The sequence below is a fragment of the Ciconia boyciana genome, chromosome 9 (genome assembly GCF_034638445.1).
Source record: "Ciconia boyciana chromosome 9, ASM3463844v1, whole genome shotgun sequence".
NCBI classification, from domain to species: domain Eukaryota; kingdom Metazoa; phylum Chordata; class Aves; order Ciconiiformes; family Ciconiidae; genus Ciconia; species Ciconia boyciana.
Window position 1 is genome coordinate 4,331,809 of NC_132942.1, and position 63,826 is coordinate 4,395,634.

The 63,826-nt window shown below is 45.7% G+C and overlaps 1 protein-coding gene across 1 annotated transcript; it reads left to right on the forward strand.

The window, feature by feature from the left end:
- Positions 1 to 26,866: 26,866 nt before the first annotated feature.
- SLC25A48 (solute carrier family 25 member 48) lies at positions 26,867 to 40,827 on the forward strand. Its single transcript, XM_072873124.1, has 7 exons — positions 26,867 to 26,912; positions 29,535 to 29,578; positions 33,103 to 33,174; positions 33,748 to 34,000; positions 35,276 to 35,524; positions 36,773 to 36,906; positions 40,705 to 40,827. Exons 1-7 carry the CDS (start codon positions 26,867 to 26,869, stop codon positions 40,825 to 40,827), a joined length of 921 nt encoding a protein of 306 aa, XP_072729225.1.
- The last annotated feature ends 22,999 nt before the right edge of the window (positions 40,828 to 63,826 follow it).

The following is a 63,826-nucleotide window of genomic DNA, read 5'->3' on the forward strand; positions in this document are numbered from 1 at the left end:
GGAAAGCTTGTCTTTGCAATATAGCTTTTTAATGTCCTCCTTGGCAAAAATGTCCTTCCTTTTATTTCCCTCCTCCCAGAAAACACAAAACCACCCTGCAGTATCATACGCAGAGTAGCCTGGTCTTGCACCGGGAAATACCAAACACCCTTATTTGTAAGGAGCAGTGTGTCCTGCTTTCGGCTGGGATAGAGTTAATTTTCTTCCTAGTAGCTGGTATAGTGCTGTGTTTTGGATTTAGCATGAGAATAATGTTGATAACACACTGATGTTTTAGTTGTTGCTAAGTAGTGGTTATACTAAGTCAAGGACTTTTCAGCTTCCCCTGCTCTGCCGGGTGCACAAGAAGCTGGGAGGGGGCACAGCTGGGACAGCTGACCCACACTGGCCAAGGGGCTATTCCATACCATATGGCGTCATGCGCAGTATAGAAACTGGGGGGTTGGCTGGGGTGCAGCGATCGCTGCCCGGGGACGGGCTGTGCATCGGTCAGCGGGTGGTGAGTGGCTGCATCACTTGGGGTTTTTTCTTGGGTTTTCTTCCTCTCTCTCTCGTGTTTTCCTTTTCATTACTATTATTATTATTATTATTATTATTATTATTATTATTATTATTTTATTTTATTTTATTTTATTTCAATTATTAAACTGTTCTTACCTCAACCCACGAATTTTCCTACTTTTGCTCTCCAGATTCTCTCCCCCATCCCACGGCGGGGAGGGTGAGCGAGCGGCTGCATGGTGCTCGGTTGCTGACTGGGCTTAAACCACAACACACTGCCAGCCCTGGCTATGATTAAACCCCCATAAAAATGAAGAGGCTCTCTAGCCAGATTCATCTGGGTGTTGAAAGAGAGAAGAATGTGGTTGCCACTTTCCAGTTTCCCTTGGCACAAGGATTTTCCAATCAGCCAGGACATCCTGAGGATGGGAAACGGCGCCGGACCACCTGCGTGCTGGCTGTGCTCAGCGGCCGGCGAGTCCCTCCAAGCACCAGCATTTCCAAACACAGCAGAGCAGCCCTGAGGTTACACAAAGTCTTTTTGATCCCACCTCAGTGACCTCAGGGCTACAAATGCTGCTGTGGGACCTTCTTCTGCACTGGAATGAGCTGCTTGTTCACATGAAAACCACGCAATCCAGGCACGCTACAACACAAACCCTCCTTGGCTATTGAACGCAATAATCACATACTGGATAGCTATGAGTTACTGTGCAAAGGGAAAAGGCCTCTCTTAAACCCACTGCTTTGTCCTTTTGCCATGTGTGTATGTGGCTGCTTAATATATATTGAATAATTTAAACAATCCACATGCCATAACATGCCCCCAAATGTTTAACTGAGTGTCCCCAAATTTGTTTTGCATGTTTATTCTTCCATTCGTTAGGAACGTAAATGTTCTTTGACTTCACCCTGTGCCTTTCAGCATTATTTTATGGAAATTCCAATTTCCTGCCCTGAAAGAAACCCTGATGATAATGAGAGGCTTGAAGCTTTTCAAACAAAAAAAGCAGTTTGAGTCAATTCTGCATTTTGTTCTTAATCAAAACTAGTTGTGTGCATTTGCATCAACAATGAGCTCAGCACACAATGCTCCATATGGGCTTGTCTGCTGCCATTCAGTGAATGGAAGGAGCCACTGAAAAAGCTCCCTGGTTTTCAAAGATTTAGGGATGACCTTGCAAAAGTGTCATTTGTCACTGACTTGTCCAGAATTGCTAGAAAAATCCCTGGAATCACGCTATGGAATCACAGAGCCCAACTCTCACATGGCCAAAGCTGCGCAGCAGCGCTTACCTACAGAGAGACGGTGAGAAATAAGAAACTGGGAGCTTTTAATGGAGTCCCAAAAGATTTTTTTTCTTGATGCTTTATCTGGATATTGGTCTTCCACTTCAGATGTTACTCATTTTTCAGGCACACTATTTCAACTCAGTTTATACCGAGTCTACAATAAATATGAATGCAAACAAGTTACGGTCCATTAATCTGGACACCTATTTGCAATTCCAAAGCATCTAAACCACTTGGTAACAGCCCACTAACTTTTACTGTTCCCCAGTTCGGGCCTGGTCTCACAGAACCCCCTTCACGCTAATTCCAGTCGAGTTACACCCAGGAGGGGGTATCCATGTACGTGCAATTTTAGGACCAGGTCCCCATTTTTGAGCACATTAATAGCACCCAGAAGGGCTGCGGCACACAGACTTTGCAGGTCTGTTCTGCAGAGCATGAACACTTAGGAGAAATAGGGACGGCGAGTCGCACAGGCATCCCTGGACGCGCTGTCATGAGTGGCTGGACAAGCTGTGCTCAGAAAGGATTTATTTCCACTCATTTTGGTCTCGTGGCTGCGAGAGGCTTGCAAAACCTTTCACCTTCTTTCCCTGGAGTCATATATATTTTATGAGAAATTTAAGAATTACCTCTTATTAAAATGGGGATAGTGTAATTACCAATAAAAAGCAGATGTTATGGCATGACTAATGCTTGAAAATGTGTATGTAGCAAGCACAACATACCAGCACATCCAGGCTTTTCAGTAAGATAATAAAAGTTGTCTTTGTTGAAACTAACTGGCCAAGTCGCAGAGGTCTGAAGTTGCAGGGAAATCATTACGGAAAACGCTGAAAGGCTCCACGAAAGGGCAGCTTTGCTCCCACCGATCACAGCAGCCAAATGTAACTCCAGAAGGTTAAAATGAAAAACTCACATCCCCGTTCACCCTGCCTGCATCAGGAGGTGTCTGAAAAGGTGTCCTGCTAAAGCACCCTGACTCGCCGTGCTGAGAGCATCCTTCCCCTGCAAGCCGTAATGAGCCGTAATTAGTGAACTCCCTGACACCTCCGGCACCTCTCGGGGGGTCCATAACCCACCTGCAACAGTCAAGATCATTCCCTTGGATCAGTCCCAAGTATTTTGGCAAGGCGTATCTGGAGCGATCCGCGTAGGCTGACTTTTGAAACAGGAATGCGCAAACATCATGTAAATGGAGTTGTTCAGCAAATCCGCTCAAGCGGTCCCGGGGTTCACAAACTTTGTGCTCGCAAATTCCTCTCCCTTCCTTCCCGGCAAATTGCATTTATTGCTTTTCGCCACAAAAGCGTCTTTAAAGCAACACTCGCTTTGCAAAAGAGCATTTGCAGCTTGGAAAGAGGGTCTGGTCTCCTGGGTGTGGGAATGAATTTGAGGGCACAGGGAGGATCTGCGCCTCAGCCGGGGGAGGCTGCGAGGGCAGCGGGAGCTGGAGGTGGGAGCTCAGCACCCAGGGGTGCAGGGGGTTGGGACACATCAGCAGCCACGGGCTGGTGCTCACCCCTGCCTTCTCCTGTCTTCAAATCCCAGCTCTTTGACTCCTTCTCTGGCCCAAACCCCATGCCTTGCCCAAAGGCTGGTGATTCGGGGTGCGCTGGAGGCAGCAGAGACCTCCCCGTCTTTTCCTTAAGACCCTCCCATACTCAATCTTTATTTCCCCTGCACATAAATGCCATCTTTCAATTTAAAAAAAAATAAATATCCAAACCCTCAGACTATTCTTGGCCCTGCAGGAGTGTCAGCTCACTGGAGAAACCTCCTGCAATGTGCTGGGGTGTGTTGCAGGCTGAAGGTTTTTTTTACGTTGGTTTGTACCAGCATTAGCTCTGTCATTTTGTGAAATGAAACGAAGACATATGCATAAGCAGCCCTGACAGCAATTAGTTCTGGCAGAATCTTTGTGGTAATGAATTTCAATGAAGCTGGGGTTTTGGGTGCCTGAACACTTCATTAGCTGCCAGTATATCATACTGATGCAGTTGAGAAATCACATTATAATAAACCACTTTTTACTGCAGGCAGCAACCAGGATAATAAATGGGATGAATAATAATATAGTTCATTCAAAATCGTTTCTGTGCTTTAGAGCTCTGGAATTTCAGTAAATAGATCAAATACTATGCGGGAATGAATCTTATTCTGAATTTCTGTGTTACCCGGGTATTTAGGAGCATTTTTAATGTATTGTCAGAGGAGCTGCTCCACTCTATTACACTTGTCACTTAAACACCGAAATACATACATGTTGATGCAGTAATAAGAAAAATCACCTGTCGTTTAGCAAAAAATATTTTAAACCTGAATGAAGAAAAATAGATGATAACTATTTCAATGTGAAATATCAGGAAGTCTTTGTCTGTTTCTATATATTTACAGGATATATTATTTTTTAAAGTATGGAAATACACAGCTTTGAAAATGCCTTAAAAGGCACAACTGAGGCATTCCTGTGCTTTCTTCTATGTTTATAAACCAGAGAGATGCATTATTCTGTCACGGTAAAATGAAATTTATACTTATCACCGTCTTCGCAGCGATTAGTATGAAAATGAAAAAATGCACTACTCTGATGCTATTTCTGTTGAAATTTTTGTTTTGAATTCCTTTTGAATGTGTCACTTGGGCTGCTGGTTGCTTGGTTGGGAGGCCATCAAACGAGCTCTCCTGCACCAGTGAAGAACAAGGTGGAGGAGCCCGTCCTCTCCGGGCTTTGCTGAAACACCCCAACCAGGACCATCACCCCAACTGGGACCAGCTGGTTTACTAGGGATTATCTCAGTATTTGTTGCCTCACTGACAGGGATAAAAGCAACTGATGCTTCTTTAGAAGGAAGCCAGGCCGTCTGTGAGCATCCCAGTAAAACCAGGATGTCCACAAGATTGTACTGGGGAGGAGGAAGGGGACGGCTCTGCCAGCAGGGAGCAGGGGGGTGTGGATGGGGTGTCCCCCCATTTGTGATGCTGTCTTGGAACCCCGTCACCAAGGCAGTCAGGCGGACGCAGGATGATGCTCTCCCCACTGGCTTTCCCTTCTTGCATGCTTCTTGGGTACCTGGTAACTATAAAAATATCCTTTCTCTCACCTTTGTGAACAGGTGGGTTGCAGTTACATTACCCAAACGTATAGATTCAGGCCAATTTGAATGAGATATTTGTAAGATATCCTTAAAATGCAAAAAACCCTTAGAGACAGATCTTTTGATAAGAAAACAGTGGAAGAAAGTCAATGTGGATGGGGAATTAAGATACCCTTAAAAAGCAAAAAAACCTTAGAGACAAATCTTTTGATAAGAAAATAGTGGAAGAAAGTCAATGTGGATGGGGAATTAACAGCACCACAGCAACAAACAGCTAAAGGGTAGACAATTTTTCTAGTAGAAAAATATCTGTGTGTGTTTATCTATAACAGTAAGATGACCTTTTACCTTTTTTTCAGTGAAATAGCATCTTATAGTAGTGGTGATCTGATAAATAAGCTTTTCAAATAAAGAGAGAGAAAACTGGAGTTAAATTGAAACATCAAGTCCAAACTCTTTCAAAGCCTTGAATTGCATATGCCAGTTTTGGTTGTATGGAAAATTCAAAAAGAAAATATCTGGAGGAGAAGAGGGCTGTACAGGGGTTTTTTTTTAGGCTCTACCCAAATTTTAATGTTCTTCCATTTCCAGAATGCTCACAAGCACCGCTGATCTACCAAGATTTTCAGGAGGCCATAAATCACCCTAAATAGCCCAAGCTTGTGGGAGTCCTATTTCGTTGGCTTGGAGTCTGCCAAGGCAGCTCATGACATCAGATGTAAGTTTAACCTCAAATCAGGTACAAACACTGTCTCTGCGGGCCATGGTTTCATACAGTGCCAAACAGTAGTCTGTAAAAAAATCAGGTAGCAGGGGACGGAGACTGGGTTTTTATTTCTGAAGCCTGGTTATTGCTGGTCTTCATCAGTACAGGGAAAACAGGACATTTCATATTTTTCCTGTATGGACTGCTAAAGACTGCTTGAGAGTATAGGAGCTAACTTGGTATTTAAATTTAACTGAAAACTCTATGTGAGAAACCATTTCAAGACTCAAAAAGAAAGAGCTGAAAGATAATCAGCCAAATCCTTACAATCCTCAGTCTTCTGACTGGCCTCATTATCTCTTTGCAGTGGCCGATGTGCCATGCCATGGGTTGACAGCAGAACTGATTAGCATTGGTGATTGGTTTTGCTAACGGCTCTTGCCCATTGATAGCATAATTTTGTTATATTTGATCAAATACAAATTTATTTCAGGAGCTTCCTGGAGATCTGGAGACAAGGGATGAAACCACTCCCCCACCATCCAGCCCAGGAGTCTTGGAGCACATCCTGCTGACCTGGGACAGCCCTGAAGACTTGAATGCCAAACTCCTGCTTTGCAATGACCAGTCAGTCCCAGATTACCCGGTGCTTGCTCTTGCACACCCGCCCGACTACAGAATGTCTCACACCTTTATCAGCCCATCTTCCCTTGCTGCATCGCACATCAGCACAGAAAGAGAAGAGAGGTTCAATGATGGCAAGGTTAACACTAAGCAGGATGAGAAAGTGAGTCCTTCAGCCATTTCCACAGGATATTTTCCATATTACAGAACATATGAAGACCTTCTTGGCCAGCCACCCACATATGGATTAAATACAGAGGAAAAAAAGCCTGATAACGATGGGAAAGATGAAAGCGAAGGTGGATGTGCAGAGGATGTTGAAGATGCTGAGAAAGTAAGCTGCAAGGGTAATTGCTAAATTGCTCCCCGAGATTGCACAGAGTCAGGGAATGCTCGATCCGCCACGAGTGAGAGCACCGACCCCACCAACCTCGGTGCCTCCCGCTTGCCCCGGGGCCTCGCTGGCCTTTCCGACTGCACCAGTGCTGTAGCTGAATCGGACGTGGAGACATGCTTTGCCTGAGTATTGCTATTGCACTTTCCTTTCGTCGAGGTCATGCGCAAAGAAACGCGGAATTTGTGCAGGCAGTGCCTTTGCATGAACACATATTTTCAGGGCAGGAAGAAACATAACTGGGAAAAAACCCAAACAAAATAAGCTAAAGGCGAGACTGGGAGCCCTTGCAGCTGCCTTTAGGTATGTGCGGTGGGGACGTCCCCCCCATCTGAGCGAGGCACCTCAGCTCCCTCTGTCACGAGCTGCCTCTTAGGAGTCACCCTGCACAGACTGTTTCAAAGTCTACGTGGTTAAATTGGGTTAAATTAGGTGAGGTGAAACTCACCTTTAATGTTTCTGAAAAGGGTAGGAAGGGAGGAAGAGAGGTGGGCACGTCTCACACCATACTGTTCCCCAAAATTAGGCCCTTAAGAAAACAGTAATGAATTGTGCTGTGAAAACATAATGCAGGAGTAGAGCTGTCTGCAAGGAGGAGATACCTGAGACAGCCCTGGCAAGGTCCCTGTCCCTTGAAACAACCCTCTGGACCGTGGAGTCCTGCTGTGTGGGGACACCGTTGGCTCTGGATGAGATCTGTCCCATTGCTGTGGGGGACTGCTGTGTCCCCAAAGGCAGCGCGGTTTCCAATGTGTCATCCCTGCTTTTTCATGCATTTGAGACCTTAGCTTTTGGTCCTGTACATGTTTCTTTCAGACCATCCCACCAAAGTTGGAGTCGGACAAGAGGGCACTATCTTCTATGACCGATGAAGAGCCAACAGCCCACCAAGTCCTAAGAGACAGCACCTCTGAACACTGCCTGTCAAGGACCTCCTTCCCCAGCGGGCTGCCAGGTCTGAATCAACCCCTTCCCTCCGTTGGGTACTTTCCTTACTACAGGACAGAGGGAGAGCTCTGTACTGGTCCAGCTCTAGCTGCCAGGTTCTTCACCGGGATAGAAGATTTGGAGAACAAAGAGGGAGGACAAGGGGGAGAAACAGGTATTTGGAGTCTCAGATCCAGCTGCATGGTGTGCTGAGAACAAAGCAGGGGGTTTGTCTTTGTCAGGAAAAGATTGAGTCAACGCAGGCATGAATGAGAAGTTCTTGCAAACTACAACAACATGAAAATCTGCATGAATATGGAGTAAAAATATTCCTCCTCTCAAACAACACAAGTGATAACCCGAACTGTGTAATGACAGCAGAAAGCAGCAGAGAGGAAAATGCCTGATTTGGGGGAATCCAGATAAACTTGCTCTAGAAAATATCCCGAAGGAGGAGGGTGAGGAAGAGAACTGTGTTTTTCTGTGATAATCCCAAAGGCTAGATGGTCACTTGAGGGATGTGTAGCTATGGGAAATGGCCAATGGGAAAAAATAAGAATTATTTAAATCTAAGCTGCTTGAAGGAATTAAGCAGAGACGTAATTTCCAGTAGGGATTGGGAAATACATTTCCTCTCCCCTCCACTACAATCCTTCCATTGTATTAATGGCATCTGTTAGACCTGGTTACTGTGCACAACAGTCATACACAGGAGAGAAAAAACATTTTTATTTAAATTCTTTGTCAATAAAATTTTTTGAACACATTTCCATTATGTCTGTCTTCATTTCACTTGCACAGTCAGTAATGAAAATACTCCTGATTACTTTAATATGTGCAACTATGAGCTTCTATGAAACATCAATTTTGACCCTGGAAAACTGGGCAACGGCATCCAGGAACAACTTGGCTTTGGTGAATCTTGACCGATTTACACCAGATGAGGATCTGACCAAAAAAAGGTCAGTCTGGTGTTTTCTTTGCAATTGTGAAATCTTGCAACACAATCTCCTTACTGCCAACTATATCACCTCTTTGAGACACCACACAAGCTGATGAAACACGGCTCTTCCCCATTGCTGCTATGTGCGTAGACACTTTCTGTTCAAAACGGATGTGTTTACTCCAATCATTCAGTTAATCCTTGAGTGCTTCTGTAATGATTACACATTGGTATCAATAGCCTCCAACAGCTGTATTCAGAGAGCAGCCTGCAGCTAAATGTACCAGTGTTACCTATGTTCTCTTAGCGATCGAAGAAGCAAAACACATCATATTTAGCTATTTCACACCCCCATAGTTAGACCAGTTTTCCCTGTGGGTAAGTGTGACACTGAGACCAGGAAGGCTACAGCCTTGTAAGGTACATGACGATTTGGATAATAATTTCTGCCCATGCTGCACTTAAGTGTTTTTGACAGGCAGGGAAGGGTTCTTGGCTGGATGCTGGGACCCAGCAGAGGACAGGAGCTTCGATCCCGGTCTTTCTGCTAGGGACTGCTCAGGATGAGGCGATGCACCACCCCGAAGCAGTAGCTGCCTGCGTCCCACAGCAGACGAGAGCTTGGTGCTGTTTCAGGAAACCTGGGGTCAGCCAAACTGGTGAAAATTCATCCCAATATCTACACACAGCTGCCCTGTTGGAAACGGGAATGCGACTGGAGCAGCTGACATTGCCTTCCCTGCCCCACATCCCTGCATCCCCATGGGCACCTCAATGGCATTCTGCCACCTCCTCTTGAAAAACAAGACGAATCAGACTCTGGTTGAACCGAGCCAGGCTGTGTGAAATAGCTTCTGGTTTTAAGCATGAAGAAGGCCTATGTCTTGGGTATGTTGAAAGCAAGCCATGCAAAATATAGTGGGATTATCTAAACTCAAGGGATCGGGCAAAGGAGGGAGGGAATTCTGCCTGAAAATCAGGTGTGATTTGTTCTGAGAATATTAAATTCAGCATTTCCATAAATTCGGCATATTAAAATAGTTTAAACTACGTAGTATCAAATCCACACATCTGCCTGACTTCCACTAGATAGAAATTAGCTGCTTTCTATTGGCTGTACTTGATAATTTACAGGAACAATGAACATCGGAAATCAAGGATTTGAGAGATGAGAATATTACAAGCTTTACCCTTATGGATCAGAAAAGCCTAATTTTAATCAAAAGCCGGCAAATATCATATCATATGTTGCCATCTGGAAATTGGAGCTGAACAAAACTCAGGGCTTTAATATATTTTCCATACAGTCTTGTTCAGAGGTAAAAAGGAAAGGATGGAGGGCAGAGTTGGAAGCTGCTGTGTTTCTCTCGAAGGCTTACACTCCTTTATTACTTTTCCACATAGTTAACATCCTGTACACACACAGCAAATGATTTTTCTCAAACTGCTCCGTGGAGCAGATTGCTACCTCAGAGAGGACGTCACGTACCTTTACCCCAAGAGAGGTCCTGGTCAGCTGGAAATAACAAACAGTTCAGTTCAGCCTTGTGCACTGATAATGTATTTCCTTTCATCTCTCTATTTGAAAAATTCATAATTATTGCTCTAAACCCTTAGTACTTCAATACTAGTGGTCCTCTGGAGTTTGAAAAACAATCCGCAATTACTTTGATGCATGCTGTGTAGTCTTCATTGATCCCATCTAAGCTTTTAATCTCATGAATTCACAAACTTAATTCATAAAACAAACCAAACAAACCACAACAAAATATGCCCTTTAATAACAAAAGCGGTGATGACCATCACTGTCTTTGGGGATTTCTTATAACGCAGGCTCTTCTTTCTCAAGAGCTGATGTTAGATTTCATTTGGAAAGGGGGGGAAAGGACTTAGTCACAATATTTGTTAATCTGTGTACCCCTAGGGAAAAACCTACTTCAAAGTCAGTAAAAAGGTTCACACAGACATCGCAGGGCATGGAATTTGTCTCTGAAATCAGGTACAAGAGGCCTTCTTCAGCCAAGTACTCCAGGCCTTAAGATCTAGACCCAAAACACACTAAAATCAGTAAGAAAACTCCCTCATCCTCAGCCAGGCTGGGCTTGGGCCTCCAGTCTCCCCATCTGGTGCAGAGCAGCAGGCTGAAATGCTCCCTCTCTATAAACCTGAACTCCACGAAATGCTGTTTTAGGGAGAAAATTAGCTCACCAACGTTTAACTGTATCGGTGTGCATCCTGCCCCAAGGACCGTGATCAGCTAAGCTCTCCTTCCTCTCCCAAATCCTGATTACATCGACATGTATGACTTAATAACTTTACTTGGAACTACATGAGAAACAAAGCTTCTGGCAAGTAGCACTTATCACAGAAGAGCAGAACCCAGCATTAAACAAAGAAGCTTAAACAGGTCCCTTCCCAACAACGTGATAGGGAGGAATGGAAGCGATTCATTAATATGAAACAACTTGGCTTCCATTCCGAACCGTATTTACGGTAAGTGATTAGAGAATACCTTGAATATATGCCTCCCGTGCAAATACCAGCACACGTACATGACCAGGTAAGCCCACTGATGGGGGAACCATACAGCCCTCCGACTGAGACAGTCTAATCCAGGCTTCTTTGCTTTGCCAATGCAATTTAGGAACCACATCGGACATTAGGAACCGTGTTTTGCAGAACAGGGATAGGTTGAAGGGAGTGCCTGAGGGCTGTGCTGAATGCTAATCATCAGCAGGAACGAATGGAAATACAAAGGAACGAAGAAGCGAGGGATGCAAGCTCCGGTGATCCACATGGAAGCTGGTGCATCAGGAGGGGAAGTAGCTGTGCTCCTCGTCACACCTGGACCCTCCAACAGATTTGATTAGTCTATCCTGACACACAGACATATATGTCTGCCTATCTAGACCTATATCTTAATTCTCTCCAGAATGAATGTGTGTGTAATCCAGGTGAGGTCTCTGCCCAGAGCAACTATTTCCCAAAACACGAGGAGAAAAGCTGGGCTGGCTGGACCTGCCTGTAATCCTTTCTCGGTTAATGATACAGGTGGGAACGGATGACGAAAGAGCAAATAGCCCACTGACCTACATAATGCCCCATAAATCTACCTGTCCCTACCCCAGTGCTACCAGTTCTCATTAACTCCCTCCAGGCTCCCAGGCTGCTGGGGGCACTTTCACCTTTCCCAGGGATGCAAGCTGATGGGATTTGCAGGTGTGGGTAAGGCAGAAATGCTAGCACCTGATCCAAGTTATGTAGTCTTTATTCTTACTTCTGCAGCAATCGTTAGAGTCGCACACGTGGAAAAATGCCTGCGCTATGTATTTTAGTTAGCAGTCTTTTATCAAGGCTGGTGTCCTTGGGCTAGTTTCTGCTACTGGTAAAAATAAATGGAGAAACCAATTCCCCAGGACAGCCTTACAACAGGATCACCTGAGCAGTGGGACCCCTCCAAGCTAATGTTTGAAACATATATATTGTGTAGGGGAATGGCTGTGTTTCTGCTTTTCTGAGCACCTGCCTCCTGTGCCTGGTGTTCCTGTGCAACAGCTATTGCACGGGGCACAGCAACCTGCATGACAATTGCCTGCACTCTGGGGGGAAACCGGGGCACCTTCTCGTGTTATTAGCTGAGAAAAAAAAAATGCCAAAGACTAAAGGTGGCACAAAACTGCTTCTGTTGCGATTGCGCCAAGAAGCAAGCGCGCTCCGTGATGGCTAGTACTGAGCAAAATTATCAAGTGCAAGCAGCTAAAATGGAAATTCTTGCTGGAGCGAGATCTGAAGGCAACTGGTAACACACGCAACGCAAAGGGAGCGTGGTGGAGAGCGAGGAGTTAAGCTTGCCTGGCTGAACAGAGGGCTGGGAAAACAGACACCAACCCGGCTGGGAAGCAGGATCAGCACGCAGGACGCAGTGGCCTCTCTTTCCCACTCGAAAGCTCTGCAATGGCTGAGACATCAAAAACCCCAACACAACATAAACCTGAACAATGGGGGTCTGACAGCTGCAGAGTGTTTGAACAATGTGTCAGAGGGGAAAGTTTGAGGAATCTTCTATATCCCACCGGAGCATGGGAGTTGCAGCTTTTCCTGGTGTCTCTGACTGTATTTTCCCTAGACAGCGGAGTTACCGTCAGCGTGTGGGGTGAGCGCGGGTCCCGTCTGCAGAGGGGAAAGCAGCGGGACTCACCCCGGCAATGCAGCGACAGCGGCTGCGGTGCCGCTTGCTTAAACCAGAGGTCGTGTCCCAGGTCCTCCCCTGTCCCACCACATCCTCCCGGGGACCCGAGGCACACCCACAGCCACCGAGCGTTGGATTTGCTCCCTCGGTCCGTCTCGTCTTGCAGCAGTGTGCTTATTGCTTCCTTTGAAGACCTCATTTTCTTACGGCATCCTCACGAATGTCTGCGCTAGGTCAGGGTGACAGCGTCTCACTCCAGGCAGCTGCCCCGTTAGCACCTGATGCTGGATAATAATAATGATTAATGAATCTTAATCTTCCTGTCACAATTCCCTTTCATTAATATTTATATCTGGCAGATGTACCCCCAAGGGGGAACTTGAATTGCTAAGTATTAGTCTGCTATGTACAGCTGGTATTTTCTGCAGCAACTTTGAGGACATTCTTCTAAACAGCATATTATATGCAATTTTATTTTCAACTCATTGTTAATGCTGTCACGTGTCAGCCTGGAGAAGAATGTTTATTTTGGGCCCCCTCATCTGATGAAGTAAAAAAACCCCTTAAATACCAACATTTTCAGGAAAAAGGATCTGATGTAAAAGAATGATTACACGCTTAAACAACTGGCATTGTCACAGAGGTCAAGCTCAGCTATGGAGACACCACTGAGCCTCCTAATTACAACAGGGTGTAATTTAAGGCATCTTTAGCAGCCAGTGATTTTAAACGTCTGCCATTTTCTAGTTAGATGTATGTGTTCGGCTGCTAAAAAAAAGTCCTGTGCAGCACTTTTGGAAGAATAAACATTCAATTAAATGATCTAGTTGAGTCCTTATAATTGGGCTGAAGTCTGTTTATAACTAATTCATAATACAGCATCATTAGCCAAATGATTAATTGATAATTACTCTATGAAAACAAATTAATCACTGTGCTTCCCAAACCACGATCCTCTCTCTGCGCACTGTAGCAAACCATTTGGCTCTGGTCTATGATTGTCTTGATTTATTTCTAGTTATCCATCTAAGTCCTGGCTATTAAATTTGGAGGAATCTCCTCCCGGCTCTCAGCAATGCACTGTCAGCTGCAGCAATAGGCAGTATGAAAAACATTTTTCATTTTTTTTAATATTTTGTTACTCTCCCCAGACATGCCTGAACCCTGGCTGGATGGATATGATTTCTTTGATTGTGCTTTCACTTGAAAGTAGGAACATGAATCTTGCGATTATGTTCAGGTATAAAGGCTAAGAAAATCAGCAGATGAGGATGTAAAATATGGTCAGCCTTTGTGTCTGAAACATTCCTCAGCCTGCAAAGACTTCAACCTTAGAGTCAGACTTTCCAAAATAACTTCTTAAACCATGTGGGCACAGAGAAAGCATGAACAGTTTGTATGTAAAAAAACCCCATAGCACAGTTGTGAGTTTTCTTCAGGAATTGATGGAAATGTCCCAGGATCTGTGAAAATTTGGCTAACCACGTCCAGCCCAAGGAAACGCTGATAAGGACACATGAGTACCCACCACCAGGGTCTGCAGCAGTCAGCAAGAAGTCTGCTGTGGACAGCAATGGGCATGGAAGGAGCTTCACAGTCAAAACAGCCTCAAAATAAAAGATAAATCTTCAAATGGCCGTTAAACACCTTTATCTCTGCTTGTTCCCAGAAAGAGGAGGAAAATCAGGAATGCCTTAAGAGAAAACGGGCTGGCAGAAAGGGGAGGTAAGCTCTCAGGGAGTGTGCTGGTCATCTGGAGAAGAAAGGAACCATGCAGCATCAGCAGGTAGCACAAAAAAATGAAGCCCACCAAAATTGAGGGTTGCTCTGAATTTCCTGAGACAAGATCGCAAAGGGCATGCTTAAATGATCACGGCAGGCAGATGGGGTGTAAAATCACCCATGGGAGGTGGTTGGCTCAGGGGGATCTCAGGACCCAAGTCCAACGGAGATGCATCCTGCCGGGCCCATGCTGACCTTGCGGTCCCTGAAAAGCACCGTGCTGACTTCAGGTACACGGCCGAGATCACCCACGAAGTACAGCTGGCAAATCACTGCTGCCTGATGGGTAATCTGCCAAATAGCCCCCAATTTACCAAAATCAGATCTACCTGAAGCCCCTTGACAGCGAGTCAGATTTCCAGCATCTCCTTGTTCTAGCTTTTGAGAAAACATCAAGCGAAGCCGATTGCTGCAGCAGCCCGAAAGTGGGTACGCAGCCCTTTTCTCTGGGTGGTGACACTACGATAGCACTTCACCAGGTAATTTTTACTAAAAAGGAAGCTGACACTGCTAGGTGACACAGAAGACATCAGCTTCCTCATGATCTAGGTATGATTCATAGCAGCTTTAGTATTTTAACAGAGTAAGTAGCTTCAGTGATGTGCTAGAAATAAGGGTCGAGCCTGTTTTTCAGCTTGGATACCCCAGGGGCCCTGTGCCGATTGCCAGATTGCTTCCTCGATGAGAGTGTGACTCGGCCATCAAACATTTTTTTACCCTTTGTATTCAGCTTTATGTACCCAAAGCTGCTCCTAATGGGGTGCAGATGTTTCTCAGACTGAGTTATCACAGAAAATGGACAGGAGAAGGAACTACTGAAAACTCCGGAGGAGCCGAAGGGAAATCACGACACTCTTGAATCACCAGCAAGGAAATAGTTAGGTAGAAAAACACAAATAGCTTTTTTTTTTTTTTTTTCCCTAGCAGTCATTGCTGCTGTCTCATGGGGGAATGAAGAGGCAGAAACTAGGATGATGCTTCTTATGGACCGTCGAGGAACTGTAAGGTTTAATAAAACATAAAGACACATACAAGGAAAAGGAAAGGAGACAACACAGGCAGGGAGCCCAGCTGCAGGTCTGTGCTGGAGGTGAGCTGGCAGGGAGCAGCAGCAGCTCGGGCGGCTCAGTCGTGGCCCCAGCGCGTGTGTGCGTGCGTGTGTGTGCGTGCACGCACACTAACGGCACTAACGCTGCCAATTGCACTAATTGCATTAACAGTGCTAAAAGTGGCCCCAAGTGACTTTGGGGCTCGCAGCAAGCAGCCGCAGCACTACCTGCTGCAGGTATTTCCCTCCAGGCTCCCCAGGACCTTCGCTGCTGGAGCAGCTCTGCTGATGGAGCCGGGACGCCTGAGGGGTGACGGGGACGAAGTCAAAGCACATCCAGACACGGTGCCTACAGGTGCAGCTTTGAGGTTAGAGACTAAAACCACTGTGCAGCAGCAAGCAGCTACGGGGTAATAAAACAAGCTGAGAGTTTCTGTTTGCCTTAATGCACAGCAGTTCTGGACTAGTTTTTTATATTATTTTTCACTGTTTTTCCACTGAGCAGCAACAGTGGATGGAGTGGGATGATCTCAGGATAATTTGGGAACTGATCTTCTGATGTTTCCTTGAAGTCCCTCACTGGGAACATTTTTCTCCCTCTTGTCTTTCTTCTCTGCCTTTCTACAATCAAAATGCCTGTGGTTTCAGAGGCAGGGCTGACCAGGCTGGGTACCACATACCCTGTCTGAGAGGTGCTGAGGCTGGAAACAGGAGCTTTCTGCCTCCTCCCTGCACAGCCCCAGCCTGCCCTTGGGAGGATCCTCACTCTCCGTGTCTATTCCTCCCCCATCCTCACACAGCAGCAGTAATAAAAATTCAATCAGCTTTGGACTGACTCCTCTGACATTACTCTTCCTGATAGGAATAGGTAGAAAGCCAAAGAAATGATGCTGAAACTATTATTAAAAAAAAAACAACCAAGCAAAAAACCCCCAAACAAACCCGAAATAAAACAGAAAACCTGAGAAGGTAAAAATATTCCATATGTAAAAATGTCACAGTCCCAACTTGAAAGGGCACTCACCACCCTTGGCCCGTTCCGATCAGTCTGTCGGCTGCATCTGCTAGCTGGCACCTGCGTGTACTCACTGAACGGAAAATAATTGCATAGGTGGCGAGCCAAATGCTGAAAATCACAGTCCTCAAGGTGGTCTGCATCCGAGCGGAGGCATGGGAGAGCTGCAGCCGCCTTCGCTAGAGCGGCAGGATTAGAGAAAACCCAAGAGCAACCAGGAGCAAAACCATGGCAGGACTTTTAAGGGAAAAAACCAGCTTTTTAAACCATTGCGTAGTTGATGATGAGCAAGGCATATGCATTTAATGCTGAAATGAAATGGATTTAAAAGCCATCATGAAAAAATGATCTCAGCTGCCGAGTCCTGTGAAAGCTCCTCCAGGATGGCCAGCGGCTGGAGAGGACTCACGGCCCCCACCATCACCTGCCACCCGCACCCATGTCCCCATCCCTGCCCTGCCCTGGTGCCCACCCTGCAAGCACCGCAGTGAAACCTCCAGCATGTTCTCAGCCCGGCGGCGGTCTCCTCTGAATGAGGGAAAAATCAAAGGAAAGGGCAGAAGGCAGTGTTTGGTAGTGGGAGCACAGCATGGTTTTATCATTACTTAGGGCAAGAAGATGCCTTTGAAAACAGAAAGCGAAGGTCTGAATCATACCAAAGGAGTGAAATAATTTTTACTACCTCCTGAGACGCGATGCTGTAGGAAAGCTCCGGCTCTCAGCCCTGAGGACAGGACTGACACAGCCCAACTGTGCCCAGCCCTTTCCCCACGAACAAATGGGGCAGTCTCAGACTGGTAAAATAAATAACAACTGTGTTGTCATTGGTAATGAAATTCAAATGTTGGGAAGGGACAAGGATCCTTAGGACGGCGATAAAGGACTATTTTTATACTTCAGCAGTGCAGGGAGGCCAAGCCATGGTTTCTTCATCATCAGATTAAAAAGAAATACAGATATACGTCCTCCCCCACCAGCAAAGAAAATACAACTTGTGCGAAGCTCATTGATCCTTTCTGCTCTGCTCCAAGCAATCAGCCTTGTCTCACCGAACCCCCTTTGCCGGCTTTGTCCCCCTCAAACACACTGGCCTGGGGACACCCAGGGCGTGCCAAGACCCAGCAGGGAGCTGCAAGATCCTGCTACACCTAACATCAAAACGGAGGACAATGTTTTTTTCCAAGATACAAACTCAAGGCAGCTGGATGGGATGTGCCAACAGGACCCAGCCTTTCTCTGTCATATTCAATTAAAATCTTCAGGTGGGGATGTAGCGGACAGATCTGTGCAGAGCCTGAATTGACATCCTAACAGTAAAATTCTTTAATATCTCCCCTGAATGCACACACCGCCTGCAACAGCCCGTAGGGTCAGTCCCACTCGGTGGAGTCCCCGTTTCGGCGCCGGTGTACACAGATTAACAGCACCCTCTGCAGCCACCCCGGCAGCGAAAGCCGGGAAAAACCAGCCTCGGAGAAGCATTTTAATCCATCTTCCCCTATAAATGGAGACCGTTATTTTGGCTTCTGGCTAATTGAGGAGAAACTTGCAGTTGTGGTATCAGCTTGATGTAAAGCGCATCAGATGTGAAGTCCCTCGTCCCTGTCCAGCGGATCCCAGCTTCAGCTGGGTCTCATCGGCGACGAGCCCGCGATGCTCCGGCGGCTGTGGCCAGAGTCAGGCCATGGACCAGGGCCGGGCTCAGCCTCTGAGCTGCATCCCGGAGCGGTCAGCTACAGCAATGGGTACTTTAAAGATCCATGCAAACCCTAATATGTTTAATTTCTTGTTGTTAGTGCCAGCTTTGAAACAAAAAATGTATTCCAGTTAATCCCAAGCAAATAAAGTGTTGTTTTGCAAGATATAGGGGAATATGTTATCTAAAAACTCTCAAAGAATAAGATTTCTCCGTGTGTGGCAATTTAGTATTCAAGCAACTTTATAAGACTGTGCTGTATAGGGCTGAAAAATCTTGAGCTTCTAGGCTAAAATGACTCTCCCTTAGCTGAACGACTAAAACATTAATTTCTCAACCCTGGTGCCTTAGGAGGGCTGCGTGTGTTTCTGATAGAGACGGATCCACCAAAGCATCATCTGAGGAGCTGATGGGGGAACAAAGCAGAGGTCTGTGGAGGGAGGGTAGTCATGGCAACTGCTCGAAAAGCATCTGCAAAAGGCATTTTTAGGCTGGGTAGTTTATAACTTTTCCTTTTGGTGGCACTGTCTGCCCAAATATTACCAAATCATCAGCTGCTGTTTCAGGTGGAAATCCCTTCTTGGGGGTCTGGCTTCCTTCAGGTACCAAAATGTGGCTCTTGCTGCTGGGGGAAATATATTGCAGCAAATTGTTTCTGTTGCTTCTACCGGTTTTGGAGGAAAGGTGTTGATCCATGCAATTAGTCAGCACTGCAACAGTGATAAATAGCTGCTGGGCAAACGGTGGTCCAGGCTGGACCTGAAGTTTCTGTGCATAACTTCCTTTTGGTGGTGGTCGCACCGATGGGGACTCTGGAATGACAGCAAGGATGCACAGTAATGAGCCATTTGCAAAAATAATACGTTTTGAAGAATAAGCATTTCCTTGAGCTTTGGATAGATGCCACAAAAGCACCACTTGGACCACATCTGGGCTCTGAACCATGTACTTCTGGCAGGAAAACATCCACACAAAGACCCAGCCCCTGCTATAAGGCCCATCAGCCTTACATATGTGGAGCCCAGCTTGGAGAGATGAGTGCTGAGACAGCCCCGTGTCCCACGGCAGCACCAAAACCCAGGGCGAGATGCTGTCATGCAGGGAGGTGACCCTTCACGGCACCCAGGCTGCTGAGACCCAACTGCCTGGATGTGAATGTGACCATGTGTGATAAGCAATTGGATTTGCCAGCATTACCTTGACTTTATTTTTTTCTTTTAAATACTTGTTACAGCTTCACTCTCTTAAAGCTCAGAAGGCCTGGCTCTTTGATCCAGCGTATTTGCTTTCCCTGTTTATCCAGGCAGCCAGAGATGGGCAGCTCTTACTGAATCGCACAGCCTCTCACTGAGCACCAGGGCAGGTCCCACACATGTCTGAGGGAAAGGGGTCACACGCAGGTGTTAGTCTTTGAGGCATTTATCATCTTTAATAGCTCGTGGAGCCAAAATGCACAAGGATGCATCCAGCCCCAGCTAAAGGTGCAGCATTCTTCCCTGCCTTACTGGCCTTTGAGGAGCCTCCAGAAGGACCTTCTAGGAGTCCTGATTTGTAAGGTCAGATAATTGTCATGAAGAGATTTGCAAAGGGTGAATTCCTGGCTCAGGCATAACCACCAGGATTTCTTCAGCAGACCCAAGGCTCCACTCCTCATTTTCCAGTTTTCACTCTGCTGATTTTTCATGCCCAAGCCCGTCTCAGCTGCTGCCTTGATTTTTCCTTTCACTAGCAGTGATGCTGCGAGTCCTTCCAGCAAGGATGAACACGAATTCTTCCTATAGGCTCCACAGCGAATTAATGGAGCTTAAATAGGACATTGTGAGTAGGGATTCATTGGGACTGAACACGGACAAAGGATGCCTCTCCATTAACACAAATGAGAAACTGTCTCACTGTGCTTGTTTAATCAAATCGTTGCCCACAAAGAAGTGGTGTTTTCTTCTCTCGTGTAAATTTTCCTGCAGCTTTCAAGCACTCTGATTAGTATTTGCAACTTTGAAGATCTCAGTTTAACTGTCTTGTTCGCCATTCTTCTTCCTGATGTTATTGATCGCAGAGAAGTTTCCGTGCAAATAGGAGTGTTCACCTTGTAAAATTAGCCTGCTCCTCTTTCTCCGATGATGAGCTTCTACCCCAGCCCAGCTGGGCTTGGCAACCTAACAAAATCCCTTTCCTACCAGAGAATAATAGAAAAAAGGGTGGGAGGATGTTTGGAGGGGTAAACATGGAAGAAGCTATGTAGCTGAAGACAATCATACACGCACACACAAAACCCCATTTAAACTAAATTTTAGGACTAAATACTTTAATTACTCGTAATTACTGAGATTTTCAAGGCAATTTACAAAAGCCAAGCTCCAAATTGCCATTTATTTTTCTAGAGAGTTAGATATCCAGCTTCCACAAGCTGAAAGGAATGGTTTATTCTAATTTTCAATTGCCAGTGGAGTTTGTGTGAAGAACTGTACATTCACATGCTGCTATTACAGATGTGGTATTTAGCATATGCATATAAGCAGGAGGTCACATGGAGCTGGAACTTAAACGGAGCTCATCTCAACTGGTGAGTCTCTGTCTGGTGTCTGATTTGACACAAGACCTGAAAGCCAAGAGTGGGAATTATTTTACCTAAATGTGGCTTTCTGTAGTGGAAATGTGTACATCTGAGCTTAAGTTCCCACTGGATCACAAGCCACAGCTCATCTTAGATGCCTAAGGCTGCTGAGATGACCAGCTCAGGCAGACAACTATAGAAGGGAAATGTAAAGTTCAAAGGGACAAATCCTGTCCCAAATGTTGAGAAGATTCCTCTCCACCACCATGCCTTTCTCCAGGACCTTCTCTTGTCTCAGCCCTGCAGACCTGTGCCTGCCTCCTGCCTCCACCTCCTCTTCTGCTCCCCTTTGCTTCTGCTCCTGCCCACCCGCACAGACCCTCCAGTCCTCTCAGCTCCCCTCCACCATCAGAGAGAGCAGGACAACCGCCACAGCTGACAAACACCTCTTAGGGCTAGATACTTCTTTCAAAGCTTTTTCCACGTTTCTACTGTTGTTTTCCAATAAAAACTGGCTGGGGCTCAGGTTTTCTCATTCATGTGTTTGAGCAAAATTACTTGGTTTTCTGTTTGAAACATTAACCATTGTCCAAGAAATGAAAACACAGAGAGCCTAGTGAACTTCCAAGGGCATTTTATAAATGAATTTTGTCCATCAGGAGGTCACTGTCAGGGGGATAACATGTGATGGTCATATTTGAAGTGTTTTGGGGTTTAGAAAGAGAGTTTGGGCAGCCTGGGCAGGCTTTGCCTCTCAACGACAGGCAGGCTGGAGGGCAGCAAATACACAAGCTCTCCTGCAGCTATTTTCAGTGTAAGTACTTTGGGGTGGCTGTTGCAGATGCTTGGCTGATGGAGCGTGAAGCTCTCTGAGCTTGCAACTTGCTTGTAGCCTCCAGAGACATTCCTGTCTCTAGCCTGGGAGAAAACCTCCTCCCTGTTAAACCACTCTTTCTACATGCTTCGGTTCCCTCTGTGGGAGTGTGGAGGGTCTGACGTATAGGAGAACATGTCATGGGAGTCAACATTTCCTAGTAAGACCTGGGAAAGTATTTTTCCCATGACTGTCACATTGCTATTGCATGCAGCACAGCCTGCGCTGTTAAATTCTGCTCTGGTTGAACATCAACCCGTCCTTTGGTCTCCTCTTTGGCAGCTCTCTCTCTTCTCTGCCTGTAATAAAACTAATATAATGATGGTGCTGATGAAGGCGTCCCTTTGACCGTGAAGTGTGGTGGGGCTGAGTTGAGCACCATGAGCAGGCAGCTGTTGATGATACAGTCAAAGCTTGGAAACTTGTTCATGCCTTTGAGCAAGGTGCTCCGCGTAGGCTCATTAGCAGTATAACCACACGTTGCCCACCCAGCCACCTCTGCCAGGGAAACCTGCTCTTTCAAGGTCTTATCAACAGCTGCTGCTGTGAAAATTAACCCGAGGGATGGGAGCAGGGAGCGTGAGTCACAGCTGGCTGTCTCCTCGAGACAGGACGGAGAAAAATGCCTTTTCTTGCATACTGTAACCGCCTGTTGCAGCATTGCTCTGCTCTCAGCTTCAAGCATGTCCCTACTGAGCCAGCTCATCTCAGCTAAAACTTCCTCGCCTTGGGAGAGGGTCAGCCTTGCCTGGGTGGGAGTGTGGCTGCAGCTCACCAGGCTCCAGATGCTGCTGCTTCTCCTGCTCTCCAGAAATTGTGGCAGAGAAAGACCTCGGTGTGCTGGAGAGGGCTGTTCGTGGCCCTCAAGCGAAGCTGTTGGATGGTGCCAGGGTCTGCTCGTGGAACACTTGCCCTGACTGCTGGCTGGTGCTCAGGCTGTGATCTGGGGGGATATGTTGGATGTACCTGGGAAATCTCCTGGTCCCTCGAGGCTGAGGGCAGCCTGTCCCGGGAGGTCTGCTCCAGTTTTATGCAATTGCATCAGCTGAGTCTTGCCTGTAGGTCTGGAGCATACTTGGACATCAGCTACTTCAGGTATTTGTCAGAGGTGTTCCCTATATAAAAGCATAAGCAAATGGGTGATGAAAAGACCAGAGGATTCCCCTCACTGCCTAATTCTTCCTGGGACACTATTTCTCCAGTAAAACCTACCTAGGTCCTGGGCAAGGAAGGGCAGAGAAGAGCTTTGCAGCCATTGATAGTGGGGCCCTCCATGCCTGTTTCTGGTGTCTTCGTAGTCCCTAATCCATCTTCCATGCACATTCCTGCAGAGAAAGCACTCATGTCTCGCTGCCCACAGGAACAAGCTTGTTTGGTAGTGCCTGGAGGGGATAACTATTTCTGCTACATGGCCCCTGACATGTCTTCCCACTGCCTGGATCTGTCTGATTATTGTAGCCTGTGAATTTGTCCTCTTATCACTGCTTGCACATTGTTTCAGGGTATTTGTGTACTTGCTTTTTAATTTACTGGCCTCTGCTCATGGGACTCAGCCCCTCAGAGACACCAAGAGTTAGACCCTGATGACCAGTGACTCTGGCTGCAACACCGAGGTTTAATGTTATTTTACTTGTATCTTGCCCAGCAGCTTACGCCATTATACGTTATTAATAGGTTGATATTTAAAGGGAATTTATCCCTGGATCAGCTGTATTTCCAGTGAATTCCTAGCCCAGAACTCTTTTACAGCTGGACAAGAAATGTATAATCCCTTTTCATCTCTAACTCTGTGCCTGCCTAGTTGTTTCTTTAATTCCCAGAGCGGTTACGGGTGAATCTACCATGAGTTGCTGAGCCTGCCCCAGGCACTGCACCGCAGTGCTCGCCCAGAGAAAATGGTAAGATAGTGGGAAATTTTGTCCTTAGATCAGTAGCATTATAAATGCTCGCCCGGCTCCCGGTAAGATGGTGGGAAATTTCTTCCCTTTTATCAGTAGCATTATAAACCTGTTGTGGAAAGAATGTAAGCTGGTCAAAAGAGTGTGGTATGGTGAAAAACAATGGGTTTGTGGTTGAGGAGGAGGCAGAATTCAGGGTGACACAATCTCCCTGTTCACCCTCTTGGCAGGAGGAAGAGGATTCCTCATCCCTAATCAAAACCACGCTCATCTCCCTCTGACCAGCACTTGTTGTGAGCGGCTACAAGCCCAGACTGGGATTCAGAGCAGCAGAGAGGATGGATCCCTTCCCAGTTTTCCATATGGCACTGCTGCCTGTTATCAGTAAAAGGAGATCCTCCGTCAGCTGGGAGATGGAGGTGTACGCGCAAGTCTCAACAACCAGCAGTGTATCTGACGCTGCCAGATGAAGATAAGAGCCAAGAGCTTCCCAGCCCATGGGCAGGACTTGGCAGCATGCTGGGAAGTACTTTTGAGTGCAAAGATGCCCCTGCTAGTGCCACTGCCCAAAGCAGGGGAGTTCTGCTTTGCTTTAATGGGTCCCAGTTCACTCCAGTATAACAGCAGTTTGGCAAAATGCCCGCAGGCAGACCAGCAGCGGCACAGGTTTACTTGTGCATAACCACTGCGAGGTGCTGCAGCCTGCGTGGAAACAGCTCGTCTGCTCACAATCCATAGCTGACAGTTACGATAAACTCTCTTTTTGAGTTGCAGCCACTTCACTTTAGGAGCCAACACACCCTGACAAACGACAGAGGAGCAGGACACCGGGACGCCAAACGAATATTAACCACTCCGAGCTCGTGCACAGGTCTCTGCCCGCTCTGGGGCTGATTTGTAGGTTCGTGGGCATTGCTAACAGCAGCCGATGGCAAGAGCTGTAAGTGTCAAGAGCTGTAAGTGTCCTGCACCCCTGCAGACTGCCGGGGTGAGTGTGTCCACAGGTACAGCTGCAAGGGCATCTCAGTTCACCCTCTGTGTCCATTCTAGCTTCTCTGCCTTCCTCTTCTAGGCTAGGACGTGTTTCCAATAAAGTCTCCATAACATATGGTTTCAACTCTTGGTTCAACATCGCACAAAGACCATTGCCAGAATTGTCCTTGAGTTAGCAGATGTTCTGAATTTGGCGTGGAAATGTGTTACAGTTAAAGAGAATTTATATGATTAATGATTAATGCTGCTATCTGAATAATTACCTCATTCAGCCAGCTTTTCTTCTCGCTTTGCAAGAAAATACGCATGAAAAATGAGAACAATATCCTCTTTCTGTATTACTGTATATATGGAATCCCATTTCTTCTAAAAAGAAGAAAATAAATTTATTTGGGAAAACAAATAACTGACAAGTTTCCACGGTGCTTGTGCACACATGTTGTATCCAACATTTATCCAGGACCACAGCCCCCCCGAAACCCGCACTGCGCCATTAGAGACCTGGTGCTTGAGGAAAACCCTCCTCATGGAGAACGTGCATTGTTATATACATTGAAAAATCTAAAGTTTCAGGTGTAGATTATCTGAGCTGATAACTATGCACCTAATATCAAATTTCTGTAAGCAATTTCTAGACAAAAGCTCCCTTCAGCCAACTTGGTGATAAGGTTTCTTGTCTATATGTGCATACATAAGGGGACATTGTTTTAAGGTCGGCTTGAATAATTATGTCTCTTTTTGTGGAAAATATTCATTTATAAATGGAAATTCAAATACTAGTTATTTAAGCAAAGAATTTAAATACTTGTATTTTCAGCCAGTATTTCGGTGTTCAGGATTTCTTGTTTATGAACTATCAACATTTTCCGTAGTTACCAGAATATGTAGACAAAATACATTTCAACTAAACCCAGTCTGGTATTCCAGGAAGGCAAGGTAGCAAACCTGATGACAATATATTTAGAAAGCCTCCAAAACTGATCCGAGGAACTGCTATCTGCAGCAATCTGACCTCTATAGAACAAAATTTGCTTTGGGCTGTAGTAAACCACAGCCAGATGAGATAGATGTATACGTACGGTGGTGAAGGGCCAAAGCATTTTTTGCAGAGCAAAGTCGTGCCCCTGAAGTCCAAGAGGACTTTTCTGATGGAGTTGGTGAGCACAAGGATATCAGTGGCTTGGTTAAGGACCTGCTATTGAGTGGCTGGGTGCTATTCAGGCGTAAGACATTCGATTTATTAATTGAAAGTGCCACACAGGAGGCACAACAGCCAGGCTGGGCTCAAAATCAGGTATTTATCATTCCAGAAAGAGAGCCCAGTCTTCAGCATCAATCAGAAAGGCATGTTAGGAATTGCCAGAAAAGGGTTTGCAATCAAAACAGAAAATATCTTTATGCTGCTGAGTGTCTGGTTCGTTCCTATCACATGTGGTTCTGGCTGCCCAGTTGAAAGACTTAAAAAAAAAAAAAAGACTGAGGAGGGTGAAAAGGAGCATCTTGCATGAAAGGGGAACTAAACAGAGCTGGGGTCTTCACTCTGGGAAAGACAGGACTGAGGGAGAGGCAGGTAATAGAGGTATAAGAAAACTGTGAATGTTATGGAGAAGGAATAGGGGTAGGGAGCAATAGTTCATTGCTTGCCAAAATACAGAAATTGGGGATATCACTTGAAAAGACAATACAGAAATTGAGGGTATCTCCTGAAAAGACAATACAGAAATTGAGGGTATCTCCTGAAAAGATGAGGCAGTGTGATTTCAATTAAGTGAATGGAGATGTTTTTCCGTTTGAGTAAGGCTGTGTGAGTTCTCCTCTTTATCTCCGGACTTACACCTTTAATTTAAGAGTTTATAGCATACTTCCCCCCCAAATCCCTGGTTTTGCCCCTGCATACAGAACCCCTGTCCCCCATTGCCTGGCCGAAGGGGCGATGCTGCTTTTCCCACTCCTCGATGCGACCCAACCCCAGCGTAAAGAGGAGCCTGGTCTGACCCCAGCTACCTGACAGCCGGCAGCACCCATCCCACCCGAAACACCCCGCTGGGCCCCCACCGTCCCGCCCACGCCTGACCGAGACCCCCCCCCCCGCCAGCCCAGCCGGTGTCTCCCGCCGCCGGCCCCTGCGCGGCTCCTTTAAGCCCCGCTCCGTGATGTCACAGCGGCTGGGACACACTCTGCGGCGGGGCTGCCGCGGGGAGCGCGGCCCGTGGGACCCCTGCCCCGTGGGACCCCTGCCCCGTGGGACCCCTGCCCCGTGGGGACCCCTGCCCCGTGGGACCCCCGCCCGCTGGGACCCCCCGCCCGGCGGGCCGGGCTCGGCGGCGCAGCATGGGCAGCCTCCAGCTGCAGGACTTCGCGGCGGGCTGGGTGGGCGGTAAGTGGTGCCGTGGGCTCGGGGAGGGGGGGGGAGGCAGCGATGGGGGGACAGGAGCGTGCGTGGGGATAAAATCCTCCGTGTCACCTACGGTCTGTGCCTCCCACCGGCGTGCCCGTACCAGCAGTTTGCTTTGCTTTGCTTTGCTTTGGCTCTGAAGTGCAGTTTAATCCAATTGCCACCGGCGGGATACTTAAATTTTCAGTGTCACTACGTGGGATGCTGCTGTGTGCCCAGCGAGGTGGGGAGCGGCTGCAAGAGCCACCCCGCACGGCCCCGGCCCCCGCCGGCTCTTCCCTCCTTGCTCTCCAGGCTGGAAGCACCGCCGGGCTCGGAGCGGAGCAGCCGGGGCTCGGAGCGGAGCAGCCGGGGCTCGGAGAGGAGCAGCCGGGGCTCGGAGAGGAGCAGCCGGGGCTCGGAGCGGAGCAGCCGGGGCTCGCAGCAGCCAACCCGGGGTCCCCCAGCCGCACACACCCCCGGGAACGGCCCCGCCTGGCTTTGACCCCGCGATCCCGACAGGGCAAACAGGCTAATGGCCAGGGCGGCGATGCTGGCAGGGAGGGGTATCGATCCGGTCTGCTGAAAATGCTGAATGCAAACACTGGGAAAATAGATACCAGAAAGAAAATGAACCGTGAGGATCTGTAGAGGCACCAGTAATGTGGTAGGTCTTACAGAACTGTAAGTTGCCCCTAGGTTAGCAGCTGATAAACTGCACGGCTAAGCTGCCTGCTCCCAGGATGGGCTGCGGGAGCGGCCTGGCAGAGGGGCAATCATGGCACCGGCCGCCGCAGACCAGAGCTCTGCCCAGGCTACCGCTCATGCCAGGCTCAGGAAGGGGGTGTAAGTTGGCTCACGGATCCTGACCGGCCAGGCGAGGTTAATAGGTTAGCTGACTCTAAAAAACCCAGAACCTCTGCCAAAAGATTACGTGAGCAGCTGATTTTTGGATCTTTGCAGAGGCTGTGCAGCACGCAGTCCCTCCCTCTGCCCCGCTGACCCTGTGCTATTGCCGCACACCCCCAGAAGTGGGACAGGACGTCTCTGGGGAGTAAACAGCCACCAGCGCTCGGTGTCAGTGACAGCGACCCGTTTTCATGCATAGCACTGGACCGCAGGTGGTCTCAGGTTAAGGTCCAGGAGGAGAGGGCACCTTTTATAATACATTTTTGAGTAAAGTCATAATGTGTTGACCAAGCACATGATGCTCTTTTCAGTCCTAATCCACTACTACAAGTGAGAAATTTCATGTTGTCTCTAAAGCACTTGGGGACACTGGTTTGCAAAGAGACTTGCAGATGGGGAAGCAGCACAAATTACCCACCATCTCCACAAACACTCTAACAACTGCCGGTGTTGTTTGCAACAAGCACACAAACCCATATCCTGGCCATGGCAAATGGGTTGCTCCGTCCTCTCGGAGAAGAGGGAAACCAAGCTGTGCTCTGCCCTGCCGCGGGGGCTCCTGGCAGTGGCCGGCGTGGGTAGGTGGGCAGGATGGTAAGGGGGAATGGGCCAGTTTCGCCCAGAGAACCATGGGGAATGAGGCTGGGTGGGACTGTAGAGATCGATACAGAGCAGGGTCCTCTTTATCTGAATCATCCCTGACAGGTATCTCTACAAACTGCTCTTAAAACGGCCAAGGCTGGGGGTTCACAGTCCCCATCAGTGGTCAGCTCTAGTGCATCTCTGTCTGAGCCAGAAGAAAGCATTTCCTTGTGTCTAACCTGAACCTCACCTTTTTGAGGCTAAAAGTTTACATGAGCTTGCAAGAGCGCAAGGAGGGTTGTTCAGGGCCAGGTCACACAAATACACCACCTCCTCCTCTCACTTGGATGCCTTTGAGATGTAAAGTTGATGGAGCCCAGGAAAGCATTGGGGGGAAGATGCTGTCCTGGTTTCGGCTGGGATAGGGTTAATTTTCTTCCTAGTAGCTGGTATAGTGCTGTGTTTTGGATTTAGGATGAGAATAATGTTGATAACACACTGATGTTTTAGTTGTTGCTGAGCAGTGCTTACACTAATCAAGGACTTTTCAGCTTCCCCTGCTCTGCCGGGTGCACAAGAAGCTGGGAGGGGGCACAGCTGGGACAGCTGACCCACACTGGCCAAAGGGCTATTCTGTACCATATGGCATCATGCGCAGTATAGAAACTGGGGGGAGTTGGCCGGGGGGCAGCGGTCACTGCTCGGGGACGGGCTGGGCATCGGTCAGCGGGTGGTGAGCAATTGCACTGTGCATCACGTGTTTTGTACATTCGTTTATCATTATTATTCTTTTCTCTTCCTCTGCTGTCCTATTAAACTGTCCTTATCTCAACCCACGGGTTTTACTTTTTTTTTTTTCCAATTCTCTCCCCCATCCCACTGGGGGCGAGGGTGAGCGAGTGGCTGTGTGGTGCTTAGTTGCCGACTGGAGTTAAACCATGACAAGGTGCAAGTGTTTCTGCCCAGTTTTTGCCTGTCATCAGAGACAGGGCACTGCGCTGGACATTGCTCTGGCTTGGCCCAGTATGGCTGTTCCTATGGAAATCTCTCCTCCTCCCCTATAAACCCATCGCTTCCTGTACCGTCTCAAAAGCTTCTTCAATGTTTTGCATAACACTTTGCTTTCATCCCCAGGAGCCGCCAGCGTGGTTGTGGGCCACCCCCTGGACACGATCAAGGTAAACCACTTTGAGCCATGCTCTCATGTCACCACCTAAAACCCCACCGATGGGGAGGTGGCCTCTCTCTAGATGATGCTTCAAAAGACCTTCACTTCTTGGGTCACCCCAAGGAGGAATTTAGCCTGGGTAGAAATGCTTTCGTAGACTTTAGCCTTTCTACCTCTCCAATGCTAATTTCGAATGAGAAACTAAAAGAACTGGCTGATACGTGCCAGTTCCTCCGGTGAGGATTAATGCTGAAAATTAAACCTGGCCTCACTTAATGTGTGGTTTACTGAACACTTCTGCCAATGTTTTATTGAACTTTGCCGTAGACAAGTATTCAAAGGGCAATGGGGGAACTGTATTTTTTTTTGCTGCAGGCACATTTTTACGTGTTTTCCTAGTGTTGGCAATGCTGGAAGAGCAGAGTGCTGAAATTGTTATTCTAGGGCTATGAGATGCAATATTTACTATTCCTGCAAGGCAGTTATTCCTCAGAGGGAAGGATTTAGAAATGTAAGAAGATATTTGCTAGCATGATGCAGACAAGCCCATGCACACACCAATAAAGCCTGACCCAACTAAGTTGGCCATCCCTACTGATGCAGAGATATAGAGGAAGATCCGGTTCCTTTCTCTTGCACAGTGTGATAGGCATCCCTGGCCAGCTTTCACTTCAACTGTTCTGCCCATGTGCTCTGATCTGGTTCAAGCCTCGTTGCTGGCACCAGGCAGGGCTGTCGGATGTGGCAGACCCAAGACCCAAGTGGTCCTGTTTGCACCTTAGAGACCCTTGGAGGGAGATGAGGAGGAGGCAGGCTCCACGCCACATCCTTTCCCCAGCCATCGCAGCCATTCCCTCGCACACAGCTGGCTCTCCTAGGGTTGGGAGATGGCCTGCCAGCCCTATCCTTTCTGAGCTGCTGAGGTGATATCAGCCCTGGGAGCATCGCCGTGCGAGGGTGGGTGCAGACCCCATGCAGGAGGAGCCGCAAGGCTGCCCGCACCATCCCAGCGACGGGCAGGGCCAGGGCACGGGCAGCGCAGGCAGGCTCTGCCCAGGGTTGCCAAGGCAATCTCCATCTCAGGCTGGCCGTCAGGGCATCATTGCCAGATTTGGGGGAGTTTGGCAACAACTGAGAGAGGATCCTGCTGGGAAGCATTGAGTTTCTGGATGCCAAGAAAGAGCGAGCCCATCCTTCACTGCTTATAAAGACAACTGTCAGGCTGACCCCTCTGTTGCCCTTGGCTTTGGACACAGCCTGGGAATACCAAGTAGGCAGACTTGTTATCTTTCCAAATTTAGGGGAGGGGAAGTGGAAAGGAGAGTTTTTACACAGCACTAAGCCAGCAAAGGGGCAGCTCAGTGGCATTCACAGCCTCCAGGGCCTGGGGGGTCCTTCCCCACCTGGAGGAGAGGACAAGACTGAACGAAAGGTTGGATGGGCTATGTGGTATCTGCACCTTGGCTCCCATCAAGCAGGCCTCCTCCTTCAGCTAGCCCCTTCCCAGCGTCGCAGCTTCCATCAAACCCAAGCAGCTGTTTTTCCACAGCCTTGCAATACTCTCAATAGTTTTACATTTACTCACTTTTCATCCTCCACATTGCATTCATTTCCTCAGAACTTTCTTCAGATTCTGGGTGTCACCCAAGGGCCCTGTCTAATTAAAACGTAATAGAAAGGAGAAGTTTCCTGAGGAATATTCATACTGGTATCAGCTGACTTTGACAGAGATGCCAGCAGGGATTTCAGCAGTGGGTTGTTAACAGCTTAGCTAAGGGGCATATAGTGCGAGGAGCAGCTTGTGAGTTGCCCTCGGTTACTCAAAAAAATGTATTAACTTGAACCTCTAAATACCTGGTTACTGTGTAAAATTAAAAAAAACAAGCCCATGGAGGCAAAATGGAAATGCCTGGGCTAAGCATGCAGATGAAGCCAGGAGGGAACGCAGGGCTGTGCACCGTTGTCGCCCCGTCCTGGGCTGCTCGGGGTGCAGCCAGCCTCCGCGCCGGTCCCCCCCGGCCCCGTGACCCCTGGCGTGAGTCACAGGTCTGCACCCACGGCCCGGGCGTGCCTGCATTGCACAATGTGTGCTGCATGAGCCGTAGCTGGCGTCTTCGTGTACCAGCTTGTTTATAAGGACTCAGTAAATATTCTGCTTTCGCTGCCGCCTTCTCCATGGCCTCTGGCCAGGCGCAGAGCGGTGCTCGGTGCTTGGTGCGGGCAGACGGCTGCACGGAGCACACCTGGGGTGAGGGGTGAGCCTGGGCTTTGGTCCTTCTCGCTCCCCGGATGGGTCCCACAGCAACACCCCAGCCTCTTGCAAGGTCCCTGGGCAGGGCTCTGCACCAAATCATTGTGTCATTCGACCTGCTGTTTGCTGTCCAAAAGCTTTCCTCAGGCATGAACTCTGGAGGACACTTGCTCCTTTGAGCTTTAAATTCCCAAATAAAGTTCCTGCTTCACTCTGGTGTAAGTTGGGGCTGAGCCACTGGAGGGGACTGGGCACTTGCCTCCAGCACAGGTTGGCACTGTCCCTCCAGGCTTCATTTTGCCATTCCTGCTACCAGCAGTGCTGATGGATACGACCAGAAATGCTGTCCCCACTCCCTAAAAACATCCCTCATAAGAGCACGTGTGAGTGTCTTCCTATAAAAAATGAGCTCTGGCCTCAGCCAAGATTAATTGCTAAAGCCCCAGGTCCTGCAAACCAAATAGGGTTCCATTTCCTCACACAGCTCTAAGCCCAAAAGATGCATCACTTTAGGATTCTTTTATTGCAAACTTGTGAGCAGCTTGAATGAAAGATGATCTAAATATATGTTTGCATGTATATATATATATATGTGAGAAGGGGAAAGCATCTTGAAGCATACAGGCTTTGTCGTGATTTACATGCCATTTCTCACAGCTGTTGTAGGCATCTTTTGGAAGGGATATAACCATTGCTTTCCAGAAACAATATGTCTTTGTTGGAAATGATGTAAAAATGTATTTTTGAGTGAAGCATGGAGAATTTCTGAGATGGAGCCAAATTATTTTGGCTCCATTTAGTATTTCTATGCCTTAAAATCCACCTTGGATCGGAAGGGCCCTGGAAGCCTCCCAGCAGAGTTTTACTCTCCGTCCTTCGGCAACGCATCCCAACCTCCACTGAGAGTCCCCAAACAGAGGAGACTACATCACTCCCCAATTTCCACATAAATCAGGACCTTGCCAATGACAGCACTGCTCACCAGCAGTCTGCTGCAAGCGCTGTGCCGGGCCTGGGTAGCTGGTCTGGACTCGAGAGCAATTTGACAGTCATCGATTCCAGATGTTGCAGAAAGCTTCAGACCTCTGAGGTCCCGTTTAGCCCTGCTTCTGGCAAAGTTCAAGGGGGGTGGATGCATATATATCTTATTTTATTGCTCTGTTTTCTTTACAACTAAGGAAGGATTCGCTCTCAAAGCAAAGTACACGTTGTTTATGTAGCACGAGCTTTCACTGGGCTGGAAGCATGGGATTTGAATTGTATTTCATTAATGTCTTTTGTAGACTCGTTTGCAAGCTGGACAAGGATATGGAAATACTCTCAACTGTGTTCTCGCTGTGTACAGAAATGAGTCTGTGAGTACTTTATCTTACTTAAAATGTGCTGGTAGAAAATGCAAATAGATAAATAGGTAAATACACAAAGCAATTATACAAAATCACTGTTGACACCAGCACTTATATGAAGACCAATAAAGTTGGTGCAATTGAGACTGCAAATTCCTACAGCCTTCTCTTGCTAACTCTAAGGTAACTCTCAAGGTTACTCTCTTGGCAGGGAGTGATAAATGACATTGCCCACGTCTCCGCATGGGTCAGGGTGTTACATCCACGGTGGCTCTTTTGCCTGTACCTGCTGGCAAAGCTCTACCGCAGGTATTTTCCTGACTTTGGTGATGCCAGGACAGAAGCTGGTCATAAGAAGGACTTTTACATGGGTTCCTGTGCTTTCAGCATATCCTGTATTCTGCACAATCTTTACAAGTCTTTAGCAGTATGAATCAATTTTCATTTGCTCAGCATGTGCAAACGGTTGGTTCCAGGAGACATCTGGTACTTGGATTTGCATTTCTGGCCTGATAGACAAATTGAGGTTTACTCTGCTCAGTCCCATTCGCTCTCTTAACTCCTGCTCCCTTCCACGGGTAGGTGGCCGGCTTCTTCAAAGGCATGTCCTTCCCGCTGGCTAGCATTGCTGTCTACAGCTCCGTGGTGTTTGGTGTCTTCAGCAACACGCAACGGCTCCTCAGCCAGCTCCGCCATGGAGACCCATCTCGCACGCCGGTGCTCACCGACGTGGCTCTGGCCAGCATGGTGGCAGGCTTCGTCTCCGTGGGCATTGGCACTCCTGTGGACCTGGTAAAGATAAGGCTACAGATGCAAATCCAGCCGCACATTGAAGGTAGGAAGCAAGAGTTTCTTTTTCCCTTCTCTGCCAGTTCTCTGTGTTTACCGAGAGCTTTAGGACAACTTTGCTGCAAGGCCTGGCTCTCTGCTGCCTTGTGCCACTGCAGTTGAGCTAAAAATGCTTCCTTCTGCCTCAGGATGGACCCCATCCTGCTCAGCTCAAGGGGAGGGTTTTTATCAATGACATTGATTAGACCTCTGCTGGCATTTCCAGCTGATTGGGATCTATAATGAACGCAGGGGCAGGTCTGCTCAGGACCAGGAGCCATGGGAGCCGCCTTCCCCACGTGGCCGTGGGGCAGGAACAGCGAGTCCTCGGGCTGTTGGGTCCCCTGGAGATCCCACCAGCAGCACCATGGCTGCCAGCGGTAATGTGAGCTCCCCATCTCCTGCTGCACACTCTCAGTCCCACATATATTTGCATATTTGCCCATAAACCCCTCTGTATTATTCCACCCTTCTCTGTTCAAAAGCAAAAGTTTCACATGTACGTTTGAAAACCGCTGGCTTATTCGGGGCAGGGTTACAGGTACGCAGGCACAGGCAAGGCGGGTCAGGAGGGGCTACCGGCAGGACGACAGCGGGCAGCTGTAACCCCTCCAGAAGCTGCAGGCAAAAGGAGCTGCTTCTGCTCGAGACGGTGGCTGAATTTCATTGCAGGCTGCCAGCGCAGAGCAAACCCCCCTGGAGCACATGCACGGCCGAAGGAAGAGACGGCGCAGCTTCACAGCTGAACAGCTTGGATTTCAGCAGTTTCACAAACACCTTTCTCATGATTACAGTTGCGGTGCTTAACTGTGAAATATTGACATTTTTGTATTGGTTTAATAAAATAGTATTATGTCAATTTTTAAAAGCCTCCATGCAGCTTAGCAACGTAATGCCCTTTCAAAAGCAGCTCGGTCCTCTACATCAGAAGGGCCTGACTCTGAAGATGCCAAGGCTTTCAAAGATGCAGCCTGGCACCAGATGTGGTTAAAATCCATGCAAATTGGGCACACAGCATTAAACTCATTTGGAAATCTCACTGGGCACATACCTATTGGGAGGCATGCAATGCATCTAAGAAAAATCTGTCCTGAAGTGTCTAAACATCTTTTAAAAATGGACCTAAGTCCTCTTTCTTAAAACTTTTTTTCCTACACTATGTATTGATCCCAGCAAAAAAAAAATGGATGGCAGTGATTTCTGTCTGTTCGGTAGTGGTAGACTTTTGAGAGGAGTTCTGTAGCAATACAGCCATTATAACAGTTGTATCCTTTTTTTGCAGCAAACACTAAACTAAAGCCCACAGTTCCTGGATTTCCTGTGTACCGAGGCCCAATTCACTGCTTTAAGACAGTCCTACAGAAAGAGGGGGTAGCAGGAATATACCGAGGCGCAGGAGCAATGCTTCTGAGGGATGTTCCTGGCTACTGCCTCTATTTCATCCCTTACACATTTTTGTGTGGATGGATTACCCCTGATGGATGCATTTCCCCTAATCCCTCCTCCATCTGTCTGGCAGGGGGTGTAGCAGGTAAGCAACTTTTCTTCCCACAACAGTGGCAAAACAAGGACAGGAAGGTTCCCGGGGGTGGCTCAGGGGCCACCACATCCTCCCATTCACCAGGAAAGGACATGGGGCTGAACGACCTTCCTCCCCCAGGGCCAGGTCCCCTGACACCACATCTGCGCTTTATGACTTGACAAACTTTATGGAAGTCACGTTATCACATCTTCATCAGGCTCAACGTCAGCAAGAAGGAAAACAGCCAGCACCTTCATCTCCCTGGATGTCTTCTCACAGCAGCCTGCATATCACATTGCCAGTGATACACGGTGGCCAAGATGCCTCCAGAAAAGGACTTCAACCTGTTGGCTGCCCACCAGGAGGGTGTGCACCCTACCTGCACGCAGCAGAAGCAGAGTTGACTGTTATTGATCTTCTTTTTTTCCCGTGTACACCTGCCAGTAAGACTGGCATGTTCATCCCCCACCATGCTTTCATGCGTAAGGTCACCCCTACACCCACTCCCTGTTTCTTGGCCATTTCTAAATTGCAGACCCCTAAATGCAAGTCAGTCCTTAGCTCAGGTAATGATTACAAAATGCCCTCTCCGTTTCTCCTGCAAATAAACAGACCCCTGTCCCATCTGGACAGCTTCTCTTGTATGCCCCAACACTCACGTAGGTCCAAAAAAACTCTTGCCTGTCCAACTGGGCCATGTATTGCGGTCACACGCTGACCTTTTCAGAGAGGCAAAACATCCCACTCGGCTGCAGGCTAATCAATGTAAATAGACGGTTTCTTTATAGGAATGACGATGTATCTCAGCTGCATGGAGCCTAATCCTGGTTGCATGAGATGGACCAGCCTCTTCATTTGCATTCTCAGCTCAAACTTTGCTTTTCAACAGTATTATCTGAGGACTCCAGTTTTTCTGAAATTGCCCCAAGCGGCAGCTCCTTCCAGCTTGGGCTCTGCCCACGGCATGTCCATGCTCCACCAGAAGCACGGCAGAAGATGTATTTTCACCTGGGGGAGCACCTCCTGGGCTGCCTGCATTTGATTACCTGCGTAAGCCCCAAAATCTCAATGCTTCTTCCAGAAACAAGGAACTTTGCTCCCAGAAATACCGTTCCTGTCTGTGAGCAGGGTGAATGCCCTGAAATGAAAATCCCATAAATATGATGTGGTAGATGAGAGGTGAATTTCTGAGTTCACTGACCTGCGGCCAAGGAAATACAGAGAAGAAATTGTTCAAATACTTCTGCATTTTTCTAGGAGCCATTTCCTGGGGGACTGCTACTCCAATGGATGTTGTGAAAAGTCGACTTCAGGCAGATGGAGTTTATTTAAACAAGTACAAAGGGACCCTTGACTGTATCTTGCAGAGCTACCAGAACGAGGGCTTAAAAGTAAGTGGTATTTGAAGTAAAATCTGGGTATTAGGCATTTAATTTTCAATTGGGAAATACAATGGCTGTTACAAACCTATCTGCAGGGTTGAGAGACAGCTAAAGCCAGTTACCACTGAATTATAATAATGACAGTAGGTAATTTTAGTGCAGATTCTTTCTAAATCATAATAGTGAAAGTAATAATGTGCCTTACAGCAATGAAAAAATGAATGACTGGGGGTAGCAGTCTGCTGCTGTAATTAACTTGATGTCAGTGCATTTAATTGTGAATATGATTCGACTTACCATAAATCAGAGGCAGAAAATCTTGCCTCTGATTGCTTCTACAAAATGCAGAGATTAAATGCTTCCCATTGACACTGAACTCAATGGGAACTGATTCCAGTGGGACTGCATTGGCACCCCACGTGCGTTTGGTTGCCTTGGGCAATGCTTTGGTAGAACTGATGCTGCGGTTTGCACAGCCCACCCTCCTTTTGCACCCAGACAGAGTAGATTGAGAATGCTTTTAAATCAGAATTGCTTCGGCTTCAAACATGAAGAAAGGCTGCATGCCAAAAACGTATCTCCTTTTTCTGACTTTGACTATTAGTGCAATAAAAGTTGTTTGTTCTACCTGCAAACTTTGCCTCAGTTAAATGTGAATGGCAGAGAACCAGGGTTTGCAGCTTTATTGCGCTGCAAATGCATGGTTACAAGAAGAGACATCTTCTGATATTGAAATAAATCTGTATTTAAGTTGTTATCAAAACATCATGTGGGCCCTTAGCTCCAAAGTGTTAATTTTCACATTCTGAGGGAAAAGTAACAAGTTACAAAAAGAAAAATAACCTGCAAAATCACAAGTCAGTGTGATTTAAATATTTGCCAACATGCCACTACGTTATGCCAGCCATCACAGGAGCTTGCAGTCTGGTTCGGTTTTTGCTGTTGAGTGAAGAAAGTCACAGTGAGCTGAAGCACAGGCACTGGAGAGATGCTAAAGACCATGCTCGGCGGTCGGAGGAGGGTCAGGGTGCCCCGGGCTCCATGCAGAACCCCTGCCCTGCATGTTCAGTTTGGCATGCCGTTTCACAGTTTCACATAGGGTGGCTGAAAAGGGAATTTCCATGTGTTTTCCCTTCTCTCTCCATCCTCATCCTCACCCCCTACCCTCCTTGTCCTGCCTGAATATTAACAACTCATTCGGGCACTTAGGGTTTTTTTGTTTGAAGTCTGAGCTGCTTGCAGTTTTTCTGCTATCATACCTGGCACCCAGACCAAAGCTGGCAATAGGATTAAGCAACAGTTGATGATAAGACTAGGTGCTTCCCTCGTAAGGAAAATCTTTTTCTATGTTGGGAGACACAGAACTGATAAACGGCAAACCCAGCTCTGGATGTTTTCATTCTGGGACAAAGGAACAGCATTCACAGTGCTGATAATAACTGCCTGGTGTACACAAAAAACGTAAATATAGCCCTCTTCTTTCTCCATAGTCAGGTGTGTTCATTCTGAAGAAAAAAATTTATGCCTCTGGGCTTTTCTGCATAAATCTTCGTTATTATTTAACTTGGCTCTCTCATGTTCCTTTACAGATACTGCAAAAATTTGAATTTCCTCCCAGAAAATTCTATCTTTCCTAGCAAAATAAAACACCCCAATAAATCAAGTAATATCCTAAACATCCCAATATTGCAATTTCATGTTGCAAACTCTATCCTAAACAATGTGAAGATGTTTTGATCCTGTCTTGTACAAGTGAGCACCATGCACTGGATTTATTGAATACAAGATATAGTCATGTTTAGCAGAGCTCAGTATTTCAGGGAAAATACTGGTTAGACACTTACGCCTATGGGCTTCGGTCTTGCAGCCAAGAACTTCTGTGCTTTCTTACAGTAGCTGTGGGAGCTTTGCCTTTGTAAAGCCTGGAAGGGGCCTTGCTTTGCTGGTGTGATTCTTCGTGTCTATTCTGAACTTCTGGTGTTTAGATTAGTGACCACAGTGATGAGCCTGGGTGGTTAACGGAGTGATTTTGTGAGAAACAGGCCAGCCGAGATACTCCCTGCAATCACCATTTTGTAAATAGGCTGACCCCAGCGTGAGTGGTTTGTGCACACCCTTGCACGTACCAGGCAGTAGTGTTTGTAGTGAGGGGGGGTTCCAAAGGGAGACAAGCCAATGCCCGGAGCGTGTCGTGGATGGAGTGAGAGTGCACTTCATTCGAAAGAGAGAAGCAAAAGTATACTTTATTGATATAAAACAGTGAGTTAACAAGGTTCAAGGGTAAATGCGACAGTGGTTTAACAAGATTCAATGGCAAGGTACACTTGACTCTTTACTGCATAGAGGACAGGGTCAGACAGGACTGTCAGGGAGACCCTCCCGTTGAGTCATGAGGTTCAGAGAGGACCCCCTTGCTTTCTAAACTCTTTCTCAGAGAGGAGTCTAGGTGCGGCTGGATCCAATCCTAGTCCCAGACTTGGTCAACGGTTTATGTCTAAAGAATTATATATGCGCAATCAATCCTTTATATTACTTAGCTAAGATCTCACAGTTTAGCGTGCTGTTAGTCACTTACCGAGGATCTGTTGCGGCGAAGAATCTCTCAACCTCGAGGAGTAACCCTGAGAGGCGTCCCTGCTCAGGGGGAGATCCTGGCGGGCAGCCCGCTGCTGTGCCGGAGAGCTCAACGGGTTCTTGGGCTGTCCACTATTTAAGGACTAAGACGCTTGACTTATAGTAATATTTGCATACCAGCAAGATGCCTGGGTCCCTGCTCCAAACAGCCCTTGGCTGCTGTGTTGCCATCCATCCCCAAAATCCAGCATAAGCTGGACGCAGTCCCCATGACCCGCACTGGTGGTTATTGCTCACGCGGGGCGGGGGAGCACACCGCCACAGAGCGACACGGGCCCCTTCTCCACTTCCCAAAAAGCACTTTACTGTTCAAGCGCTTAAAAGCCGCAGGGTCTTTCACTCTTGTAAATGCCAGCATCTTTTCAAAAAATATATATTGAGCAGCATGGGGAAGTCTGGCTGTATAAATTCATATTTATTATCTTAATGAAAGAAAACTCTGGGATATGTATGAGCACCAAAGCTTGACCTTAGGAACACACATGTGAAAATATCAGCTTCTATCGAGTATTTTTTCCAAAGCCGGTGGTGAGAGCTAGTTCTCAGCAAGGTATAGAGTAAACCTAGTTTTCTGCTGATTAAGAAATTGTTTCTATGCTCAAAGGTGAAACCTGCAAAATAGTCCACATGGCGCAGTGCCTGCATCAGCCAGGCTGGCTTGCAGCCACACCGCTCCCTCTCTACTTCCCAAATGTCTTCTGCGCCCATAGACCCAGCCCCAGGAGTCACAGCATTTGCTGCCTGAAAGCAGCGGCCTTCTTGTTGTAGCCTGGGGTTTGCATGATCCCCGCACGTGTATGTATGGAAAGGGAAGGAGGGACTGTAGCTGGGTAGGACAACACCGGAAGACGTTTTTAGGTTTCTTGCTTTCTGCTCTACACCAGTGGCATGAGGCCATTTTTTTACCCTTTACCTCTTGTAGCTCTTGCTGGCAGATACTGATGGGCGTCCATAGGGAGCATGGAGCACAATGACACCAAACCAGTGACTTTTGCCATTGCGTGTCCGTTCTCCAGCGCAAACTTCAGCAAAGACCGGCAGTGAGAGTGTATCTTCTGAGCAAACCAAGATTTGGTTCTTCAGAATCCCACCATGACTTCATTCAATGTTTTCTTCTTCTTCTTAAAATAGCCAGTATATTCCTATGCTCTAACCTTTCTCCATCCCCAACAGGTCTTTTTTAGGGGCATCACGGTCAATGCAGTGCGAGGATTCCCAATGAGTTCAGCCATGTTTCTTGGCTATGAACTTTCCCTCAAAGCAATGAAAAGAGACCAAACTGAGACCAATCCTTAACTTCCAGGTCAGCGCATAAAGACCCTCTAGCTTTATTAAAATTAGAGAATTAATCTTTGAAACAAATGGAGTTGCAATTGTATAGATCCTCTGAAAGCCAGATAACTTACATGGGTACCAACATCTGAATACTCAAACACTTTTCAAATTTGGGTCTGTGGGATTTGGAGCAGACAATAGACATGCCGATGGATTTTGGCTTCATTCCAGATCTTCTGGAATTTCATTACAATCCGTTCTGATTGTTGTGATTGTTTTGATGAGTGTGAATCAGAAAAGAAAATCTGAAAGGAGAATATTCTCTAACATTTTATAAGTTTTGAAATATCATCCTCACTAAAGTCCCTGCACAATATCCTTTCCTCCTTTGATCCATCCACACAGACCTGCAATTAAGCCCTTTCAAAGTGTCTTGACTATCAACTCACAGTTTTACTCTTTCCCTCATAAACCTAGGGTTGCATAAAGGAGCAGCATTAAAAATATCTGATTACAGAAACTTTTTTAGCAGTTAAATACTCAAGATTATTCTTGCCAGTCTTTGCTGTTTTCTGCAGTACATTATAAACCTCCTTCTTTCTTCTTTCAAAAGCGTTGCCAAGAAGACCTGAAAGTCCTACTTTCCTGAGCCAAATCAGCAGTGTGGTGTTGGTGAGGGCTCAGCTGCTCTGATCGAAGACTCCTGTCCTGCACCTACCTGCTTTCTCTTCTGCCACGGACTTAGTCCCTGGAGGACTCTGAAAACTGCATCAGCTCAATCAAATCCAAACACCATTTTCTTATCAAATCTTTCACTTTGTTGTCTAAGAGCACCTTAGTAATTCCCATGGTGGTGTTGGGCTTTTTCACCGATGACATTCTTCCCATTGAGCCGAGAGAACAACTTACTTCCCTTACCCACACGAGTGAGATATACCCAAACCCAGCCCACCTGACATCGGCCGAGGGAGCGTCTTTTGTACAACACTGTGCGTAATGCTTGTCTTTTTTGTGAACAAGGAAAGGAGGTGGTGTGGTGGGTGCGCAGGTGCTTTTTGTGTAGGAAGGTCTGGATTCCCACCAAATCCTAGCTTGCTTTCAGGATCAAAGAAACGGGTGACTCCATCCATAGGAACGGATACTGGTGTTTTACATCACAGAACTCTCCAGTTTGCCACAATTTAACACATTATCACGAAAAACTGCAAAGGGCTTCAGCAACTTCAGTTTGTTATCCAAGGTATAAATTAAATTGGAAAACAGGAGGATGTTAAGTTCAGAGACTAAGCTGCTCTTTTTCTTCAGAAACAATAAATCAAGTCCACATTTCATACAGATGGCTGCCTATTAATTTACCTAACTCACCTTGTGTAGCCCTCCAGGGACTTGCTAGAGGTATCTTGTTAGACCTTCTGATCTCCCTGACATGACAGTCCAGCTTGCCAACTGCCAAATCCTGCAGACATCACTTTGCAGCCTTGAGAGACCATTACCAAAGGAAGTCTAAGGGATGCAGAGTTTATCCCAAACTATTCTCTAAAATACACAGGCCAGCTTCAGACCTCCAGCTCTTTGCTGCAATCCCACTGAGACAACTGGGGCAGACCCAGGTCTCTCTTTGGTCTACCTCAGCCTTTCAATTATTCCAAGATCTTCTACATCATTATTATTTCTGTTTATGCTGTTAAATATCTCCATGCTTTATTTTCTAAGCATGGAGCTCCTGATGCCAAAACCCAAGAAGAACCAGCTCTGCTGGGACAAGAGGACTCTGGTGGCACTGGCAGAAGAGGCTGAGGGGTAACAGCCTCGCAGGCAGAGGGACATGCAGCATGGGGGAACAGTCTGGGACAACACTGTCCTCTGGGAAATGTATGGTTCCTCCTCTATCTGCCTCTGGAGAAGAAGAGCTCTGTGGAAAAAGCCCAGCAATGGCAGTTTTAGTAGATGCCCTCAATAAAGGTTTCTGAGGACAACCTGAAGCAGCCATCCAGCTTTCCTCCACAAAAGGAGGAGAAGGAAGGAGAAACTCCCACATCCTCTTCCTTGGATGAATGGAGGAGTTGGCGACAAGACTTGAAAACCTCAGCAGAAAGTGCCTAAAAACTCAGGTCTGGAGCAGTACTCAGAGATGGGGTCCCCAACCTTGGGCTCCTCTTCACTGGGGCCCGAATTAAAACCAGAAGTGTGGCTTCCCCTAAAACTGTCCTTAAAAAGTGGGAGAAACAGCTGGTGTTGCTTCATCTCAGGACTTGCAGTTGAGGAGGCTCACAGTGCCTTTGAGCTTGGCAAGAACACAGGGAACTGGTTTTGATAAACAATATGATAAAACTGATGAGCCTTCACACAAGTATTTGTTGCTGGCTGCATTTAAGGATTCATCCTTTCCATGTTACCTATTTTAATGCATATACGTAAAACATGTTCTTTAGATGCATAATATCATGTGTCCAGGGATAACACTCGGGGAAACTGTTTTTTCAGTGCAAATAAATGGTGTTGCTTATCTGCTTGCATTATGTAAAATGGACGATGAATTAATTAAACTGATGAGATTTGCAACAAGCTGTGTATCTGAATGATCCTGCCAGAATGATCCTGCGGGTTTGGTCTGTTCAGTGCCCCCGGGCATAAAGCCCTGAGACCCATGTCGGAGTTGCATGGTGATTTTTCCTGCTATTCTTCATCCGATTAAACCGGTTTTGAGACTGATGCCCAGGATTTACTCGGACAAAACTCTCATGTAACACACACCTGCCACAAGGAGCTGACAGGGAGAGCTGTGGACTACTCGGTGTAGAAAGGGAGCAGGGCAGAAAGCTTTTAATAGAAAAACATGAAAAGCAAGTGAGAAGTGGATAAAAAGCTTGGCCACATGATGGCATCCTCGTCCGTGGCAGGGCACGGCCGTGTGCCGCTCGCTGGAGATGCCAGGCAATCTCTTTCTGTCTTGCTCCATTCAACCCCGAGTCCAGGTTTGCAGCCAGACCAGCCCACGCTCCCTTCCCAACAGGGCAGCCCCACGCCGGGCAGCATGCGGGTGATTTTTGGGGTGACCCTGCCCTGCCAATGTCTTCCCTAGCCCGGCAACGTGGGAGGCAAGCCCTGGATGCTCTGGTTAATCAGTGCATCACCTCGTTAACACTCACTGACAAACCACCAGTGAGGCAAGGCAACGCCGGGCTGGAGCACGAGGGTTTTGGGGGTGACAGCAGCCCTGGCCACCACGCAGGAGGCCAGGCTGACGCTCAGCCAGGCACAGCAGCGTTGGGACAAGCAGCTTCTGAGGCACAGCACTTTGTGGTACGGTTGTACCCATCGCTGTGATTGATCACAGCGGAGCCCTGCACACAGAGCCCGATAAATAATTTAGTCTTGCTTTTGAAGTAGTCAGTGCGTGGCTGTGTCACCGAGGAAAGAGGTCCGGTGGTGGGGTTGGCTGATGCTGCAGGGGGTCAGCCCCATGTCTCGAAGATGAGGGATGGCAATTACAATTTATGCACACAGAGACTTGACAGGTCTGTGTCTTGTGAATGATTTTCTTTATGGTATCTCAAATGCATTAATTTTTAGAGATAATATCATTATCCATTGATAGGAATTAGGATCTCTAAGGAATCCTCTTCATTATCCATTGATAGAAATTAGGATCTCTAAGGAATCCTCTTCGGGGACCTGCTGATGGATGTTTAAAACAGTGCCTTGCCTGGCAGGCAAACAGCTGATTCAAATCCCTTGTATGGGGCAGTGGTTGCACATGTTGGTGGTTTTGCCCCTGAATTACAGAAAAGAAAAATCCCCCGTGTCCATGTAATTCAGGATACGGACCTGCTCCTCTGTCAGTGCTGCGGCTGTAGTGACCTGCCGTTGGTGGCACGTTCCCCAGCACCACGCACGCTGGAGTAGGAGAAGCCATCTGCTTGATAGCTTGTTCACAGATGCTCACAGAGCCCCACATCTCTAAGATAAATGCAGTAAATCCTGAAATTGGTAAAAAATGAGAATGGAGACCAGAAGGACCAGGGATACCTACGTCTATGCTTTTCTTGCCTGGAATATGAAAGCATACTCAGACCTGTCATGCCTCAAATGAGTCTGTAATTGCCAGACTTTCATGCCACTGGTGGTGTTCCAGCTCTTACAACACCCCATATTACTTAATGAGATCCTGGCTGTGTAGCTGTTTTTCCCAGTTTATACGCTATGTAGTGCCATGGAAGGAAAAAAGCTAACAGCAGCTTATTTTCCCATTGAAAAAAAAAAACAAAAACCAACAACCAAACAAACAGGAACCAATTTCCCAGTGAAAAGCTATTTTTCTGGACAACAGCCCTGACCTGGAGGAAGGTCTTTGGTGCTGGGAGAAGCCTCATGGTGCCCACGGGGTGCGAGCTGGGAACAGGCTGGGGCTGCCCTCCGGCCAGGGGGCAAGGAGGGGGCCACCTTACCTCCGTGTTTCTGCATCCCTGCTGCTGCTGGGCACCTATAACATCCTTGCGTCCTTCTCCCGGGCAGGGTGCAGCTGACATCCCACATGACCACTCCCAGCGGTTTTAGTGCCTGCTGAAGTCCTGCCAGTGATGGCTCCAGGCCAGGCTGAGATTTTCACATGCCTCGGGACTCCCTGCCTAGTGTTTCCACACCTCGGGGGACGGCAAGATCACAGTTCCCATCTCAGTTTCTCTTCTTCTGTTGTACTCTGAGACAGGGGAGTAGGGGTGACGTCTTTGCAGGCATTAAGATATATCTCCTTGGTTTATCTGAAGTTCCTTGTTTTGTTATAGAGGTTGTTATAGTGCACATTTCTCTCCTAGACATTGTATTCCTGTAAGCCAAGAAGGCCAATGCCTGTCTTGTACCTGTGAAGAAAAAGGTAAAGTGTCGAATCAGAAGAAATAGTGAGATCCAAGGAGAAAAGTGAGAAGTTCAAGTTGCTAAATTGAATATGAACTGCAAAAGAACAGCTTCCTTTCCCTAAAGCCATCTTCTGCTTATATAGGCTCCTATAGTGATGCATAGACTGATCATTGCCAACTTAGATAAGTAGTATGTAAAGTATCCTTCCAGAAATAGGCTCCAAAGGGAATTAAGCCATGCAGTGAGGGGAAATTTAAGTAGTTACACTGATTTTCAAAGCAGTTTTCCTAAACTGTAGATCCTGTGACAGCTCCAGAATCAGACACTAGTGGAACAACCAACCTGTTAAGAGCCATTCATGCAGCAGCAGGAGAGTATCTTTTCAAGGGGGTCTCAGAGGTCCCATATGAGGCTTCACTGTTAAGATATAAAATGCTGGATACATCGAGAAATCCTTTCTTACTATAGGTGAAATAGTAAGGCTACTGGACTGTAGAACACCAAATCTCTGAAAAGAATATGAAGGTCCTCGTGAGTGATGGAGAAAGCAATGGATAACCTTGGGTCACAAGGAGAAACATTTGGAGAAACAAGAACCTTGCAACTGGGGAAGCACAGGCTGAGACTGCCCTGCTGCCAACACCTGGTGCTTCAAGAATGGCACCTACACAGCCTCCCCTGCTGTAAAAGCACCAGGATTTACATAGCTCATCTCCATGGGTTGGACCAGCTCATGGTCTATTCCCCCGCCATGTTTTTAGCACGAACATACCCTACTTTACACATAGTATAGAAAGTCCTGCCAACTCTTATGGAGAAGGGCCAGCCTGTTCTTACTCATGCAACTAGGTGTGAACCAATATCCGTGCTTATTTCGTTATTAAATTGTGATTGCTGTGTTTCAGTCAAGCAGCCTGCAGGTGGTTTTTCAATGCCTCCTGCATGAAAAGCAAGCTGCAATGTGGGTCTGGCTGATTAAGAGCTCTAACGCAGCCACAGAGTGAATGCCTTGTGCTGTCTGTCTGTCCTGCATGTTCAACCTTCCTCTGCATGCTGCGCTGAGAGGAGAATCCAGCACCCAGGGACATCTCACAGTGGGACAAGCAAGGAAGGGTGAGTGGACTTACGATCTGAGAGCTCTGCAATGTTTCTCTTTCCTGATGTGAAAGCGGTCAGGCCCACAAAAGGGGATGCTAAATTGAGAGCAATGGCATCAAGAAAACCTTAAAGTACAAGACAAGTGGTGACCTTTATTGACAATTCCTGTTTTCCTCTGCTTACTTCTGGAGGCTGTTGGCTGTGAGATGCACTTGCAATATGTGCAATGCCCAGCATGGCTGGCATGTTGCTGTCAGGGCTTTTTGCTTTTAGATGCCTCAGCTCTTGCTAAATGTCATTGCATGGAAAGCTTGGCTCCCCTGCTAGAAAACCCAGGAAAGCTCCAGTGACTACACTATTGCATGAAACAAGGATGACTCGCAGCTCTGAAGGTGTGCTCCCCCATCTCACAGCCCCTGAGCACCACTAGTTTTAGTTAGTTAGTTTAAATGGTTTCAAATTAATTAAAACTCTTCTGAAAGTAATGGGGGGTCCATTACCTACAGAAGCTAACGTGAATCCTGAGGACGTCCCGTGGTCCATCTGCTAGGACAGAGCAGAGCGTGTGGCTAGCAGGAGGTGCCACTGCCCTCTTCAAGCTGGCACATGAAATGTTCCCTGAGTTCATCTGGATTTTACACCTTTCTGTCATAGGCAATCTTGCTATTACTATGCTATGGTTTACCTTTTCGTGGAAGAATTAAAATGACCCTGTTTTCCTTTATTTCTACACTAGCGTATGTCATCTTTATCTAAAAGAAAGGAAAAAAAATACTCCAAGCCCCCTTATCTCTGGAAAATGAAACTATCACTAGCATCTTTTCATTTGTGGTCTTTGCAAGCTCTTACATCTAGATCAGTGTACACAGCAAATATAAAACAAGCTGGTATGTTATCTTGGTATTTTTCTTCTACAAGGAATCCTTTTTCTACATTAAAGAAAACCCAAACTGTACAGAGTTTCTTGGAAACACTACAGTGGGATGCAAATTCTCTCATGAGAACTCAGAAGATCTAGAGGTTCATGCTGACCAGGCTGAAATAGTTATTTGGAAATTGGTCGTTTGTGCGACATTTTCAGTCAATCAACCTCTCATCAAAATAGGTGCATTAAAAGAGAGTATCTCCCAAAGTATTTACACATAAAAATGTACAGGACATTAGATGAGGATTTCCAAAAAAGCTGGAGGGAAGTGCCTGTAGGAGACCACAGAAATGTACTGGGAGAGTTTTGTGTGTTCACCTTTTCCAAATACCTGTTGTGGGCTGAAATCTTACAATCCTGTTGCTCCAAAGTTTGATCCTGAACCAGGCACACCCAGCTGATGTTGGCACCTTGGTCTTGGCAGTACCCTTGGCTGAAGGAGCTCTCTGCCTCCTTCCTTACTCTGCTCGTCCACTGCATCCTTTAGCACGTGGGGAAGTGATATGAAGTACGGGGAGAGAGGATCTGTTAATGCATGGTCCTGTCCCAGGCTGACCACAGCGAGTTTCCCTGCTCAGGTTTCCCAATGGCAATGTAGGGGATGTTTCTATGGGCTAACGCACCCGCTACCTTTGAGCTTGGTGACCTTTATTAAAAATCCTGGTTTTCAGTTCTTCGTTCTGTTTCTGATTTTTTCATCCAGAAAGTTTAAAAGGGAAGAAAAAGTTTCAGAAAGACCAGACTGAGCATTGGTGGCTCCTCACTTTGACACCCAGCCTTCTGAGGCTTGTGGGTTTGCGACCTCAGAGGGAAGCGGACTCACACAGTCACCTTCCTACCTACTGCAATTTGGCTACTGAATTTATTATGAATTTGTTTCAGGTTTTTTGAGCAATGGTTGAAAAATCTCTATTTCCTCTCTACGTTTTGGCCTGTGTTGCTGAAAGAGAGATTAAGGGAGAGGAATAGAGGGAGAGCAGATGCCTAGACATGAGAATAGAAAATAAACTGCTGATCGCATTTAACGCACAAAGGACAACATATTTGTGAAAATACGTTGCCACAACTGGTCATCAAAATGAAGACCTTTAAAATATCAAAACTAAGTCTTTAAAGATTATATTAAAAAGCCGGTCTTTTTGCTGGGATGGCAGCAAATATTAATTTCCACAGTCTTTGGATCAGCCTCTAAATGCCAGAATAGAGCCTAAACTCCCCAAAAAGAAGCCGTAACCAGTGCCACTCACTTCTGTGCTGCTCTAACCAATACATGGAAAGTTCTTCCTCTGCCAGTTTGACTTCTGGTGATTTCTGATTCACTGTAAATTGAAAACAGCTTCTCTGGTGATCTATTTGCCCTGGAGCAACAACAGCATGAGAGGGATTTAACTAAGCAATCAAAGAGAAACAAAAAGATGTAGAGATAGCACTGGCACCGCTGGCAGATAGAGACCGTGAGGAGGAAATGCAGGCTTGGGGAGCAGAGCAGGAGCCCTGGAAGCTCTGCCATTCTGATTTTCAACTAGCAACAAAAATACAGATCTTGTACTTTTGGGCTAAAGGCCTGGGAAGAAGTTATCTGATCTGCTTACTGTCCAGTGAACATAATTACATCTCATGTATGGAAAGGTCCTAATTATGTATCTTGCATACAATTTATGCCACCAATCGCTTTCACTTACAGAGCATGGCAGCTGCATTGAGACATCATTCCTCAGGTTAATAGGCCCTGGAGACCCTACTAAGTATGTCAGATTTTGTAAAATCCTTGCAAAGACAGAGCGTAGCAGCTACTGGGCAAAATGGGATTTCTAATGAACGTATTTTCCTTAAAAACAAGAAGCAGTAGAAACTCCTGGCTGTCACAAAGAGCCCCTTGCCCCTCTCTCCCCATGGCTTGTTACCATATTCCTTGCACAACCTTGGCTAAATCAAAGATGCTTGGGAATTTGTTCCTGTAAAACCACGTAAAATCATTTTTTTCAACCATCTGAGAAACCAAGCGCCCCACAAATGTCACACAACATTTATTTCCTTCGGGGATTTATGCTTTGAACTAATTGTTCTAGCTCTTGCCGTGGGGCTTTACTGGCTGAAGAAACAGAGAGCAGCACGCCCATTGCTTTGCTTGAGCAAAAAGCTGTTTCCTCAAGGGAGACCTACCTGTCACGGAAGTCTCTTTACTACTTTGCAAAGGAATCACAGGCTCTCGATCACAAATCAATGATTTTAGCCCTTCTCTAACAGCCCAGTGCCTTGAAAGATGCCACTGCCTGGCTCATGAATGCCATCCCTCCCCGTGATATACTTTTGTGCGTCTGTTGATCGTAACGTAGCCTGCTGCCAGCTTTAACTTGTCAAGGAAGGGTATCTGTCTTTTTCTAGGTATTCCCTGGGGCCTGTGTGAAAGCTGTAGCTGCCTAATGGGATGTACACTTCCGACACTACACCACCTAAGGATGAACGTCAAAGAAAAGGCAGGGAGCATCTGCCCCAGCTCAGAGACGGTGCGAGGCAGGCAGGCAGCGAGGCAGGGCAGGAGCAGCAGGCAGATCCTCCTCCGCTCCCTGTGGTGTGCGGGCAGGCAGCGGAGCCACGCTCGGCCAGATGAATCCCTTGCCACTAGGAAAATGCCAGAGAAAAACCAGCACATTGCAATGCGGTGTTTTCTCTTTCCAGGACAGTTCCCAGAGAGATCGTGCTCATCCTTCAGCCAGACTGACTGGTGGAAGGCTCAAGCTTTTGGAGAAGATCTTCGAGGCATAACGGGATTTAAGGCATAACAGGAGGGAAGCTTAAAAGTCAACACTGGGGATCTAAAAGAAATCTGAAGGGCTACCGCTTGCTCTGCTGAGAAATGAAAACCTCTGTGGCCACAGAAAGCCCTAGCAGACATTCAGCCTGATCTGGAGACTCCATCTGAGACAATTTCCCAGTTAATACCCTTTTGGTCACCTAGGACTATTTTTGTATCCACTCCGTTCTGCTTAAAAAGGAACGGGTTGGATGCGACGTTGCAGTCAGCGTTTGCACTCTGAGGGCGCGACTTATCTGCACACTGGTGCACTTGCACGTGGCAAAGGTGGGATCTCAGTCAAGGACTATGGGATCGCTCTCCGGACGGGGCAGCTGTAACTCAGTGTGACAACTTCTGCAGGCACCGCTCCACAACTCCGTCCGTTTGTCTGTCTGCTCAACAGACCCCTGCAGCATTACCAACTTTCTTTGAGAAAGGTCCTGCTTTGAATCCAGGGGGAAGCCAGCTTGCAGCCTGCCAGTTTGTCTTCTCAGGAACTTTGGCAATGCTGAACATTATTGTCTCTTCACTTTCATGGAACCATAATTTACACAAGCACAGGAGACAAAACCCACATCTGAAAAAAAAATGCTTTCGTAGATTTTTAACCATTGTTTCCTGTTGGGGTGTGATATCATAATGTTCAAATTAATCACTCCTGAGGCACATTTGTGAATTTCCGCAGTACTAAAGAAAAGTCACTGCAGTAGGTGACTCAATTCCACGTTTGATTTCTCTAAAATGCTGTCCAAGCTAGTGGGAAAAAATAGTGGGCACCTGGTATCAGTTTTATAGTTGGGTTTTTCCATATTAGAATGGGAATTTTGTGAAGACTCAATTAAAAGGAGTGTCCTCCTATTCTTGTGTCACCCATCAGACTGAGTTGCACATGAATGCCAGCATGCTGCCATACCTACTCTTCACTTGTTTGCTGCTCTCTGTGCAAGCACAGAGTTGCAATGTCCATGAAATTATCCGGTATACAAATCATCTACTTGTAAGTGGCTCTTTAGCACCTTAATTCTGTAAAAATGCATGCTTGTAAAGGAGATGATAATAAATACTGATTGCTCACTTGTTGTTCTTTCAGCAGGAAAGTTCTGTAAGTTGCTCATGTAGGGAGACAGCTGCCAGTGTGAGTACATCACTTTTGAGAATACCATGAAACTAAACAAAAATGTACTTTTGTGTTGAATGCTAGCGATGCTGGATTTTAATGCTCACTCTTTTCATTTTCAGTCATGTTCATGTCTCCCCATTGCTGAGGTAAGTCTATTTTTTTTTAAGCTACTGTAGTTGTTAAAGAAGTTCAGTATTAACTGAGTTTAGGTTTGTTCACTTTGCTCTTTATATAACTTTTGCTTTCGGTTATGAGGAAGATTTTAATACACTACTAGCAGCAAAACTGAGCTTGAGTGGTGGGAAGGGAAGCAGAAGTCCTCCCATTATCAGTGCAATCAGAACCATACCCAGAGTCAGGCAAAAGTCCTCTGTTGGCTTGGCTGACAAATCAAGAGAGACAGGTTTTTGCTTTGAAAAATCTCCGCAAGACCTTGTTTTATGGTTAGGTGCCTAAATACTGAGTGAACCTGGGCCAGAGATGTCCGGCCTCAGATGCTCAGCTCTAGGTGTATCCAAAAAGCATTTCATTTTTGTAAGCCTCCTCAGATATGGTGAAACCCAGCATTAGCTGAAACTATACTTCAAAGAGGTCACTTTTACCGTTTGAGGTTATCTGAGAGATGTGACAGGTGTTTCTTACGGCATACATGACGATTTGGTGTTTCACAACGCCCTCAAAGTTCTTGTAGCAGTTTTCAATAGAATGCAAAATATGTTATGTTTAATTGTGACACGCTGCCATGTTTAGGAATACGTATTTCTTCTTTCTCTAGAAATGCATTCTAGCTTTTTCTAATGCCTTCTTCATTTAACAGCCCGGGCACGAATTGGCATGCTTTGTGGAAGGAACCAAATACATGCTGAAAAACAACATATCTTCAAAAGTAGTAATTGAAAGGCTTAATCTAACCTTTCAGGCTCAGCTGGATAGAAAACTCTGTGAAGTAAGACTTTTCTTACTTTTCTATAGATCTTTGTCTGTCTTTTACAAAAGAAAGGATTTTTTATAATTTAAACATTTGTAGCTAAGTGTGTGATTAATTTTGAATGTGTTTTAAATACTTATTTTATGCAGGAGCCAGATACGATAGCTGCAACATGCACGAGGCAATGGAAAGCTATTAAAACTGGCAGAGGAAGCAGGGAGATGGGTTCTGGCCCACTGTGCCCTTTCCTTTCTCCAAACCCCTTTAGCGTGAGGACCTTTAAACACAGATCTCTGGGAGAGGAACTTTATTTAAATTGCTTTTCTATTTTCCTTTCTCAAAATGTGTTTCTACGCTAAATAGTAATGGTGTAAAACCAGAGAGTAGATGTGTAGAAGCGGCATGGCTGGGGACAGGCAGGCAGAAACATCCTTCTCTTCTGGAGCATTAATTCTACCTAAGCTGCAGTTTCTTCAAGGATGCTTGGGCATGAAATACTGCTGTGACCTACAGCATCTTCAAACTTGTGATGATGTTCAGGAAGACTCCTGCATCCCCAGATGCCTTTTCTGAGGCAGTGAAACATCCTTTATTTACATACTGAGCAATACTGTTGTGTAATTCAATGAGACACAGAAGATGCTGCTGCTGCAGCATCTTGAACTCCTTTAGGCTAGCTTCAAACTTGCAAGGGGGAATATTATTAGAATGGCATTGCAACACTGAGCAGACCATTGCCCTAGTCTTACCCAGCTTCTCATACTGCTCTGTCTGCCCTGTTTTCCAGGTTGAAACAGCCTTGTTTAAATTACTTCAGCTGTAACTATATGACAGTCCAGCTGTCACCTTGTTAGTCACCATGAAAAGCTGTTCTTACACTAACTGCTCAAGGAACAGTTCTTTAGGAATTGTTTTTGAGATCCTTGCTTAGCTCCAAAGAATATATATTTTAACTGTTTCATCGAAATCCTTTATTTTTTATAAAATCTTTGGTAACCCAATCTTTGTTCTTTCTTCCATCACAGAGCCTGGCACGCGGGGATCAATGCCAGTACAAGACCAAGGGAAATGTGAAGGAATTTTTGAATAAAATCCTGAGAACCTATCAAGCAATCAGTAAACATAGAGCTTAAAAAAAAACATTTAAAAAGCTTTAAAAAAATGCAAAACTCTTCGATAAGAAGGGGGAACAGAAAAGTTATTTATTGTATTTATTGTCCACCTGAATTATAAAAGATAGAAATAATAACTGCTAAACCAATAAAACTGTAATTTACATGAGCACCAAAAGTATTCAAGAGTCTTCATTTTATATGTTTTGTACGTGGTAAAAGGTCTGAACATCCTGTTTTCGTACCAGCAGGTATCAAAATACTTCTCCAAAGCTCTGGTCCAACAATTTCACTCATGTGAATGCTACAGCAGAATGCACACTCTGACCACTGTGTAGCATCAGAAATATTTGTGGACTTGAGATTCAAACAGAAATGCTGTGTTTTCTTCCTGCATCATTTTTATTTTTTGATAATATCTACACACCATGAATAAGTCGCTTAGCTTCTTTCTCGCAAGGTTGCAGATTTTCCTGCCTATAGCCACTTTTTTTTTTTCTGCTAAATATTCAGTAGTAGAGAACTCATGAACATTTTAACATACAAAAGCAAGACCATACCCAGGGTTAATTACAAGTTCTTAATGGGCTTGTGTATTCGGAACACGTGGACAACTGTTTCCTTCTCAGGACATATTTAAAACTGGCTTTGAAGATCTTTCTGTAGTGCCATGAGCTCAGATATGCTTCTCTATCACCTCTCCACTCAGCTCAACAGACACAAAAAAGGCAAAAAGAGGGAGCTTTGCTGGGAAAAAAAAAACATGTAAGGGGAGACGCTTATCTCAGCCACCTATTCCAGCCTTACTAGTAGTTTCTTAGGTCTCTTCACACAAGGGAAAATCCCAAACAGGTGAGAGAAGGTCAGATTTCACCTCCTTTGTGCCTCAGAGGAACAAAAGAGACGAGGCTAACATCTGTAACAGGGCTGGCCTTTCAGATGGAGGATCTTAAAAGACCACCAACGATGTCATTTCTTCACCACCTCCGCTGGAGCATGGTGGATTTCTCAAACTTCAAGGAACAGACACGGGCATATAATTCCCTTTCTTCTGTCAGCATTAAGTGTGATATTGATGGGATGAACATGTTTCCAGGATCAAAAGCATGATGGAAATGCTCATCAACTACATTATTATTCTTAAGGTTTCCATTAATATGGGTTTGGGGAAAAGAGAGAACTAGATTCTAGAAAACACACCTGAAATAACTACATAAAAGGAGTTTACACTTATGTAATATATATCAGATCAAATGCATTTCTTGATGTGTTTCTGCCACGTGGTTCAAATATGATAAGAAGATAATAAATATTAAAATACAAAAGACTATTTCTGTGGTAACACCTATGCAGATGAAACCAAGAAATAAAACAACTATTTCATCTTTCTCACATTTTCAGATCTTCCTACATTTTCTACTCCAAATTCAGCTCAGACCGCTTTCTCCTAAATAACCATTTTTTTTTATTCTAGTGCAAAGAAAAATCATCCACTTTTCTGACAAATAAGCAGGATGCTTACACATGCTACTGGCCTTGAACAGAAGAAAAAAGGACATTAACATCCATAGATCTTAGTGCATCTAGTGCTTAATGTTGATTCATTTTTATAGATGAGCAAAAGACTTCCCAGGTCCTAGGACTGCAGACAGCTGCTCTAAACTGTGTGTTTTCAGCAACTGCAAGGAAAAAGAGAATTCTTTGTCTAATACTTTTACTCTCAAAACGACTTCAGTAGCTTTATGAAATAGGTAACAGTAATTGTGAAATCGCAGCACAAGCAAAAGACACATCATAAATTCAGTTCTACCCAACAGAAGCTGGCAAAAATCAAACATTGTCAGTCAGCTTCCAGTCAAATCAGTTCTGCAAGACTGTAATAGGAAACTCTCCCACAGAATTTGAAAAACCAACCAAACTTACTAAACTGCAGAAGATACATCTGCAAAATATCTGCTCATCTGAGGCCTTCGTTTGCAATCCGTGCGAGAGAAATGGTCGCTGTGTGCTTAAAGCATTCAGTGCAGAATTGTGCAACTTGAGTAAGTGCCTCCGCTGCTGTCTGTCATTGTACACATACCCCTTGCATCTGTGAGCTGGAGCCAAGTGTTCGCTTGCACCGGTGACCTCCCCCAAACCCCTGCGATCTAGAGTCCAGGAAAGGTGACAGTCCTCCACCCTTGAGTAGTTTAGCCCTCTGCCTCCCCACAGGCATATTCACATCTTCTCCGTGGGACTCTAATGCCCTGCAAGGCTTTCCAAGCCCCTGGGCAGCCCTGTGGGAAGCTGGATGTCTCTCCACAGGACCGAACATCCCTTCAGCCAGCCCCTGAGTAGTTGTGAACAAAAGAAAACTAATCCATTGAGTTAATTACTGTAACAAGTACCTTCTTCTGTTATCTCAATTATCTTTCTCTAGCAGCTCTCTAGCAGGACGTGTCATACTACGCTCTGATGGGGAGGATGTGGCATAGAGCATGGGGGACAGAGGAGGTGAAGAAGGTCAGACATTTGGTATACAAAATGACTTGTCTGCACGAGTAGATTACATTGAGGAATAGATTTACAATGGGGAATTGATAATCAACCATGATTTTAGGGAAGAGCCCTTCTTCCAACCATTCAAACCTGTCCAGGTGTTCACGGCAAGGTGCGCGCTTGTCTTCAAGTATGTAGAGTTCCACACGTGCCTTGCTTCTGCGACTCACATCAGGAAAAGGAGGCTCTGACCACTGTTTGCTTTATGATTTCTGAGACAGGAACTCTTGATATCTGAGGACGCAAGGCAGGACTGGCTGCTTTCTACAAAGTGGAAAGAAACACCATTATCTCTGCAGGTAGCACCTCTTTCTTCGGGAGTGTCTGTCGCATGAGGGTTAAGTGTTGGGGATGTGGAGACCAATTCCATAGCACATATCACCACAACTATATGATTTTTTTCCCCATTAGCATGAAGTAATGTTAAACTGTATGCTAGGGGTGGCCCAAAGGCACTTGAGAAACTACTTTACTATTCAGCAAGGAAGAATTCTCCCAATCCTGCTACACCAGCCAGCACACAACCCCTTCTTTGAAAGGTATTTGCTGACAGTAGTCAGCCAGAAACCCATGCACAAGATCTGCAGGTCCGCAGCAGTATTTTCTGTTTTAGTTCAGGCATCCACTTAGTAGCATGGCTATTACAAAACTTACAGCATTGCCTTCAGAAACCTGACTAGGACAGCTTTATGTGCTTGAGTGTCTGCTACAACACTTATCAAGACAGAAGTACAGCAGCAGAGCCAAAGCTCTTGTGCTCCGGTCCGCTATCCCTAATTCTGTGTAACTCCATGACCTGCTGCAGGACAATCCCAAGCCCTAAGCGGTGTCAAAGATCTCATCAGAAGCTGTCTACAATGACAGACAGGAGATCGCTGGTTTAGAAGGTATTTTTGGAGGGACTAGAACTGCCCCAGTGCATCTGGTATGTTCTTGTTTTTTTCTGAGTCTCTTGCACCCCTTTAAGAACAAGTCTGGTATATGCCATGCTATGGGAAGAGAGGCACTGGGCTGCCATTCAAATGCTTCCTAGTCATAAATCACACTGTGTATTTAAAAGCTGTTTTACATATTTGTATAAGAAAGCTGATTTTATCTGGCTAATCCTCACAACACCCTCCTGAGGCACATGGACAAGCCTCACTCTTCTAGTTTTACAGAAAAGTAAGGAAACAAGAGTTTGGTGAGATGGAGAACTCATTTCTCCCCAACACTCCACATTTTACAATTGTCTGAAGACTGATAGCGTTTGCTTGCAGAGCTCAACACACATCAGGGTTTAACATCGCCAAGACACAAATAACAGCACACATAATATCAGGTAGTGCTACTGGGAAGACTAAAGCCAAAGTAACTATGATTTCCAGTCTGTTTTCCACCCAGATAAGCCTATACCTGCCCACAGCTGGTTATAGCTCCCTTTCCATTCTCTCCACTGGTCTCCCACTTTTGATTCAATCAACTAAAAAAATCTCCAAAAGTTAGAACTAAAAATTCCCATGTGCATCTCTCACGGAAGCAACCATGCTGATCTATAAATTACAGCATCTTCATGGACACACACTCTGTAGTGTAAGTTGCATACCAAGCACCAGTTCGAGCAGTAAACTTTTGTCATCTTATATGAACTGCTGTAAATAATCTTGAATGTTCACACTACTGTTATGAGATACAAGATAAATGTTGTCTTCTTCCTGCTGAGACACAGAATGGATTAGAGCTCATCAGCAGCATGGCTCAGGCAACTGAAGAAGTGAAAGGGCTGGAAAAAGGAGGCAAAATGCTTCACTAACACAACACCTAGATTGCCATAATGGCCTTTTTTCCTGATTCACATACGGGCTTTAAAAATCAAAGATGCTTACAAATGAGCAATGTGTCTGAATTGTTTCTGCTATCTTAAATCTAGTAGCGTAGTAATACATGAAACAATCCTAAGCTTATATCAGGTTATAATCTAGAAAAAGTGACAGTAAGTAAGAAACTACATTAAAGATATTTTTCCATGTAAAATATCAGTGAGATTTCTTTTTACTCATGTCAGAAACAGCATCATCAAGAGGCTTCGCAAGAAAACAGATGCCCTTGATTTGTTTATTGTGTTCATATTGCTAGTTTTTAATTGATAACTTTCAGACTAAATAAATATTTTCCAGGGGTAATAGGTCAACAAAAAGCCCAGGAGTGAGGGGAGTTTCCCCTGGCTCCCCACAAAATTGGAATTGTAAAAGAGCAAAATAAGAGGGAAATCATGACTGAAGAGATGCAGATAATGATCAGCCTACTTCTGACTTTGCAAGCAGCCTGTGGGAGAGAAGAGAGATGTTCTGTCTGACACTGACTTCAGGCAGGATATAAATCAGCCATTGAGATATAAGATTGTTCCACAGTGGCAGAAAAAGTTTCCCATTCTCATTTTGCTGCACTCCCATACACCTGACATCATCTCATTAAGTAAAATACAATAGAAAGGAAAGCATGAAAACTTAAAGATCCCCATTGACCACAAGGTATTTTCAGCGACATAGCGCCATAAGAAATAAAGGCTATGGTGTTCGCAAGGAAGGAAAAGTGCAAAAATGCATTTAATAATTATCACCTATTTAGAGGCAGGTACTCCTAAGGACTAGTTGCTTTAGCACATCTCACAATGATTTAAGAAAACAGGCATTTAGGACCCAATGATCCCCTTCATTGGTGGCTGACTGAGGCAGCAGAAGTTGTGGAACAGTTTTGGGGAACAGGGAAGGGAAATTTAGGTGTTTTAAAGTATGGTCTCCCTGCTCCTTGCAGACTCTGTGATATTGATGGCCCATGGAAGACAAGATGGGTAGGCAAAGGATAATTTTATCCAGCTTTCACCATTCCAATAATCCTCTTACCAATCTATGTGCAATTAAGAAAAGCTATGTGTATATAGCACATATTCTGCGTATTTCAATATAATGCCCCCACTTACATGGGGCATGACGATGAGGAAAAAAAAAAAAGTGGCAGGAATCTAGCAGACTTCTTGGGTTAGGTGGGAGCTGCTGCTCAGCGTTGCTATTGGAGCTGTTCTTGCCACCCTGCACCAGCTTAGCTTTGTGTCAAACCTTGGGACAGACTAGAAGACCAGAAGATCCTGATGACTGCTGAAAATTTTGTTCCCTGCTAATTGCCTTCTGGAGGGGTCCAGCAGGTAGAAAATGCTTGGGCATTGGAACAACCTGGTTATGGGGAACCAGAGTCTACTCTGGCTTTACCCAGGCAGTAAACTGAGAAATCCCCTTTCATGAGGGGAAACCACCAGGGAAGTGGAGCAGGGTGATGCAGAGGCAAGAGGTGTGTATTGCAGAAATGCTCCGCTGCCAGCCCCAAGACTGCAGAGAGCAAGGCAATACCAGCTACAGAAATAAACAGAGAAATTTATCTTACTCTTACTTTATATTTATTTGATATAAGGAAGAGGAACTATGAAAAAATGAATGAAGAAAGCCTCTGTCTGAAGGATGAGAGATGCATCATGAGAGATGCATCAGGAAGTAGTTGGCAGAGGCATACAGAAGCCTAGTCTGGTACTTGTTTGATACTAGAGATATTTTATCAAAATAACATGTCCCAGTAAAGGTCATTCCCTTGAATACAAGTACCTTATGAAGACATTTTAAATGTACTGAGTCAAAATACAGACAGAATTCCTGCTATAAACAAAGTAACTGAGCTTATTGGCAAGCAGACTGACTATAGTATCAACAGATGTCCAAATATTCTCTGGGGAAGCGGTAGTTAGAAGATCCTGACCAGTGCTGACAGCTTTGCCACCTGCTGTCCCCAGGAGGTGATCCAGCGACTAGAAAACGCCTGGGGCTTTGGAACAACCTGGCTGTGCTAAACAGTTTCCAACGCAGGAATCACGGGCCTGTACGGGACAAAAAACTGTCCAACCAAAAAATAATCCTTCATTTTCCATCCGACTCTTCATACAGCTCAGAGAGGGCGAAGAACGGGACTGCACCCGCACTGGGTGCTCTCAGTTAAGTAAGTTTAGACATATCATGAAATTGTCCTTGGACAAGTTGTCAGGTTTTTTGTTCAAAAAGGCCAGTTCTAAGTGCATTCATTAAAGGTATCTTTTCAATCAACAACCAGGTAAGTACTTGTGGCAACATGCTTCAACCTCTTCAGATTTATCAATAATGAAAAGGAAACCTGGCATAACTTTGATTCCTTACAAGTCTTGCCTGACATGAAAAATATAATGGATGGATCTATAATGAATTCTTACAAGCTCTAACCAAATCTTTTTCGTACTAAATGTATGATCTAAATGGCTGTGTCCTCAAAATAGAAATATCTTCAAGCAGTATGTAACTATTCATGTTCCCACTGGAAAACTTATGGGGATTTTTTTCATTTTCAGCAAATGAAAACTAAGGAAAACGTCCTATTTTTGAATGAGGTGTTCTAAGAAAACCTTAGGAGAATTAATAATGAAGACTAAATGTTTTTTGTTCCCATTCAATTTTTCCTCAAAGTTTCTTGGAAACAACCCAACACTTTCACACGGTTCTACAGTTGGCACTCCTCTGGCTCCATTATGAAATGAAGTTCAGTTATTGCCATGCTTTGGTTTTACTTCACATTTTGGTAACTATATATTTGCAGTCACCTCTATCAAAATTCCTGATCAAGCTGGAAGACCAGTTATTGCAGATTAATCCACAGGTTTAAATTGGCTAGAGCCCAGACTCACAGAGTAACAGCAGTATCCTATCGCATACTCTTTTCCAAGAAGGACCATCCAGTCCTGTAATTTGGCTACATTTATTACAAAAAGACACATATACACTAGTAAAGGGCATCTAAAAGCATATTGAGAGACAAACCAAGTCCAGAATCAGCAACAGCACACAAAAATATTACAGCAGTTAGAAGATACAGCCTTGAGAGGGTCTTCACCTTTCTGAGAGTGTGTTTGTGCTTACATCCAGGTTCTGGTACCACGTGCTAAGTCCTAACAGCATGAGACATGTTCATGACTGTACACTTGGCTTGAGGTCTAACCTTACTATTTGTAATTTTCTTGGACTAATCCCAGACTTTTAAGATCTTCAAAATTAGATTGTGCAAACTTTCTTATCCCACCAAGCTAAACAAACAGAACAATGGTATGCAGGTGTGGTGCAATCAAATTAATAATTAGATTGTTTAATAAATCAGATGTGCAGATTATAGATAATGATTAGTTACATGCAATCTTCTCTTAGAAGTTTCAAGACCAGCAGCCCTACCATCTGTCAAAACTGACAGATACCCACGTGATTCGTGGCTCAGTAAGCAAGCTCAGGTTAGGAAAGCTGCCTTCTCCTATCTCCAGTATCTTTCCTTGCATAAACAAGAATCAGCTTAACAGAATCCACTCTGTGCTTCTTGAAACTTGCACTTACCTCCAAACATCTACTCCCAGATCTCAAACAAGATACATAACAGTTCTTCTAGGAATCAGCCCTATGACGCAGGACACCTTCTCTTTTCTCAATGGCCCCAAATTCATTGCAACACATCACTGATGTGTGGCCCAACGTCCACTGCACCTGTAGCAGTGCCACCAGCCACGGTGGGGATGTTCTTCATGATGCTCTACTTGAAGGGTAGCAGTTCTACAGAAAGAAAACTTGAAGGGAACCAAGGAACTCACAAGGTCAGAGGACAAAACGGAAAATGTGCAAAATGGACATGTTACATCTGAAAGACAAACCAACCAGGACTGCATGCTGCAACTATTACCCTATTACGTAGAAGTGCAGTGGGTTTGCACTGCTTCACAGCCGTGGGATAAGCTAAAGGGCCACTGCAATATGTGCTCGAGACAGCAGTGCTTAACGAATCTGTGTGAGGGACTATACACATCCCAGGGGTGAGACAAGGTAATTCACTTTCACACAGGAAGGTTGCTACCAGTTCCTAGGAAACCAACCATCCTGAGTGTCTACAACTCACATATCAACAAATCCAGATCCAAATCCAGCTACTGAACTGTCAGGGGTTATCTTGTAAGCTGTGCCCGGGCTCTGTTCTCTAGCAGTTGGACAGAAACAGCAGCAAGGTTTCCAAGAAAAGTTCCCATACTATGCTCAGTTTATTAGGGGCATTTATTATGTGTTTTCTTGAAGGAACTTGCAAATACATTAGCAGGATCGCTGGCCAATTGCTTGACCAGTGAGTGGGAACATCAGTGTGGGAAGATGTGTGACACTAAGTTCTGAGAACCACGTTAATTCTCAGGTTAGAAACCTCTGGATTTATAGGTTTATTTATTTTAGAAAAATGAGCCTTGAGCAGATTGGATACAATCCATGCTGCTGCCACTGGCATCCAGCAGAAATGGAAAATTAATTAGTATTTGAGTCTTCTCCTTTAATGAACCCAGTTAATAATCAAACAATATGCATGTACATTGAATACTATGAATTCTGGGACAGATCCCAAGTACAGTCAAGTTTTGGCTGGCAAAGGACTCTCTGCAAAGGTAAAAGGCAATCCTGGGCTCAAAACAGAAAGTTAAAACTAAGGGCTGCTCAAAACTGTTGTTGAGAGTAATCCCTGCTGGTCAGGCTCTGCTGGGAGGGAGTGTTCTGCTCTGTGTCCTGATACCGTGAGTTGGTATGAGTTCTGAGATTTACAGAACTGCAGTGTGGGAACAGAGACAAGCCACAACCCGTGAGCATATCCCCATGAGTGTAAGATATATACCCGTGAGTATAGGAAAGTTATTTCTGGGCCATTCTAAGGCTTTTTTCTGCTGTCATGCCTGCTAGGGTTATTGCTCCTTATTTCTATGAATGGTCTTCCTTCTTTGGTAACTAAAAGGCATGGGTATATAAATATATATATATATTTATATATTTTATATATATATATATATTTATATATGCACACTCAAGTCTCACACACACATGCACACCCTAACATATTCTTTTTATTAGTCTGCAGTCCTCAAGAGTTTCAATATAAAAAAATAAATCATAGCGACTGATATGCGAGTTCCCTCTTGTGACCAAGTGATGCTATAGCAGCACCTGAAAGTCAACAAATACAGTATGTGTTTAAAAAACCAGACCTTTAGAGAGCAAAGAAACAATTCAAATTGCAGAGAACATGCCAGTTCTGCATTTTTTGTTCACTGGCCATTGATCTAACACTTTTAAAAAATGTTTACACCATCTGTGCATAGTGTAGAAAAAGAGTTAACAGAAACATGTCTCTGGAAAAGATTGTCACAAATATGAATGAAAAAGTAAGATAAGGTTGCTAAAGCTAAACGATTATTTTATCTATGCATGAATCCTAGGTCCCACAGACAAAATCCAAAGAGGGTGGAGAAAACTGGTCAAAACCCCTTTTATAACCTTTATTGTTGTTAGAGTTTTCCTTCCTGGCAGAGGAACTGCAACAAACCCACTTCCTCCTCCTGCCAACTGGGTGAACAGATTTTCTCAAATCTGTGAAAAAACTGGGCATTTTCCAGTAGCAAAAAAAGGAGATATGGACATAAAGAGAGCATGATTGATCGAAACATAGGATTGAAGGGGAACTTAAGTGGTCATTGAATCTCTTCCTCTGCTTTGAAGTGGAGTTTTATATATCTAGACTATCCTCAACC

Coding starts and splice junctions, on each gene's coding strand:
- SLC25A48 (XM_072873124.1), top strand. CDS start 26,867: ATGGGCAGCCTCCAGCTGCAGGACTTCGCGGCGGGCTGGGTGGGCG. Junction 34,001..35,275: donor AATCCAGCCGCACATTGAAG/GTAGGAAGCAAG, acceptor CTTTTTTTGCAG/CAAACACTAAACTAAAGCCC. Junction 36,907..40,704: donor ACCAGAACGAGGGCTTAAAA/GTAAGTGGTATT, acceptor CATCCCCAACAG/GTCTTTTTTAGGGGCATCAC.